Source organism: Nicotiana tabacum, chromosome 11, assembly GCF_000715075.1.
Source record: "Nicotiana tabacum cultivar K326 chromosome 11, ASM71507v2, whole genome shotgun sequence".
NCBI lineage: Eukaryota > Viridiplantae > Streptophyta > Magnoliopsida > Solanales > Solanaceae > Nicotiana > Nicotiana tabacum.
In genome coordinates this window covers 109,299,097-109,371,185 of record NC_134090.1, presented here as the reverse complement: position 1 = coordinate 109,371,185, position 72,089 = coordinate 109,299,097, and the positions used below count along the sequence as shown (strand labels likewise).

Sequence of the window (72,089 nt, the reverse complement as noted above, 5' to 3'; positions counted from 1 at the left end):
AGGTAACTTCCTGTAGTACATGCTTCGCTCCTTTCTATCCTTAAGGCTAACCTCTTTTGCCGTATCAGTTGCAGAGGAAGGCGGAGGCCTTGGAGTACCTCAAAGGCAACGTCAACTGTGTCAGAGTTGCTTGCGGGGAGCTAAAAGCTCAAGTACAGGCTCGAACTTTGGAGGAGATGAGTGCCTCGGCTAAGGTTCCTGCCTTCGAGGTCCAACTCCGCTTGACTCGCGACAATTCCAAAGTTTAAGCGGATATGATTGGGAAACTCGAATCTGATCTCTCGAAGGTCAGAGCTGAGATAATTGATGCACAAACAGAAGTGGCACTAAGCCGAACCAAGGCCGATCGTGAGACGGCGATTCGTATGAAGGATGCTGCTGATGCCCAAGCTAAGCTGAAGTGAGCCCTCGACTGGGGGAAGAGGATCGAGGAATATGTTTGTTGTAGATCCCAAAGAGAGGTACTCGAGGAGGTCGGTACAAGGGGTTCCGTCCTCTCGGAGGAATTGGCTCGAGCAAGGGCAGATGAGCGTGATGCTCGGTCATTTCTTGTTGACGTTGCGGAGGGCACACTCGACAAGCTATAGGAGCTGGGAACCTAGAGGAGGTGGTGATCGAAGAAGTTGCCTTCGAGGATGCGAGCTCGAGGAGGTGGCGCTCGGAGATGCTATACGCGGCGAAATTAGAGACTTAATTTCTCACAATCAAGTCATTTCAGAAGAATGCCTCGAGACCCCGAGGATAGGGAGCCACGACCGAGTCCCCTCCCTCAGGGCTCGTCGAGGCCCGACTCAAAGAAGACGGAGGTCGAGGCCAGAACAGAAGGGGAAGCTTCCAAGACACGCGGCTAAGTCTGACAAAGCCGGCCTATCCAGAGCCTATGCCGAAGCGTCGCGTCTAGCCGTCCTATCTCCATACTTTGTAATTAATGCATGTTGTACTATAGCCGAGTTCCCCTCCTATATAAAGGTAACCCTCGCTACTTGGTGATGGACTGATGTTGCACCAACTATTTCTCCACAAGATCAATAATATCTCTCTCTCTCTTTCTCTCTAACTCGCTTGTTCTTATTGGCTCGCGGCCACTTTAGCATTTGCCATCCCCCCGTTTGTTCTTCATTTATTGCTTGGTATTGGCCATAAAGATCCTTGTTTAATCATATATTAACTGTTATCCCATTCGTGACTGTCCCCGATAGCTCGAGATCGAGCCCAGGTATCGACCACGAGGTCCCCCATCGACCAGTCTGAAGCCAGGGCTATAAGCCCCTCGGTCTGATCACTGTCTCGTCTTAGCTTGCATTTCATCGTTAAACTTCATATTCCTAGCATCATCTGCTCTAACAACTAGCATAAAAATAGATCACATATTTTTAGAATCCCATTTACAAATTTAATTGTTGTTACCATTTTCACGGTAAGCAATTTGGCGCCCACCGTAGGGCTAAAAATAATAGTGATCATTTGCTTGTTGGTTCCATCACAAAAACGCAAGTTATCTTTCACACTTTTCTTGTCCAATATCTCTTGATTTTAGGTCGAAATGTCTGGCTCAGTAAACAGAATTGAGAACGACAACCTCGAAAACTACGGGGGAAATGGCGTGGCTGCTCCAGCTACCGGAGAGCAACTACAAAATCCTAATGACGCACCCGGACCAATTCTAGCAGACGCGGATTCACAAGACGCACAGCAGGTCAACGAAACCTTGCACACCGACAAGAGCGGCATAACGACTGACAGGAAGCCCAAAGAACCCCAGCCCAGGAAGAACAGGAAGTTAGTCTTCATGTTATTTTTGAAATGTTACAGGCACAACAGTTGGCCATTGCTCAGTTACAAAGCCATCCGAAGATTCCCAGCACAACATCTCCGGAAACATCTCCCCCCGCCGAACAAGTACCCGAGAGATCAAGCAATAACGGGTCGGTAGCCGACCCTGCCATAGTAAAGATGCTTGAGGACCTCACCAGAAGGATCGAATCGGGCGAGAAAATGATAGCGGCCAATGATAAAAAGGCCAAGACCTACAACTCTAGGGTCAATCAGATTCCGGGAGCACCCCTGGTCCTCAAAGGCATGGACTCAAAGAAGTTCATACAAAGGCCATTCCCCGAGGAAGCGGCCCCGAAGCCTATCCCAAAGAAGTTTAGAATGCCGGAACTCCCTAAGTACAACGGTACCACTGACCCTAATGAACACGTTAATGCCTACACCTGCAGAGTAAAAGGAAACGATATAAAGAATAATGAGATCGAGTCTGTATTGCTGAAAAAATTCGAGGAAACACTCTCGAAGGGAGCCATAATGTGGTATCACAACTTGGCTCCTAATTCCATAGATTCATTCGCCATGCTAGCAGATTCCTTCGTAAAGGCGCATGCCGGAGCCATCAAAGTAGCAACAAGGAAATCTGACGTCTTCAAAATCAAGCAAAGAGAGAACGAGATGCTGCGGGAATTCATGTCCCGTTTTCAGATGGAGCTACCGTCGGTCTCCAACGACTGGGCAGTACAGGCCTTCACCCAAGGCCTGAACGAACGAAGCTCGGTGGCTTCAAAACAGCTGAAACAGGACCTGATCGAGTATCCGGTCGTGACCTGGTCGAACGTCCACAACCGATACCAGTCGAAGATCAGAGCCGAGGATGATCAGTTGGGAGCCCCTTCGGGCTCGATGTACCCAAACAGGCTCCTGGCAAAGGAGCTAAAGCCAAACAAAGAAAGGTATCAACCATACCTCGAGGATAGGAGGAACACCCCGCGGCGCAACCTACCCTGCAACGATCAGAGGGTGGATCGAGGACAGGACCCTTGAGGGATCATCAATAGAGCCCGGATCGAACAAAACATAGTACCGACAGGTGCACCTCACCTGTCGGAATACAACTTCAACGTCGATGTGTCAGACATTGTGTTCGCTATTAGTAAGATCAAAGACGTCAAATGGCCCAAACCGATACAGTCAGATCCTTCGCAAAGGAATTACAACTTAGTATGTGAGTTCCACAACACGCACGGCCACAGGACCAAGGATTGTCATCAACTACGAGAGGAGGTAGCCCGGCTGCTTAACAAAGAACATCTCCAGGAATTTCTCAGCGATCGAGCCAAAATTCAGTTTCGAGAAAGGGAGGCAACCAAGAAAAACGAGGTAAACAAGCCGCAACACGTCATCCACATGATCATGGGGGCGCCGACGCCCCAAAGGAACCTGTAATAAGAAGAACTAAAATATCCATCACCCGAGAAAAGTGGACTCGGGGATATATCCCCGAAGACGCCCTCACATTCAGCGAAGAAGACACTGAGACCCTGTCTCAACCCCCCAACGATGCCCTGGTAATTGCCTTTTTTGTAAATTCTTTTCAGATAAAACGTGTACTCGTGGATCCAATTAGCTCAGCTAATATTGTCAGGTCGGGCGTAATAGAACAGCTCGGATTGCTCGACCAAATCATGCCCGCCACGCGGGTCCTCAACAGATTCAACATGGCAAGCGAAATGTCGAAGGGGGAAATCATCCTCCCGGTCACCGTGGCAGGCACGACTCAAGACACCAAATTCCATGTTATCGAAGGAGACATGAGGTATAACGCCTTATTTGGGCAGCCATGGATACACTGCATGAGAGCAGTGACATCCACCCTTCACCAGATGATAAAATTCCCGACAGAGGACGGGATCAAAACCGTCTACGGGGAAAAACACGCAGCAAGGGAAATATTCACAATACACGACGTGATACCAACGTTCCTACCTCCACCCCCGAATAAGCCAAAGGGCAAGCCAGGTCTCACCCTCGATCGAACTTTACAAACAAAGCGGAAGTCTGTACCATGTCTTCGTCTCAGGCAATTACAACAAGTCAATCCCGAGGCATCGCCAGCACATCTCACTTCAAGGTATGACCATCTCCTTTTGTTTTCGAATTTAGAACTGACCCTTGCGAAGGCACCCGACCGGAGCTGTCATAGTGCTAGCACTGCCTGAAGACCTCAAGGCTCTAAAAATGCACCTGTTGCACTCTTTTCCTTCAACCGAATTTTTTGTCCCAAAAGAAGGGTTTTACCGGCAAGGTTCTGCGAGCCGCCTAAGGAAAACTCCGCAAATACTCAAGACTCCTCTGGCAGACAACCTTTTGAACGACGAGGGGCATTCCCCCGGAAAGCTACACACTCGAAAGGGTTTTTGGAACACCAAACAGGGTCCCTATAGGGAAGCGACATACCAGGCCAAACGGTCGAGAAAAAACTGCGCCCATGTAGTCAGGTTCCCGTTGGCAAATGTGTGGGTCATTGTACCAATCAATCAAAGGATATCTTTTGTCAAATACACCTTCGCAAAGTGAGATTACAACTCTCTCGCCAAAAAACATCCCGAACACGAGGGACTGACGCCAGCAAATTCACCGCTCAAATGGCCTCCAGGTTGAAAACTCCAAAATCACAAAGCCTTCAGGTAATGCAACGCGGAAACCACCCAGCGTCGCCAACATCGGGTGTACCTTGAATATTCAGGGATCCCTCCATCAGATGCATCCCGAAATATTCGGAGACTTAGCACCAACAATTTGACACCTGCACGACCCCAGGGTCGGAACTCCGAGCTCATAAGGCCCTAATGAGGCAACTCCGAGCTCACGAATAGCGGCCTTCAAGCCTAAGCAAACTCGACAACTCAGAGACTGTCATCAATCGCCATGCACTGGAAAACCCAAAACCGTAAGACCCCGAGGGGGCAAACTCGGTGTAACCAGATCTATATACATAGCAACGAAAAATGTAAGACCTCAACAGGCATGAAAATTTTGTAAGACCTTACTACAAGTGTAAAACTCAATCCCGAAGTTTAGGCTATACGTCGCATTTGTAAGAATCCTGAAAGAGCATACCCTCGGTATGGACGCCTAAACTATCACTCGGGATCAATAATGGCTCCGTCCAAATACATATGACTACGGTCAAAATAGCTGCTCTATCCAAATTAGCGCGACTCGGGGACGCTCGACTGTCGCTAACAAAATCGTAGGCTATTACTTCGAATATACTTCGGAAAGAACCGGTTAAAACAGGCTTCCCTCAACAGGCAAAACGAGGTTCGACCATGTCAGCTCCAAATCACAAGGCTTCGAGCTACTCAACCTACGAGCTAAGAACCTTCCGAGGTGCTCGAACATCACCACTAACGACTTGAAATTGAGGTTCTTCGAGAACCGACGACGGGTGAGGAAAATCCATTTCAAAAAGACCTTAATGAGAGGAAAACAAAGCCTACAAAAAACCCACGGGAAAAAGCGTAAGACCCATTGTCTCCAGCCAAACGAGCCTCCAGGTCGCACACTAAAAATGTCTCAAAGAACCAAACAGTGTAAGAGCCACTGTCGCCAGCTCAAAAATTGAAAACTTGAGGATTAAAATGAGCTTGAGTCGTAACCCGATTCGGAGATCGGATCCAAAATAGTTAGCTGCAATATGCCTAAGGGCACGGCATAAATGCCATTGTCGCCAACCAATTGAGCCTCCGGGCCACGCAATTGTAAGGTCACCTCGACCCAAAGCACAAAAAGCCATCGTCGTCCGCCTATGCGGGCAGGAAATAAATTGAGGGTCAATTAAAGCTCAAGTCGCAACGGAACTCGGAGACTGGACCTAAAATAGTCGAAACAGCAAATGCCCAAGGGCAAGAAACAAGAACAATTACTATCCGCCCACACAGGCATAGCAGATTGAAGGTTAGGCAAGCTCGAGTCAATGTGTGACTCGGAGACTAAGCCTAAACAGCTAGGCAAAGCGTGGAGACCCCAACGCCTGTTCACGTCAAAAATCGCACTTAAAAGCGTCCGGCCCTGCCTGATTAGTTTCGGACCCACGAGGATCCCGCCAAACACCAAAACCAGCCCGCCTGGTCAAAAACAATACAAAAAGAGATGGAGAAGAAATAAAGCTTCAAGTTTTCTCTTATCTTACATACGCAAAACGTGCACTCTCCATCTACAAACATGCTCTACAGGTATTAAATACAAAACGGAAAAACAGCTAAATCTACACTCCGCTCCAACGAGCTACAGCCTGCCAGCCCTGGATTCGGTCTCCGTGATGTCAGCAAAAAGTAACCGAGTGTCACGCTCGTCCGCCCTTGCTCGAGCCAATTCCTCCGAGAGAACGAAGCCCCTTGTGATGATCTCCTCAAGTACCTCTCTTCGGGATCTGCAACGAACATATTTCTCGATCCTCTTCTTACATTCGAGGGCCCGCTTTAGCTCGGCTTGGGCATCAGCGGCGTCCTTCATACGAATCGCCATCTCCTGATCAGCCTTGGTTCATCTTAATGCTACTTCAGCTCGGGCATCGATTATCTCAGCCCTGATTTTTGAGAGATCGGACTCGAGTTTCCCGATCATATCCGCTTGAACTATAGCATTGTCGCGAGCTAAGAAGAGTTGGGCCTCGAAGGCAGGAACCTTGGCCAAGGCACCTCTCTCCTCTAAAGCTTGAGCCTGCACCTAAGCCCTTAGCTCGTCGCAAGCATTCCTGACGCGGTCAGTGTCACCCTTAAGGTACTCCAAGGCCTCCGTTCTCTTCTGCAGCTAAGATAGGAAAAGGGGTTAACCTTAAGGGTCAAAAAGAGCGAAGCGCGTACTATGAAAGGTTACTTGCTCCATCAAATAGCGCTCGTAGTTCGAACTCCGGTACGCCTCATATCGCCAATACAGCAACTCAACCTCCTTCTCCTCGCTATGGAGCCTAAGGGACTACCTTCATCCAGAGCTTTCCGAAGCCTGGCTCCTTGACGGAGCAGCTCGGACCTGAGCCTATCAAAGGCCTGCAAAGGGAAACTCGATAAGAAAAAATGAGAATGCAAAATACAGAAGAACGGCGCCTAAACTCACCATGAAGTGAAGCCAGTGGACTTCCTCTAAGTCAGAGCACACTCCTATTGATCCTGCCCCTTCGGCCCCAGGAGAACCAACCTCAGGCAAAGCATATTCACAAAGAGGAACTGCCATCCGGGAATCAAACACTCCGAGAACAGCAGGCTCGGACGATGCCCTCTCCTCGAAGACACGGGCCTGTTCAGCCCTACTAAAAGCTCCATCACACTGCGGGTACGGATCCCGTTTGTTGCCATCAACCCTCAGCTCGGAGGCCGACGACTCCTTCTCCTCTCCGGAAGAGCACATCCTCCCCCCAAGGAGTCGCTCGATATCTGCAACGGCAATGCCAGTGCCAAAGAAAAAGGAAAGTGTCATCTCAAATGTACGAAGACCAAGGTAAAAGCATTGTACACGCATACCTTGGTATTTCTCTTCCCATCTGTTACGGGACATAGCTCGCCAACTACGCGCATCGCAGATCAAATGGGTCACCAACCTCCGGACCCAGCCGGGCAGATCGAGGACTTCGCACGGCGTCCACGATGTTGCTACAAAACGGGAGAAACATAATTACTAAACCAATTTTCGCTATAAGCAAAATATGAGAAAGCGCCAGACATTCCACTCACGAGCGTAATTCCAACCCTCGGGAAACGGCATAAGCTCCACGGGAATAATGTCAGCAATACGGACTCGGACGAATCGACTGTTGGTCCTCACCTCCTTCATCATCAACAGCAAAAGGCGTGGACGAACAGCACCGCAAGGTTAATAGGCCTTGGAGGTGAAAGGACCGATACAGCCTAACAAGGTGGCTGAGCGTGAATTCAAGCCTAGCGTTCTCCGCAAAGGACCTTATCATCAGCACCACTCACCAAAATGACGGATGTATCTGCGCCAAAGTAACCTGATACTTTAAGCAGAAATCAAGCACGACCCTGTCAAGGGGGCCAAATGCAAAGGGATATAGGTATACGCTCAAGAATCCATCAGTAGAGTCTGTAATGCTCTCACCCGGGGAAAGCACCTGCAGCGTTATCCCCTCTCTCTCCATCCGCAGTATTTCCTCACCATCTCCAGATGTTCCCCTCTTATCAAAGACACAGTCTTCAGAGGGAACTCCCGCGGATCCTGAACGCTCGGCACGAAACTCTCCCCTCCCTGCCGGGCCGGCTCTGAGGCAGTTTTTATAGCTATGGTAGAATCGATCGACTAAGGCAAAAATGTGCTCCCACGCTTTTTGCGCCTGAAGAGATGAAGAACCCGATGCCAAGGCGGAGGGATAGCTATCCAGAATGATGAGATCTCCCAAAGAAACAAGGGCCACCCTGCATATATGCAGGAAACGGTGGCGATTCGCCTGTCCAGAGTAAGCTCGGGAGGCCAGCGGCCTCGATACAGATCCTAGAGCGATACCCGACCCCAAAGGCATCCATCGACAAGAAGTTAGGCCTCAAATAGTCAAATAAATTATCTCCAGTCTCGAGGTAGTGCCCAACCTCGAGGATCTCCGCCAAAAAAGAGAAGTTACGCTTCTAGAAGCCTTCAACGCCGTCATTTAACTCGAGGTAGTACATGATCTCATGATTTTCCTTTCTTAAAAGAAAAATAAGCGCGTGAAGCTCTAATCGTGAAAGCTCTTGGAGAGCTCGAGGCATTGACTGAGCATAAGGCAACCCCTCAACAGAAGTCTATCCACTACGCGTTGAAAAGCTATCTACATCAAGTTCAAAGCAGGCCCCTAGCTCAGAGGTCCCAACAGCTCGAGCCTATCAGATCAATTCAGGATTGGTCCAAGGTATGACGATGGGCTCGAAAAAGAGCCATATCAGCCGACTGAGGATCGAAAAGAGCGCTCACCCCCAAGTTAGATGTCAGCGGCCAACGGTAAAGGAAAACATTCGAAGGCTTCGAAGCACACAAGAGCATGCAACAATAGGGCGAAAACTCAAAATAGAAATCAAGAAAGTATCTTCGCATTCATAAATTTCCATGTACAACAGCCCTCGAAGGGTCCTTACATATAATTACAAAAGCCTACAGAGGATCTCTACACAAAAATGGAGGAACGGAAGGACATACATGTGTTGAAACCTGAGAGCCCGGTCCATTTTCGAAGGTCCATCTTCGATATCAGCATCCCCGAGCGTCGCTCCCTCAAGTGGACATACTCGAGGGCGATTCCTTCGACCGCCACCTCCTCTAAGTTCCCAGCTCAATCCCCCGGGGGGTTCCCGCCGAGGGAAAAGATGAAGAAGAGGAAAAGAAGAGGATGTAGAGGAGGCAGAGAAAAGAGACATGGCCTGCCAAAGCCAAAGGTTGAAGATTCGGCGAGCCCCAGCCTCAATGGCCGGTAGTGCCATTTTATCCCTTGGGAAGGAAAAAACCAAGGGATGAAGTGCCACACCAGGCCTAGGTAGGAGAGTAAGCAGCGGTGCATAGTCCGAACGACTATCTACATAAGGGGAAAACTGACTTCCCGTCCGTCATCATCTCGGGCCAACAGCAACAGCAACAGCAAACATATCAATAACCACAACAGCGACATGACAGCATGATTATGCTCGACAAGGGGAAGCCCCGGCAAGATTCCACAACACAATCTACGGGAGCTCCGCCAAACGGCCTTGAGGCCATGAACGCCAAGCATGATATTCAAGGATAGAAAAAGAAGATAAGAAGGAATGGGCAAATGAGCCAACGAAGGTACTGGGATGGGGAAAACAACGCCAAGGCACCCCTATTTATAGGGCTAACGACAAAGTCATCGAGGCTTTGGAAGATTGACCGGCGGATGCAGTTATGGAATTCTTGAAAAACTGAATCGACGACGGTACATTCACCTTGGAGAACGGGAATTGGCAGTACATTGAATGAAGTCAAAATGCACAAGTCCATGGGACACCCCGGTCGCCACAAAAGCTCGCGCCGCAGTTGCATCATTAGTATGACGTCGCCGTAAGAAGCTCGAGGAGTCAAGTGTTAGAATCATTTCCCATCGCTTCGTTCTAGGAAACGTGGAGACTATCTATACGCGGAGAAATCAGAGGACTTAATTTCTCGCTATCAAGTCATTTCAGAAGAATGCCTCGAGACCCCGAGGACAGGGAGCCACGACCGAGTCCCCTCCCACGGGGCTCGTCGAGTCCCGACTTAAAGAAGACGGAGTTCGAGGCCGGAACAGAAGGGGAAGTTTCCAAGGCACGCGACTAAGTCTGACAAAGCCATCCTATCCAGAGCCTATGTCGAAGCGTCGCGTCTAGCCGTCCCATCTCCATACTTTGTAATTAATGCATGTTATACTATAGCTGAGTTCCCCTCCTATATAAAGGTAACCCTCGCTACTTGGTGATGGACTGATGTTGCTCCAACTATTTCTCCACAAGATCAATAATATCTCCCTCTCCCTTTTCTCTCTAACTCGCTTGTTCTTATTGGCTCGAGTTCACTTTAGCATCTGACATCCCCCCGTTTGTTCTTCATTTATTGCTTGGTATTGGCCATAAAGAGCCTTGTTTAATCATATCTTAACCGTTATCCCATTCCTGACTGTTCCCGATAGCTCAAGATCGAGCCCAAGTATTGACCCCGAGGTCCCTCATCGACCAGTTCGAAGACAGGGTTGTAAGCCCCTCGGTCTAATCACTGTCTCGTTTCAACTTGTATTTCATTATTAAACTTTATATTCCTAGCATCATCTGCTCTAACAACTAGCATAAAAATAGATCACATATTTTTAGAATCTCATTTACAAATTTAATTGTTATTACCATTTTCACGGTAAATAGATGCTGCTACCGGAGATGAACCTTCGAGGGAAGACTAGGCCCTTAGGCTTTCACTATGGATGTGCACCCCTTCGCTTCTTTGTTTCTGTATAAGGACCCCTTGTGGGCTTTTGTAATCATATGTAAGGAACCAATTGTTTACGAATATGAATATAAAACTATCTTCTTGATTTCTGCCTTTGATGCTCGTCATATTCTTTTATATTTGTGGGAATTCTGAATCTATGCCTCTTCTGACGATTGTCGATAACTAACTCGGACGCGAGTATTCCCTTCGGTCTTTGGTTGATAGAAATGGCTCCTTTCCCATATCAAGTCTGAAACGGTCTGATAGACTCGGGTCATCGGGACCCTCGAGTCACATGAAGATAGCACATCGAACCTTGAAACTTTTGAGAGTGGTCTCTGAGTGAAGGTCAGCTTCAGGCACCTGGAGATTTACTTTGAACTTGATGTAGACAACCTTTTAAAGCGTTGTAGATAGGTCCCTGAGGAGGGGTCACCCATATTTAGGTGATGTTCTGAGGTCGAGCCCTCATGGGCGGAGCTCGAAGTGCTTACTTTTCTTCTTGAGAGAAACCTTCGAGGTCGGATACCGCCTCGAAACTGGAGATGATGTTGTTGGCCTTTTGAAGCCCAAATTCCTCCTTGATGGAGGTCCTCGAGGTCGGGTACCACCTCGGGACTGGAGGTGATATGGCTGGATTTTTGCAGCATAACTTCTCTTTAATGGAGGTCCTCAAGGTCGGGTACCACCTTGGAACACGTATTGAAGTTATTAGCCTCCCGGGGCCTAACTAGGGTAGGCGGATCATTGTTGTTTCCCCACATATATATAGGGTTGCTCCCGCTTCTTGGGAGATCCCACTATTTTAGATAGTTATCCTTCCATTTCGGCGTCGAGTACTTCGTTACCTTAGCACCAAAGTGTTTGCGTAGGTTCCCGCTTCAGTTTACTAGTCCCGCCATAGTCATGACTGCTACTTCAGGGTCTGCCCGGCAGAGAGAGGAGAGTTCCACTCCCAGCGCTCAGGATCCATGGGAGTTTACCTTGAAGACTGTGTATTCGATAAGAGAGGAGCACCTTGAGTTGGTGAGGAGAGACTGTGGATGGGGCGAGGGGGTAGCGTTACAGATGCTTCCCCAAGATGAGGATATCACGGACCTTGCCGATGGATTTCTGAACGTGTACTTGTACCCTTTCGCACTGTGCCCCCTTGATAGGGATGTGCTCGATTTCTATTTAAAGTATCGTGTTACTTTGGCGCAGATACATCCGTCGTTTTGGCGAATAGTGCTGATAATGAGGTTCTTTGCGGAGAAGGCAGGGCTTGAATTCACGCTCAGTCATCTTGTCAGGCTATACCGGCCCTTCCATCATTGAGGTCTGCTAACCTTGCGGTGCCATTCGTCCACGCCCTTCGTTGTTGACGATGAGGAAGATAGAGATCGAGAGTGGATTAGTTGGTTTGTCCAGGTCCGGACGGCTGACGTTATTCTCGTGGAACTTATGCCATTCCCCGAGGAATGGAATTATACACGTAAGTGGAGCGTCTCGTGCTTTCTCAAATTTGCTCATGGTGGATGCTAGTTTAGTAATCGTGTTTTCCTCCTTTTCTGCAGTAATTTCATGGGCGCCGGGCAAAGTTCCTGATCTGCCTGGTTGGGCCCGGAAGCTGGCGACCCATTCGACTTGTGACGAGCGTAGGTGGCGAGCCGTGTCCTGGGGCAGATGGGAAGCAAAATATCATGGTATGTGTGTGTACTGCCTTTTCCTTGTCCCTCGTACATTTGGGAAGACATTTTCTCCTCTCATGTATTAATCTTGTCGTCGAAGGTATCGGAGGGTCTCTAAGGGCAAGGCTGTGCTCCTCCGGAGAGGGGGAGGGGTTGCCAGCTTCCAAGCTAAATGACGACAATACTAAATGGGATATGCATTTGCAGTGCGATGGCGCTCGCAACAAGGCGAAACGGGGCCGAGTCTTTGAGAAGAAAACATCGTCCGAGCCTGCTGCACCCGAAATTTCTGGTTCTGGAGAGGTGGTTTGTCCGAGCGATCGTGCTTTGACCGGGGTTGATTCTTCCAGGGCCGAGGGGACTAGATTAACAGAGGTGTGCTCGGCCTTCGAGGAAGTCCACCGTCTTTATTTTGTGGTGAGCTTTGGCACAGGCCTTCCGAATCTCGCGTCTTCCTTCCTTATCGAGTTTTTCTTTTGCAGGCCTTTGACAGGCTTAGGTCTGAGTTTCTCCGTCATGAGCTACTCCGTCATGGGGCTGGGCTCCGAGTAGGTCCCTTGGGCTCCTTTACGAGGAGAAGGAAGTTGAGTTGACACACTGGCGATATGAGGCATACCAGAGCTCGAATTATGAGAGTTATTTGATGGAGCAGGTAACTTCCCGTCCCGAGCGAGTACGTGTTTCGCTTTTTAACTTCTCAGGTTAATTCTTCGCCTATCCCAGCTGCAGAAAAAGATGGAGGCCTTGGAACGCCTTAGGGGTGAAGCCAATCGAATCAGGAATGACTGTGGCAAGCTAAGAGCTCGGGCGCAGGCTCAAGCTTCAGAGGAGAAAGGTGCCTTGGCTAAAGTTCCTGCCTTCGAGGTCCAACTCCGCTTAGCTCGTGATAACGCTTCAGTTCAAGCGGATATGATCATGAAGCTCGAATCCGAACTTTCGAAGGTCAGGGCTGAGATCGTTGATGCTCGGACCGAAGCAGCACTGAGCCGGACTAAGGCTGATCAGGAGATGGCGATTTATTTGAAGGATGCTACCGATTCCCAAGCCGAGTTGAAGAGGGTCCTCGATCGTGAAGAGAGGATAAAATAATATGCTCATTGTAGATCCCGAAGAAGGGTTCTCGAGGAGATCGGTGCCAGGGGTTTTGTTCTCCAGGAAAAGTTGGCGCGAGCGTGGGCGGACGAGCGTGGTGCTCGGTCATTCCTGTCTGACGCCGAGGAGAGTGAAGATGAGGCTGATAGGTCGTAGACCTCAGGGGCGGGGCGTAGAGTTCACCATTTTGTATGCAATATCTTCAGAGCGTGCTTGTAGATGGAGAATGCACTTTTTCACATATGTAAATAAAGGAAAACTTGAGGTTTTATTTCTTCTGTACCCCTTTCTACTTTGCTTCTGACCAGGTGGACTGGTTTCAGAGTTGGTGAGAATCCTTAGATTCGTGATATGGCCCTGGGGCTCATTAGGCAGGTTCGGGGGCTCTTATGCGCTCGGTCGATGCGACTTTTAGTGTAAGCTGGCGTTAGAGCTCTTATGCTTTTGCTCAACTGTTTTGGGTTTAGTCTCCGAGTCAGGCTTCGACTCGAGCTCATTCGACCCTCAAGCTTTTGTGTTTGCATGGGCGGGCGACGATGGCTCTTACGCTTTGCATTTGGGCATTTGTATTTTAATTATTTTGGGTTCAGTCTCCAAGTCGGGTTTCGACTCGAGCACAATTGACCCTCAAGTTCTGTATTTGCGGGGGCTGGCAACAACGGCTTTTACGCATTGGGTCGAAGTGACCTTTTATATGCACGGCCCTGAGGCTCATTAAGCTAGCGACAATGGCTCTTATGCTTTGCCCCTAGGCATATAAAGTTAACTATTTTGGGTCCAGTCTCCGAATCGGGTTACGACTCGAGCTTATTTTGACCCTCAAGCTTTCAAATTTTAAGCTGGTAGCAGTGGCTCTTACGCTTTTGGTCGTTGTGACCTTTTAGTATGTGTGGCCCTGGGGCTCATTAGGCTGGCGACAATGGCTCTTACGCGCTTAGTCGATGTGACCTTTTATGTAGGCTTTATTTTCCTCTCGTTAAGGACTTTTGAAATGATTTTGCCTGACCGGTCGTCGATTCGAGAAGAACCTCAATTTAAAGTCGTTTGCGGCGATGTTTGAACACCTCGGAAGGTTTGGCTCGTAGGTTGAGTAGCTCGAAGCCTTATGATTTGGAGCTGACATGGTCGAAGTTTTTTTGCCTGTCGAGGGTAGCCTGTTTAACCGGTTCTTTTCGAAGTAGATTTGAAGTAATGGCCTATGATTTTGTAGCGACAGTCGGGCGTCCCCGAGTCGCGTTAATTTGGCTGGTACAGCCGTATGACCGTAGTCATTTGTGTTTGGCCGGAGCCATTTTTGGTCCCCAGTGTAGTAGTTTAGGTGTCTATATCGAGGGTATGCCCTTTTGGGAATCTTACAAATGCGATATATAGCCTAAACTTCGGGATTGAGTTTATGCCTGTAGTAAGGTCTTACAAAATTTTCATGCCTTTTGAGGTCTTATAGTTTTATTGATACTTGGTACAAGTATGATGCATGCCTTGCTTGAGGTCTTACAGTTTTATTGATACTTGGTATAAGTATGATTCATGTCTTCCTTGAGGTCTTACAGTTTTGTTGATACTTGGTACAAGTATGATTCATGCCTTGCTTGAGATCTTGCAGTTTTATTGATACTTGGTACAAGTATGATTCATGCCTTGCTTGAGGTCTTACAAGACCGAGTCTGCCCGCTCGGGGTCTTACGGCCTCGGGTTTTTTAATGAAAGGCGATTGGCGACAGTCTCCGAGTAATCGAGTTTGTTTAGGCTCGGGAGCCATTACTCGTAAGCTCGGAATTGCCTCGTTGAGGGCTTACGATTTTGCAGATTCCGACCCTGAGGTCATGATGCCAGTCTCCGAGTGTTCGGGACGTTTTCCTTTCCTAGAGATGTTTCGTAATTTCTATGTCGCCTCATTGAAGGCTTATGAGTTTGGAGTTCCGACCCTGAGGTTATATGGGTGCCGAGTTGTTGATGCCAGTCTCCGAGTATTTCGGGGCGTTTTTGGTGGAGGGATCTTTGTTGTGAAAATGCTGAGTTTCCTTTGGAGTACGATTTGCTTTGGCGAAAGATATTCTTTGATTGCTTGGAATAAGTACATGTTGTTTTGTTGTCGTGGGTCCGGATTATGCGAACACGGTTCATTTGACCGTTTGGCCCGGTACATCATTTCCTATTGGAACCTTGTTCGGCGTTCCTTGGTTTTTCCGAGTGGATGACCTTTCTAGGGGATGCCCTCCAGTGTTCGGGGTCGATTGCAAAAGAAGCCTTGTACGCTTGTTGGATCCTCCTTAGGTAGCATGTAGGTGTTGCCTCGTTAGAAAACTTGCCAGCGAATCCTCTTCGGGATAAAAACTCGGTCGAAGGAAAAGAGTGCAACAGATGCTTTAAAACCTTAAGGTCTTCGAGTTGGGTTAGCGTTCTGACCGCTTCGATCGGGCGCTTACATAGGGCTTAGTCTGAAATACGAAATGAAAAGAGAGATGGTCGTACCTTAATGTGAGACGCGCCGGCGATGTTTTAAGAATCAATATGTTCTAATCACTCGGGATGAGGACGCGGTACGGTCCTTTATTTTGTTTAATCGGGCTTGATCGAGGGTGTGGCTCGATTACCCTTTGGCTCTTTTGCGGGCGGAGGTGCAAGCGCCGGTGCCACGTCGTGCATCGCGAACATTTCCCTTGTCGCATGTTGTTCCCCGTAGACGGTTTTGATTTCATCCTTTGTTGGGAATTTCATCATTTGGTGAAGAGTGAATGGTACCGCTCTCATGTAGTGTATCCACGGCCGTCCGAATAAGGCGTTATACCTCATGTCTCCTTCGGTGTCATGGAATTTGGCGTTTTGGGTCATGCTGGCCACGGTGACTGGGAGGATGATTTCCCCTTTCATTGTTTCACTTGCCATGTTGAATCCGTTGAGGACTCGAGTGGCGGGCACGATTTGGTCAAGCAGTCCAAGCTTTTATATCACCCTCAGCCTAATAATGTTGGCCGAGCTACCTGGATCCACGAGTACACATTTTATTTGAAAAGAATTTACAAGGAAAGAGATTACCAATGCGTCATTGTGAGGTTGAGACAAGGTCTCGGTGTCCTCTTCGCTGAATGTGGGGGCGTCCTTGGGGATGTATCCCCGGAACTGATTTTTGGCTCGATTGCTAAGGAATTTCCGGAGATGCCCTTTGTTAAGTAGTCAGGCTACCTCTTCTTGGAGTTGGTGGCGTGTTGTGAAACTCGCACACTAAGTTGTGATTCCTTTGTGAGGGATCCGATTGTATAGGCCTGGGCCACTTGGCATCTCTGATTTTGCTGATGGCGAACACAATGCCCGATACATCAACGCTGAAGTTGTATTCTGATAAGCGAGGTGCCCCTGTTGGCCCCGTGTCCCCGTCGAGTCCGCCTCTGTTGATGAGTCCCCGAGGGTTCTGTCCTCGGTTCACCAATCGATCGTTGCGAGGCGGATTGCGTCTCAGGGCATTCCTCCTATCCTCGGGTTACGGCTGATACCTCTCTTTGTTCGGTTACGACTCCTTCGCCAGGAGTCTGCACGGATATACTAAGCCCGATGGGGCTCCCAGCTGGTCATTTTCGACCCTGATCTTTGACTGATACCTGTTGTGGACGTCCGACTAGGTTACGGCGGGGTATTCGATCAGATTCTCTTTCAGCTGCCTTGAGGCCACTGAGCTTCGTTCATTCAGGCCTTGAATGAAGGCCTGCACCGCCCAGTCGTCGGAGACCGGGGGTAGTTCCATTCGTTCTGTTTGGAAGCGAGATACGAATTCTCATAGCATTTCATTCTCCCTCTGCTTAATCTTGAATATGTCGGATTTCCTTGTTGCTACTTTGATGGCACCGGCGTGTGCCTTTATGAAGGAGTCTGCTAGCATGGCAAATAAGTCTATGGAGTTGGAAGGTAGGTTGTGATACCACATCATGGCCCCCTTCAAGAGTGTTTCTCTGAACTTCTTCAGTAAGACGGACTCGATCGCGTCGTCTTTTATGTCGTTGCCCTTTACTGCGCACGTATAGGCAGTGACGTGTTCGTTGGGGTCTGAGGTCCCGTTGTATTTTGGGAGTTCTGGCATTCTGAACTTCTTTGGAATGGGTTTCGGGGCCGCTTCTTCGGGGAACGGCCTTTGTATGAACTTCTTTGAATCCACACCTTTTAGGACCGGGTGTACGCCGGGGATCTGGTCGACCCTGGAGTTGTAGGTCTCGACCTTCTTATCGTTGGCTGCTATCATTTTCTCGCCCGATTCGATCCTTTTGGTGAGATCTTTTAGCAGTTTTACGATGGCAGGGTCGGCTATCGATCCGTTATTGCTCGATCTCTCAAGTACCTGTTCGGCTAGGGGAGCTGTTCCCGGTGCTACCGTGCTGGGAGTCTTCGGGTGGCTTTACAGCTAAGAGATAGCCAGTTGTTGCGCCTACAACATCTCAAAAATAACATGAAGGCTAACTTCCCGTTCTTCCCGAGCTAGGGTTTTTTGGACTTCCTGTTGGTCGCCATGTTGTATGCTCATGCCGGTGTGTGAGGTTTCATCGACCTGTTGTGCGTCTTGCGAACCCGCGTCCGCTGGAATCGTTCCAGGCGCGTTATTGGGGTTTTGTGGTGGCGCGCCAGTAATTGGAACATCCACACCGTTTTCTCCATGGTTTTCAAGGTTGTCGTTCTCACCTCTGTTCACTGAGCCAGACATTTTGACCTGAAATCAAAGATCTTGGACAAGAAAAAGTGTGAAAGATGTGTTGTGTAACGAAACCAGCAAGAAAATAATGACTATTATTTTTAGCCCCACGGTAGGCGTCAAACTGTTTACCATGAAAATGGTAATAATAATTAAATTTGTTGATTGGACTCTAAAAATACGTGATCTATTTTTATGCTAGTTGTTAAGCAGTTGATACTAGATATGTGAAGATAAAAGAGGAAATGCGAGCTAGAATGGGATTATAGTCGAACCGGGGGGTTTAGCTATTCGGGCTTCGGACTGACCGATGAGGGCCTCGAGGTTGATGTCCAGGCTCGGGCTCAAGCTATCGGGGATAATCGGGAACGGACTAACAGTTAGGATATGATTAAGGAAGGCTCTTTATGGCCAACGACAAGCAATAAATGAAGAACAAGTATGAAATCAACAAATAAGAGTAATAATATCGAAGGGTCGTGTTAGAGAGAACATAGAGAGAGAGAGAGAGAGAGAGAGAGAGTTGTTATTTATCTTATGTAGAATAGTTGGAGCAACAGCAGCCCTCTACAAAATGGTAAGGATCTCCTTTATATAGGAGGGGAATCCCAACATAGTACGAAAAGCATTAATTACAAAGGTATGGGGATGGGACGGCTAGACGCGACACCCTGACATATGTTCTAGGCAGGGCGGCTTTGTCAAACTTAGCAGCGTGCCCTAGGAACTCCCCATTTTTACTCTAGCCTCGGTCGATATTCCCTTAAAGCCGGGCCTCGACGAGCTTCGAGAAAGGGAACTCGATCGCAGCTTGGCGTCCTCGAGGCCTCGAGATGTCCTTCTGAAATGAACTAATAGCAAGAAATCAAACCCTCTAATTTCGCCGCGCACAGGTAAGGCTAAATATAAAGTATAAATATTTTGTATTTTTAAAATATAAAAAAATATTAAATCCCAAATCTTAAATCCAATTCGAAATCCGAAATTTTATAAAGTAAATCTGAAAACCAATTGTAATCCAAAAATCCAAACCAAAACTCCAAAAAATATTCAATTTCGGTTCGAATTTCGGGTTTGCCTAAACCATGTCCACCCCTACCCTCAAAGACAAGTTCAAAACTCATGATGTGTTGTTACTTGACCACGTATTAAATGTAAATTGAACAGTCAACATAAGATTTGAAATTAAACTCGAAAATGGACATGGAGAATCAAATCAAATTATGGACACATATTTGATTGTTATATGTACACTTGACACAATTAGTTGTTGTCATACTTTCAGCAGAAAAGTATAATGAAACAAAGCCAATACTCATTCCACCCAATTTATGTCCAAATCCTTGAGTTTCATGAGCCATTTTTGTGCATCTTGTGCAACAAAAGGTTTAGACGACATTGTTTCACCATTTACATCATTAGCTAACACTTCAACTTTCGTCTCCTTGGCAAGGTTTGCTTGTCTGTTAGGATGCCTTACCTTAAGTGACAGAAGACGCGAAACTTCATGAAGTCCACCCCATTTTTCTAATGCACGAGCAATATCATAGCGACCTGTAGGAGATAACTTGAAACAATCAGAACCATATGCGAGGTAAAGAACCACCACAACTCTACGCCTCATAAACATTGTGTCATGTGGCACCCAGATGGAATCCAAATATATGATTGTCCCAAGTGTCAACCACCATTGTGGCCCGGGACCATAGAACTTCCTCAAGATGAGTTACACTTTCAAAACACGTTGTAACGCAGGAACCCTATGATGTTTGGTACCCTTCAAAGTTACAGAGCATTGGAGCTTGATAAATATGTAGTACTATAAACGTAAACCCTCTTATTTGCTGATGTTTTAAATTTCTCAGATTCAAATAACTAAATCAAATTTTCTTAAACAAAGCTCAACAGTTGGCAAAGCCTGAGGTTTTAAACTTTTGTTTACCATTGATTCTTAAACCATTTCTCAGTTTGAACATGCTAAAGTTGTGTGGCACTGAGCTAACTATGAATTTTGGTACTCGTCAATGTTACACAGCTGCAAGTACCATCATAAGGTCAAATAAATATACGTATGAATGGAGTATTTCTTCATGACTACCATCTGTCGGACCAAGTAAAACATAATATTACTCCTGCAGAGGTAAGATTCAATCATTGCACCTTTATGAACAAAACTAGTTGATATTATTGGACTTCTTACAGTGGACGGTATCCTCCACTTCTATTTCACTTATTTCTTCCATTTTTGTAGGGCAGTGGGTGGAGCGGATGAATCAATTATACCAAAACAGGAACAAAATCTTGTAATCAAGTTCCATACCTGCACGTTCGAAGGATTTTCTACTGGGCATATATGATGGATCCATTCCCCAATTCGTCTGGAAGCGACTGATCTGAGAAGTTGCAGTTGCAGATTAATTTCCAAGCTTAATCAAAATAATCAAAAAAATATGAAATACAACAAAAAAAGGTGGTAAACTTTCTTAAAGAGTGAAACTCAATTTTTTCCCCATTGATCAGTATCTTATGATGTTTTCTGCTTTTGCATGTATTCACAGTTTATGCAAGAAATCAGAAGTTATAATTAGTACGAAGAACTGATATCTAACCTCCTCTTGTAAATTTTCCAAGCTATCCCAGTAACCTTTCGGTTTGCGGTGTTTGTAAGCAAGAGAGAGATTCATCAATGAAGCAATTCTTCTAAAACCTCCCATGCGTGTAATCGCCTTCTCAATGTCCACTCTTCCATGATTCCTGAGTTGCTTTCTCATAGGCATAAATCCTTCCTGTCCATGTTCAGAGATAAAATCCAAGAGCTCAGCTTTGAGAACTTCAATATCCCTCTGCAGCCCTGGAACTTTCGGCCTTCGTCGAGGTGAATATAAACTACAACTGTCTGAATTCTGCGCAGCTGGCCTATCATAATAAACAGATGAATCCTTGATTGATGAACTAACCGATGCCTCTCTACACGCATCATGGTTAAATTTCTCAAGAGGTTTCTCAGTTTCTCTTTTCTCAATGTGATCACGGATTGCACATAAGTTAGAGGGAAGGTCCTCATATATGACCTGAAAATGTCACAAACTGCTGAAAGTCCAAAAAATCAATGTAATAATACAATAGAATATAACGAAATTTTCAAAGACCTCTCCTCGGGTTTTGCTTCGTAATACTAACCTCCCTTGTAGTTTGGAGTATTACGCTTACCTCCCTTTGTTTGATTTCTCCTTAACAATTATTTTAATCTATTTCCTATTGTTAGAAACCAAAGAAGTTCTATATTTCATATCTAGAAGAGAAGATTACAAGGCCTATTTATAATACTAATTCACCTAATCTATTAGTTGTCATACACCTAATTACACCTACTATACAACTCATATACATGTGCTAGCTATGATGTAGTACATGTGTATACATGTGCTACACAACTTGTATTACACCTACTATACAACTCATATACATGTGCTAGCTATGATGTAGTACATGTGTATACATGTGCTACACAACTTGTATGTCAACACTCCCCCTCAAGTTGGAGCATATATATTGATCATGCCCAACTTGTTACAGATATATTCAACTCGAGCTCCATTCAAAGCTTTTGTGAAAATGTCTCCCAATTGATCTCTAGTTCTAACATGACCTGTAGAGATGAGCTTTTGTTGAATCTTTTCACGAACAAAGTGACAATCTATTTCAATGTGCTTAGTCCTTTCGTGAAATACAGGATTAGAGGAGATATGAAGAGCAGCTTGATTATCACACCACAACTTTGTTGGCAATGTAGTTTGGAAGCCAACTTCACTTAATAGTTGATGTACCCATACCACCTCACACACAGATTGTGCCATAGCTCTGTATTCTGCCTCCGCACTAGATCGAGATACGACATTTTGTTTCTTACTCTTCCACGAAATCAAGTTTCCACCAACAAAAACGCAATATCCTGTCGTGGATCTCCTATCGGCTTTTGACCCTGCCCAATCTGCATCTGTGAAACACTCAATGTTAGTGTGTTCATTATTCTTATATACTAGACCCCGTCCTGGAGATCCCTTTAGATAACAAAGAATGTGCTCCAGAGCCGCCCAATGCCTGACTGTTGGAGAAGACATAAACTGACTCACAATGCTGACAGAGTATGTGATATCGGGACGAGTTAATGTAAGATAGTTCAGTTTCCCAACCAATCTCCTATATTTCTCTGGATCTTCGAATAACTCACCGTCTTCTTTCACGAGTTGTGTGTTAGGAACCATTGGCATGCTGCATGGTTTAGATCCCAACTTTCCAGTTTCAGCTAACAAGTCAAGAGTATATTTCCTTTGGGACAAGAAGATGCCTTTCTTGCTCCGTGTAACTTCAACTCCCAAAAAATACTTTAGTTGCCCTAAATCTTTCGTCTGAAATTGAGTGTGAAGGAAAGACTTTAGAGTTGAAATTCCTGTAATATTACTTCCAGTAATAACGATGTCATCAACATATACTACCAATAAAAGAATACCATCATCAGACTTTTTATAAAACACCGTATGATCGCAATTGCTTTTCTTCATCCCATATTCTAGAACAGCCTCACTAAATCTGCCAAACCAAGCACGGGGGCTCTGTTTCAGCCCATAAAGAGATTTTCGAAGACGACATACCTTTCCACACTCCCCCTGAGCAACAAACCCAGGTGGTTGCTCCATATATACTTCTTCCTGAAGATCTCAATGTAGAAAAGCATTCTTTATATCAAGCTGATGCAGAGGCCAATCATAAGTAGCTGCCATGGAAATGAATAATCGAACAGAAGCTAACTTGGCGACCGGGGAAAAAGTATCCAAATAGTCGACTCCATAGGTCTGTGCATACCCTTTTGCAACAAGGCGTGCCTTAAGGCGAGCTACTGTCCCATCGGAGTTAAACTTAACAGCAAATACCCACTTGCACCCAATAGCCTTTTTGTTAGTGGGCAGATCGGCCAACTCCCAAGTAGCATTCTCATCTAAAGCCATCATCTCTTCTATCATTGCATCATGCCAACCTAGGTGGGACAATGCTTCACGAACAGTTTTAGGTATCCTAGCAGAATCTAATGATGCAATAAACGAGCTAGAAAAAGTAGACAAATGGTCATAAGACACAAAAGAAGAAATAGGATAAGTACATTGTCGTGTACCTTTGCGAATGGCAATAAGAAGATCCAAACTAGGAGCTGAAACACAGGAGGTTGGATCTACCGACGAAGCAGAAGTAGGTAAAGGATCGGGTTCTGAGGTTTGTTGTCGCCTGGTATACACACGAAGAACAGGTGGCTGCTCGGATGGTCGATCGAGGGAAACGGGTGACTGAGGAAGAGGTGTTGGAGAACTAACTGGATGTGTGACAGTGTAGACCAAAGTATCATCTTCTTCCTCAGGGTTGTTATAAACATATGAAGAAAAGAACGGATAATTTTCATGGAATGTGACATCGGCAGACACTAAGTACCTTTTGAGATCTGGAGAATAACACCGATAACCTTTCTGAAGACGTGAGTACCCTAAGAACACACACTTAAGGGCCTTTGGATCTAATTTAGTTACCTGTGGACGAACATCACGAACAAAATAAGTACAACCAAATATTTTTGGTTCAATAGGAAATAATGGCTTAGAGGAAAAAAGAATGTTGTAAGGAATATTACCATGAAGTACAGAAGATGGCATACGATTTATTAAAAAACAAGCTGTAGAGACGGCATCAGCCCAAAAACATTTTGGCACTTTCATTTGAAAGAGGAGTGCTCGGCCTACTTCAAGAAGATGTCTATTTTTTCGTTCCCCAACCCCATTTTGAGAAGGGGTGTCAACACAAGAAGATTGATGTAGAATACCATTTGTAGCCATATAATCTTTAAACAAATCCAAAAAATATTCTTTTGCATTGTCACTCCTTAAATTACGAACGGAAACATTAAAATGAGTTTTTATTTCAGCACAAAAAATTGAAAACAACTCCGAACGATTTTTCATTAAATATAACCAAGTAACACGAGAATGATCATCCACAAAGGTAACAAAATATCTAAAACCAGTTTTAGAGATAATAGGACATGGACCCCAAACATCGGTGTGAACTAACTCAAAAGGTAAGTCGACCCGTTTATTGACTCTAGAAACTTTAGGAAGGCGATGGTGTTTAGCAAACTGACATGACTCACAATCTAAAGAGGAAATACTCTGAAACTGAGGATATAACTTCTTCAAACTAGACAAGGATGGATGACCTAATCGACAGTGTATATCAAAGGGAGACAACACAGTTGAACAAGAAATGGATTTCGGCACCTGTGATTCAAGAACATAGAGACCCCAGACTCAGAACCTTTACCAATACTCTGCTTCGTCGTAAGATCCTGAAAAAGACAATAATTGGGAAAAAATGAGACACAACAATTTAGAGTACGAGTAAGTTTACTGACAGATATTAGATTGAAAGAAAAATCAGGCAAATTTAAGACGGAACTAAGGGAAAGAGAAGATGTTGGGTTAACAATGCCAGACCCTAAAACATATGAGGTAGACCCATCGGCTAAAGTAACTGTGGAACATTGGGTATGTGACTGAAAAGTGGAAAAGAGTTTAGAGTTACCTGTCATATGATCTGTGGCACCAGAATCAATGACCCATTTGGATGACGAAGAGAGGAGACACTTAGTGGTTTTACCTGACTCGGGGATAGTATTGATAGGAGAAGATGATGACTGAGATGGTGAAATAGTCTCGGAAGTGGCGATGTTGGCATATTGAGATCTTTTGTTCTTATTCTGAAGCTTCACACAATAACGTATGGTATGACCGAGCTCATGACAATAAAAACATTCAACTTCCCCTTGCTTTAGGTCTCGACTATCGCTACTCCGATTGCGATTACTATGACTCTTATTCTTTTGGACGCGGCTAAGCAGAGCACCACTATCGATCGTGGTTGTCGGACCTGGATGAGACTTTTCAGTACGCAACACTCTTGTAAAGGCCTCTTTCAAGGAAGAGATAGCAGTCCCAGATAAAATCTGCGATTTGGCCCCTTCAAATTCGGGAGAAAGACCAGAAAGGAAACTCATGACCGCCAGTTGTTCACGCTGAGCCTGTTGTACCTTCACATCTGGACTAAACGGCAATATAACATTAAGCTCATCATACACCTTCTTAAACTCTGAGAAGTAAGTGGTGAGAGAGCGATCTTGCATGAATGGATGGTAAAATGCCTGCCACACATCATACATGCGAGACAAGTTTCCTTTGCCAGAGTACAAAAAATCTAAATAATCCATTAGATCCTTCAAATAATCACAATGAGAAACTAGATCATTTACCTCACTGTGCATCGAATTCTTGATTTGGAGAAACAATTTTGCATCCTCCTTTAACCAGACTGATTTAGTCTCATCCTTGGGTGGATCATCAACCAAGTGGTTCTCTTTGTCGATGCTCCGCAAATAGAGACGGATCGTCTTACTCCAGTCCATGTAATTGGAACCCATGAACTTATTCTCCGTAATTTTGGACATAACCAGAATGACATCAACGGTAGGTTTCGTTTCAGTCATCTTGCACCCGAATAATAGCAGAATCAAATAGTCAAGAACAGTGCAGTGAAATTTGAACAGTGCAGTGAACAGTGAACAGTGATATTTGAACAGTACAGTGAACAGTGAATATTAATATTTGAACAGTGAACAGCACAGTGAACAATGCCGGAACAGTGATCTTGGAAAATGAAAGTTGTCAGGAAAAAAAAAATCTGACAGTACCACTTTGGTCGGAATAGTGAGTAGAAAAATCTGTAAAGAAGCGGCAGGGGCAAAAAATGGCCGGAAATAGTGAAATAGAATCAAAGCAGCGAAAACTGTTCTGAACAAAAATAATTCGAACGGGGAAAAAAAAATTCTCAACAACAAACTGATGAAAAAACTTCAATGCTCTGATACCATGTTAGAAACCAAAGAAGTTCTATATTTCATATCTAGAAGAGAAGATTACAAGGCCTATTTATAATACTAATTCACCTAATCTATTAGTTGACATACACCTAATTACACCTACTATACAACTCATATACATGTGCTAGCTATGATGTAGTACATGTGTATACATGTGCTACACAACTTGTATTACACCTACTATACAACTCATATACATGTGCTAGCTATGATGTAGTATATGTGTATACATGTGCTACACAACTTGTATTACACCTACTATACAACTCATATACATGTGCTAGCTATGATGTAGTACATGTGTATACATGTGCTAGACAACTTGTATGTCAACACCTATGAATGGGAAAAAACTATAACCTTACTGATTTGCACTTCATAATTTTATGCTCCTTTGATTAATTTATTTAATGAATATCTTCTTTAACAAGTCCCGGTAGAATAAGAAAAGAGAAATACCGCAAGCATGAAAATTCTCTTCCGTTTTCTCTGCAAATCGACAGTTTTCTTTTTCCTGTTACTCTTCAGCCTTCTCATCATCTTCTCTGTAAATGCAGTCATTCTTCACTCGTCGTTTTTTCAGCAGCAGAAGACACATGAAGGTTCTAATTCGTAATATTTCCTGCAGATTTATTGTCTTTGCTTATGTGAATTAGGTATTTTATTACCCCTAAAAGTTACATGTCAAGGCAAGCTATAAGTTGCATATCATATAATTAGTTCCTCAAGGTTTGCGGTTTGCCCTATAAGTAGTATCATTTAAACCTGACAAGCCAAGCAAGCTCTTTTGAACTTTCAATTGGTGCTTTTTATGGGATATAAAATGCAATGTCTCTCAAAGAAAAGGCCAACATCCTCTTTGGGGTTTGTTTTCATGCTTGTTCAGACTACTGCAATAAATTGCAAACCTTTGCGAAAGGAGATCATTCAGATGGAGCTGTTCAACCAGGGAGAGAATCTAGATACGATGAGCCAGCACACACCGAGTGTAGGATTTAGCTATGAACTAGGTTCATGATGAAGTACAACAAACTACCGTGTTCTCTCCCGGTGATTTGTTAATGCTATTTCCCTTCTCATTAATACCCTTACCTTCGCAACTGCTTCCCATTTTCATCGTTCGGCATATATACTGGACAACAATACATAGTTACCAGAATTCCAAAGTTCATGCTTAATAAGTTCTAAGTGCACATTCAGCAAGATCCATTTCCCCCTGAGTGTAACAAGTGCTAACCAACGCGCCCCATGTAGTAGCATTTGGTTCCAATCAGCATGATTGTAAATTCACCAGTTATGAGCCTCCTTTAGACAACTACCACGACTTGGAAGATCAACCATGCATCAATAATGCTCAAGTGTTGGCTCTATACCAAGATTGGCAATCATCAAATCAAAAAATCTCCACCTCTTTGGACCAGACCTGCATGGACACAACATGCTATGACACCTACAAAAGTTGAACAATTAGGGCTCACACCTTCATCAAGCAATTAAACTCCCAACTCATTCTTTTCTCATAAAGGGTGTGTATGGGTATGCAGGAAACTATTTTCTGGAAGATAATTTTTAATTATTTCATGTTAGGCTGGCTTAAATATTTTGAAAAATATTTTTCTTATGAAAACATTTTCCTCTAATTTCAAGAAAATGATTTTCCCAACAAGAGGGAACTCATTTTCCAAAACTTTCATGTTAGATAGTTATGTGAATATATATAATTAGTCCTAGTCCCTATGTAATAAGAGTAGGTTATGTGTTATGTTATAAATAGAGCTCATTGTAACATAGTTAGAATATCAATAATATATTTTTCTCTCATGCTTTCTCACATGGTATCAGAGCAACCGTGAGAAATTTATCGGTGTACATAAATTCCAACGACTTTGGAAAGAGAAATCAGTCAACCGGAAGCCCTTTTCCAGCAAAAACAAGTACGCTGACAAGAACAATATTATCCGTTAGCGTTGTGCAAAAACCAACACTACCACGAAGTAGATTAGCCTTTGGCGACCAACCATGAAAAAGATCTCCGGCAGAAAAGTATCCACGCGGCTTCACGCACTGCCGAAAGAATTTTCTAGCGAAGTTCCGATGTCCACGCGCCGGCGCGTGAGGATGTTTCTAGCCAAATTTACAAAACTTCTTCAGGCCAATATGTTCCTTTGCAATTCCGAGCCTACCCATCCAATTTAAACCAAATTCCGACCACTTTTATATTTTTTTCCGGCGTGAACAGTAATTTTCAAATTTTTGCGGCGTGAACATTATAATGTCATTCGTATCGGAAGCCTTTAACTCACAATCCGTTGGATCCAAATCATTGAATCGAATCCAGATGGTTTCTTTATCGGAATATATAGAGTTCCTTTAGTACAAAGCTTGTAGACAGACATCTTCTGAGATTGCTACTGTTGTTCAAACAGGTAATAGCATTACTTGTGTCTACCAATCTTTTTCTCCCAGTAATTGGGTAATTGATTCAGTAGCGTCTCATATTTCTAGTAATAAATCTGCTTCCACTATTATTTCCTATTATCAATCTCTTCTAACGGTCACAATGGCCAGTCGATCTCAAACTGTGGCAACTGGAATAGGTCAAGCAAGTCCATTTCCTTATTTACCTTTGAATTCAGTATTTTATGTTCCCGCTAGTCCTTTTAATTTCATAGTCGTTAGTCGCTTAGCCAAATCATTTACATATTTTGTTTTATTTCTTGATGACCATGTTTTTACATAGGAACGCAGTACGGGGCAGATCATTGGTACAAGGCATGAATCAAATGGAGTTTATTACCTTATCCTTGCTAAATCACATGAACCCACATCAACAACTCGTTCTGATACTGATTCACCAGATTTATTACATAAATGGTTGGGACATCCCAGTTTATCAAAACTTCAGAAAATGGTACCTAGTTTGTTTCACTTGTCCACTCTAGAGTGTGAGTCATGTTAGCTCGGTAAGCATACTCGCTCTCGTTTCCCTCAGCGTCCTGATAATCGAGCAGAGTCACCTTTCACTTTAGTCTGTTCAAATGTTTCGCTTCCTAGTCGGGTCAATTCTACCTTGGGATTCCGCTACTTTATTAGTTTCATTGATGATTATTCCATGTGCACTTGGATATTCTTAATGAAAAATTGATCTGCGCTATTTCTATTTTTGAGACCTTCAACGTTGAAATCCAAAATCAATTTGGGGTTTCTATCTGCACATTTCATACTGACAATGCCCCAGAGTATTTGTCTCCTCCATTTCAAATTTTTATGAACTCTCATGGAATCATTCATCAAACATTTTGTCCATAAACATCTCAACGAAATGGGGTAGCGAAAATGAAGAATAGGCATCTTATTGAGATTGCTTGTACCCTATTCATACAATCTCATGTTCCGTTGTGTTTTTGGGGATGCAATTCTCACATCTTGTTATCTTATTAATCGTATGTCATGCTCAACTATCTAGAATCAAGTTTCATTCTTTGTGTTGTTTCCTCATACACCCTTGCTCCCTCTTCCACCTCGTGTCTTTGGGAGCACATGTTTTGTTCATACCTTACTCCAGGAACAGATAAGTTAGCACATGTCGGACACGCAAGTCATTTTATGGTCTAAAGCAGTCTTCTCAAGCCTGATTTGCTAACTTTAGCATAGCTATCCAGGAGTTTTGCATGACTCGTAGTGAAGTCGGTCACTCTGTGTTTTATCGGCATTCTACTTCAAATCTCTGTACTTATCTGGTGGTTTCACCAAGTCTCTCACTGGTCCGCGTATGAGCTACATATGTAATAAGCTAGGTACATATGATTTATATGCACCAGCTTGATGGGGGAGTGTTAGATAGTTAATATAATTGTAAATAAGTATAGTTCCACATGGAATAGGATTAGTGTATATATTGTATATTGTTATAAATAGGGTCCTTGTACTATCGTTAAAAGATATCAATAATATAATTTTCCCATGTATTATTTCTCGCATTTATATTTGTAACAAGCTCGATACATATGTGTCATATATACATATGTGTGCGTGTATGTGTGTGTGTGCACGCGCGCGCGCGCTTAGTGTCCCACATTGGACAATAGGTTGTATGTATTGTGTAAAATCTATATATAAATAAGCTCATTGTAGGATAATTAAGTTATACATCTTAATAATATTTTCCCGTGCCTTTACATCTCACACATCATTTCTTTTCATTTTTATTTCCATTTAGACGGTGGTGGATCCCATACAAAGAAATCCAAATAAGGGAGTTAACTATAATATTGCAAACCACAAGGGAGGTTAGTTTTATGAAGCAATACCTGAGAAGAGATCCGAAATTTTCCCTAGAATAGGTATTCGTATTAACAATATAAAATATTCTTCATAAATTCTATCAACATTAGGTGTACTGGTATTTACATAATATTCCTTGTGTAATAACTTTTCTTATTTAGCACTCCTTATATAAGAGTTTAGACTACCCGGAATAAGGTAACTTCAGACTACAACCAATTTAATACAAGTTGGTATTTCAGACAAAAGTTTTCTTGTAATCCTGGCATATGAATGTAGGAAAATAAATCTCAATGTCAACTGGATGAAGAGAGTAGTCATTGATACAAACCTCTTCCATAATTGCTTCAGAAAGAAAAGAATTCTTGTGCATTTTTGACTCCACGCTGTACTTCAGTAGTGTATGATGACTGCCTAATTGCTCTAATATCCATTTTCCTTGAAAAGAATCGAAGTCTCCTTCCACCTGCTCAAAGCTAATTTCTTGTTCTATATGTTCAGATAAGTCTAGGACGACACGTGCATGGAGTACCATGTATAGGAGACCCTTGCATCCTTCCTGGAAAGGGACAAGTAGAAGCATCACCTTATTGATTCAAGGAGTTATCCACTTACTAATACATGATAAACATATTTCATTACAATACAGAACGTATTGCATTATTTACTGTACGAGAAAGTGAGGCAGACAGAAAAATTTCTAAAGGCAAACACTAATGACTTTTGAGCACAGCATACACGCCTTCCCGCACACACAACTCAGTATATGCTTTCAATATAGAACTACCCATTTTGAGTTTGACCTAAATATTACCAAGTTTTCCAAGATTAAGTTACATGTATAGAGCAATACCACTAGCTCCTGGGCACTTTGTGTAACAGTTTAATACAAGGAACCCACAATATATGATATACCACCATTTTAAATTACACGTGATGGTCTATTTTTAACAACATTGATGCTATTGGGAAAAAAGCTAGACCATTGGGGAAGCGTTTGCACTAAGGTTAATCCAATTTGACACAACCGGACTAAATTGATGCAAACTAAAGCAACATGACTAGATTGTACAATAAGAAAGACTGTTGGATTTAACCTGGTTCGACAAGTATTTGTGCTTTTCCACGGAAAGATGAACTGTTCTTTCACCATGAGAAACTTAGTACCAGAATTTGAAAGTTGGATTTGCAGGCCCGGTAAACCCAACCAAAGTACCTTCCACACTGTTAGATATGTAATGTAAAGTTAGTGTCCCACGTTGGAAAATAGGTAGTGTAACGACCCGACCGGTCGTTTTGAGTATTAGAACCTCATTCCCTATTTGATGCTTCCCGTATGTATATTTGATGTTTTATGACTTGAAAGGATAGTTGGTTTTGTTTCGGGAAGGGTTGAGAGTGAATTGGAACACTTAGTTCCATTTTGGAAAGTTTAAGTTGTAAGACTTGATCAAGGTTTGACTTTTGAGTGAACGACCTCGAAATCGGGATCTAAGGGTTCTAATAGATTAGTATGGCGATCTTTTTGGACATAAGCGTATGTTCGGATTTGAATTTAGAGGTTCCTAGAAGGTTTGGCTCTTTTTTGTCGAAAGTTGGCAATTTGAAGAATTTGAGAGTTCTTAAGTTTGACTGGTAGTTGACTTTTGGGTTAATGAGCTTAGATCATGGTTTGGAGACCTTGGATAGGTCCTACTGGTTGATATGAACTTGTGTGCAGACTTTGGTTGTAATCCGGAATGTCAAGGGTGATTCAGAACGCATTCAGCGAAGTTGAAAAGTTAAGAGATGGATTTGATCTTCGATTCTTGGTTTGTTGTTTTTTATGGTTCAAGTCTTGCGACAAGCTTACAGGAAGTATATGGACATGTTGGAATGATTGGACGGCGTTTGGGGGGGGGGGGGGGGGCAGGTGTGATTCGGGTTGCTGGTTTTCTAGTGCAGGGTGGTGCTTCGATCGCAGAGCTGAGTCTCGTGATCGCGGAGAAGGGAGTCAGGCTAGCGACTTCTTGCACTTCGAGATCGCGGAAGGATCTATGCGATCGCGAAGAAGGAAGGTGGTCGGGTTGGTCATGTTTCGCGGTCGCGGGCGAGGGGATGCGATCGCGTAGGCTGGAGAGGGCTGGTCACAGCATTCTTGTGGGTGTGATCGCATACGCGAAGAGGTGCAAGAGTAGGGGCGTGTTGGCCTACGCCGTTGCGAGGTTGAGGGTCGTGATTGCGTAGAGCACTGGATATTTGTGCTCTGCGATCGTGAGGGCCCTATCACGATCTGGGCAGTGTATCTAAGTTGTTATTCTAAGATTTTTGCTTATTCTCTCATATTTTGAACCCTAAACTTGGAGATGGACAATTTTTCAAGGAGATTTTGATACAAGGCAAGAGGGTAAGTGATTTCTACTCATTTGTGATTATATTTCAAGACTCTACATGGATGTTTTTTTACCCCTAAATCAAGGATTTAAAGTGTAGAAATTGAGGTTTTTGGTATGAACTTAAGAGAATGAATTTGGAACCCGATTTGAAATCTAACTACATATTTGGACTTGTATGTCGCTTGCGCCGATCACTTTATGGTCTAAAGCAATCTCCTCGAGCCCGTTTGGGAATGTTATAGAATGAATCTAGACACTTATTATAGAATGAGTGTAGACTCTTTCTTAGTAGTGTACATAAATAGCAGATTTGTAGGAATCTCTTTTATTTCTTTCCTTAGTTAGCATCTGATGTACATGTATTTATATTGCTCACCTCTTGGAATGAGAAAACAAGTTATTCTTTCTATTTCATGCACATGGTATTAGAGTAGGGTATCCTGCTTTGTCGGACTTAGATCAAAAACTCCCCCGATCTACAAAACCCCAAAATCTGGTGGTCGGAGGAGAAGCACGTGTGTCTCACGTGCCGATGAAGCTGCCGGAGATACTTCTGTTTAAGCTGCGTGTGGAGGCGCGTTCGTGGATCAATCTTGGTCTAGCTTCCCGTTATGACTTTCCCTCGAAGTTTTGGTTGAATTGTGGTGGTCATGTGGTAGTGGACCACATTTTGGAGAAGAAGAGCCTTGAAACCTGAATCTTTGAACATTCTTTTTAATTAGGTTTGAAAATTTTTTATTAGTTGCTGATTGTTATTTTGATTCTAGGAATTGGCAGAGGTTTTCTACGGGTGCAACAGTGAATTGGATTGTTGCTCACGAATTTGTGATTTGATATTGTCTCTTGGAGGTTATCTAAAGCTTGGTTAGATTTCAAAAATTGTCTTTTTGAGTGCAACCTTGAGTTTGGCTATTCTCAGGCTTTTGATTGCGCTGGCTACTGTCTTTTTCAAGTATTGTCTGATTTCTGCTTTCGAATATATTTTGTTTGGGTCTTTCAGTTGGATTCTCCATCACTTATTTTGATACAGTGAGTTTTATTAGTTGGAAATAGGATGACTATAAACAGTAAGCAAGGAGGAAATAGTGATACAACTTCTAGTCCAACAATCCTTGTTTCGGATGAGTTTCTTGAGTTCCTTCAATATCATAAATCAATTAAGGAATCTTCTTTAGTTACTACTTTTGCCGGACCAGATAAAACATGTCTTATTACCTCTTCAAATAAATGGGTGATTGACTCAGGTGCCACAAATCACATGTCATGTAATCCAAATATTTTTTCTAGCTTTCGATCACACAAAGCACCCTCTTCAGTTACTGTAGCTGATGGAACAACATGTAGCAATGTTGGATCTGGGACTGTTAAACCGACTTCCTCTATTACCCTATCATTTGTATTAAGTCTACCAAACTTGGCCTTTAATTTGATTTCTGTTAGTAGAATCACCAGAGACCTTAATTGTTGTGTAGCGTTCTTTCCCAATCATTGTTTGTTTCTTGATCTTACGACAAAGCAAATTATTAGTAAAGGGTATTTATCTGGTGATCTCTATATCCTTGATGAATGGGAGCCACAGTCTATTGCATGCTCTAGTGTCGTGTCTCCTTTTGAAGCACATTATCGATTGGGGCATCCCTCTTTACCTTTGTTGAAGAAGCTCTGTCCTCGATTTCAGAATATTTCTTCATTGGATTGTGAGTCATGTCGATTTGCAAAACATCATCGCATCTCATTAGGTCCAAGGGTTAACAAGCGAGCTGAATCAGCTTTTGAGTTAGTTCATTCTGATGTTTGGGGACCATGTCCTGTTGTTTCTAAAACTGTACATAAGTATTTTGTCACTTTTGTAGATGATTTTTCCCGAATGACTTGGATTTACTTTATGAAGAGTCGCTCTGAAGTGTTTACTCACTTTTCTACCTTTTGTGCTGAAGTCAAAACTCAATTCAATGCTTCGATGCGTATTCTAAGGAGTGATAATGCTAAAGAATACATGTCAGAGTTATTTCAATCCTACATGAGACAACATGGTGTACTACATCAGTCTTCATGTGTTGATACACCATCTCAAAATGGAGTTGCTGAAAAGAAGAATGCATCTACTTGAGACAGCTCGGGCACTTCTGTTCCAAATGAAAGTTCCTAAACAGTTCTAGGCTGATGCGGTCTCCATGGCTTGCTTTTTGATTAATAGCATGCCATCTACTGTGCTTGGAGGTAATATGCCTTACAGTATTCTTTTTCCAAATAAGTTATTATTTCCTATGGAACCTAAGGTGTTTGGAAACACATGTTATGTTCGAGATGTTCGACCATCTGTTACCAAGTTGGATCCCAAGGCATTGAAGTGTGTTTTTCTTGGTTATTCTCGCCTTCAGAAGGGGTATCGGTGTTATTCTACTGAACTTGGTAAATATCTGGTGTCAATTGATATGGTGTTTTCAGAGACTATACCATTCTTCTATGCACCTCCCGTCTCTACAAGTCAGGGGGAGGAAGATGAGTGGCTAGTATATCAGGTTACCCGTACTTTGACAGAACAATCAGATGATGTTCCTTCATCTCCTAGCTCTTCTATCGAGCACCAATCGACTATTGTGCTTTCAACACCTGCTCCAACTGTGTTAGCAAGACCACCTATTGTGCAAGTTTACTCGCGCAGGCGAGAGACAAATGATACGTCTCCTGCACCAATTCCTTCGTCATCTGTTCCTCTTCCACCTGATCCTCCAAAAGACCTTGACCTTCCCATTGCTTTACGCAAAGGTACACGTACTTGCAAATCCACATATTCTATTGCTAATTTTGTTTCCCACGGCCACTTATCCCCCGCGTCTAGATCTTTGATTGCGTCTCTAGACTTCATTTCTATACCCAAAACGGTGAAAGAGGCTTTGAATCATCCTGGATGGTCTGAAGCAATGCTTGAGGAAATACATGCCTTAGAGGAAAACCATACTTGGGATTTAGTGAATTTACATAATGGAAAGAAAGCAGTGGGATGCAAATGGGTCTTCACGGTCAAAGTTAATCCAGATGGCTCTGTGGCAAGACTTAAGGCCAGACTTGTGGCCAAAGGGTATGCTCAGACTTATGGAGTGGATTATTCAGACACATTCTCTCCGGTTGCCAAACTTACTTCTGTCCGCTTGTTCATTTCTCTAGCAGCTTCTGAGAATTGGCCTTTGCATTAATTGGATATTAAGAATGCATTTCTTCATGGTAATCTTCATGAAGAGGTGTATATGGAGCAACCACCTGGTTTTGTTGCTCAGGGGGAGTATGGAAAGGTCTGTCATTTAAGGAAGTCCTTATATGGCTTGAAGCAGAGTCCCCGAACTTGGTTTGGTAAATTTAGTGAGGTAGTTCAAGAATTTTGGCTAAAAAAGAGCAATTGTGATCATTCAAGTCTTCTACAAGCAATCAACAGCTGAATCTATTTTCCTTGTTGTATATGTTGATGACATTGTGATTACAGTAAGTGACTATGCAGGAATCTCTTCTCTCAAGTCTTTCTTGCATACTAAGTTTCATACAAAAGACTTGGGACAACTGAAATATTTCTTGGGAGTAGAAGTAACTAGAAGCAAGAAGGGGATTTTTTTATCTCAGCGAAAGTATATTCTTGACTTACTTGCAGAAACTGGTAAGTTGGCTGCCAAGCCGTGCAGTACTCCAGTGGTTCCTAATTTGCATCTTATAAAAGATGATGGCGAGCCATTTAATGATCCAGATAGATACAGGATGTTAGTTGGGAGATTAAACTATCTCATTGTGACTTGTCCAGATATTGCTTTTGCAGTAAGTAAGGTTAGCCAATTCATGTCCGCGCCCACAATCAAACATTGGGAGGCTTTGGAGCAGATCCTATGTTACTTAAAAGGAGCTCTTGTACTTGGCATATTATATAGCAACCACGGGCATTCCCGCATTGATTGTTTTGCAGATGCAGATTGGGCTGGATCCAAGATTGACAGAAGGTCTACTACTGGTTACTGTGTATTTGTTGGTGGAAACTTGATATAATGGAGAAGTAAGAAACAGAATGTTGTATCTCGGTCCTGTGCAGAATCAGAGTATAGAGCTATGGCACAATCAACATGTGAGATAATGTGGATACACCATCTTTTAACTGAAATAGGGTTAAAGCATCCTACTCCATCAAAGCTCTGGTGTGACAATCAAGTTGCGCTCCATATTGCCTCAAATCCGGTGTATCATGAAAGAACCAAGCATATTGAAGTTGACTGTCATTTTATTCGTGAGAAAATTCAAGAGAACTTGATTTCCACTGGCTACGTGAAAACAGGAGAGCAACTAGCTGATTTGTTCACTAAAGCATTGAATGGTACTCGAATTGGTTGCCTTTGTAACAAGCTGGGCATGATCAACATATATGCTCCAGCTTGAGGGGGAGTGTTGTAGAATGAATCTAGACACTTATTATAGAATGAATCTAGACACTTATTATAGAATGAATGTAGACTCTTTCTTAGTAGTGTACATAAATAGCAGATTTGTAGGAATCTCTTTTTATTTCTTTCCTTAGTTAGCATCTGATGTACATGTATTTATATTGCTGACCTCTTGGAATGAGAAGACAAGTTATTCTTTCTATTTCGTGCACAAGGAAGTTCAGCATAGTTGTTCAGGAGTTTGGCATGACTCGTAGTGAAGCTGATCACTCTATATTTTATCTGACATTATGCTCCAAATATGTGTGTTAGAGATATCTATGTAATTGACCCACATTGGAATAGGAGTAGTATCCCCTTTGTATAGAGTAGCTATAAATAGCATCTCTTGTATTGCATCACATACAATATCAATATATCATATTTTCTCCCGTGCCTTCTCACATGGTATCAGAGCTATCGTGAGAGATTTATCGCTGTGCATAAATTCCAGCGATTCCGGGAAGTAAAATCAGTCACCGGAACCCTTTTTTCCGGCGACTTTCAAAGTTGTTTTGCGTCTGCTTTGTCTCAGTCAGTGTTGTGCACAAAATCCAACACTACCACAAGAGTAGTCACTGTCCGGCGACCAAATCCCAGTGAAAATCTCCGGCGGTACTGTAGTTGTCCAAAGAAAATTTTCCGGCGAAGTTCCAACGTTGCGTGGGCCACCTTCCGGCCATTTTTTGGCGACGACTCTTTAGGACAGATTGTTTCCCTTGCAATTCCGAGCCTACCCATCCAGGTTACACCAAATTCCGACCACTTTTTTATTTTTCCGGCGTGAATAGTGATTTCAAAAAGTTGACTTCCGGCTATTTTTTGAAAAAGTTTCTTCAGAACAGTTGGGTCTTCTGGTAATTCCGATCCTACCCCTACTGTTTTTATTTCATTACGACCACTTTGAATATTTTCCGGCTGCAACAGTAACTTTCCAACTGTTACAGTAGTTTACTATTCTGGTTCAGTGTTCCTTACTCTATTTTCAGTGGATTACAGTTGATTATTTCTCTTATTTGGTAATAATTTACAAGATGTCTTTGGGAATTGATGTTTTTGGGTCTAAAAGCATGAGTTCTGGAAACTCTAATGTTATGATTACCTCGGAACCTTTAATGGGAGGTTCAAACTACTTAGCTTGGGCTTCATCTGTCGAGTTGTGGTGTAAAGGTCAAGGTGTGCAAGATCATCTGATTAAACAGTCTAGCGAAGGAGATGAAAAGGCGATAGCGCTTTGGGCAAAAATTGATGCTCAATTATGTAGCATCTTGTGGCGTTCTATTGATTCTAAGTTGATGTCTTTGTTTCGGCCATTCCAGACATGTTATTTGGTTTGGGCAAAGGCTCGTACGTTATACACTAATGATATATCTCGCTTCTATGATGTGATATCACGGATGACAAACTTAAAGAAGCAAGAATTAGATATGTCTACTTACTTGGGTCAGGTACAGGCAGTCATGGAGGAATTTGAGACATTGATGCCAGTTTCTGCTAGTGTGTCAAAACAACAAGAGCAGCGACAGAAAATGTTTCTAGTTCTTACACTCACTGGACTTCCTCATGATCTTGATTCAGTACGAGACCAGATTTTGGCGAGTCCGACTGTACCTACAGTTGATGAATTATTCTCTCGATTACTTCGCCTTGCTGCAGCACCAAGTCACCCAGTGATTTCATCACAGATACTTGATTCCTCTGTTCTTGCATCCCAGACAGTGGATGTTCGGGCATCTCAATGTATGGAGAATAGACGAGGAGGCGGTCGTTTTGGGAGATCTAGACCCAAGTATTCTTATTGTCACAAACTTGGACACACTCGCGAAATGAGTTATTCCTTAAATGGCCGTCCACCCAAAAATGCCTACGTTGCTCAGAGCGAGACTACAGGTAACCAGGGCTTTTCTGTATCTAAAGAAGAATATAATGAGCTCCTTCAGTATCGAGCAAGTAAGCAAACATCTCCACAAGTAGCCTCAGTTGCCCAGACTCTGACACTCCTATTGCTGGTAATTCTTTTGCTTGTGTTTCCCAGTATAGTACTCTTGGACCATGGGTCATGGACTCAGGCGCTTCTGATCATATCTCTGGTAATAAATCACTTTTGTCGAATATTGTATATTCACAGTCTCTTCCTACTGTTACTTTAGCCAATGGATGTCAAACTAAGGCACAAGGAGTTGGACAAGCCAACCCATTGTCTTTTATCACCCTAGATTCCGTTCTTTATGTTCCTGGTTGTCCTTTTAGTCTTACATCTGTTAGTCGTTTGACTCGTGCCCTCAATTGTGGTATATATTTTATTGATGATTCTTTTATTATGCAGGACCACAGTATGGGACGGACAATTGGTACAGGTCGTGAATCAGAAGGTCTTTACTACCTAAACTCGCTCAGTCCTTCCACAACATGTCTAGTTACAGATCCTCCAGATCTAATCCACAGACGTTTAGGACATCCGAGTTTATCCAAACTTCAAAAGATGGTGCCTAGTTTATCCAGTTTGTCTAGATTAGATTGTGAGTCGTGTCAGCTTGGGAAACATACCCGAGCTTCCTTTACGCGTAGTGTTGAGAGTCATGCAGAGTCTGTTTTGTCCTTGGTTCATTCTGATATATAGAGTCCTAGTAGAGTCAGTTCAACCTTGGGATTTCGTTATTTTGTTAGCTTTATTGATGATTACTCAAGATGTACTTGGTTTTTCTTAATGAAAGATCGTTCTGAGTTATTCTCTATATTCCAGAGTTTTTGTGCTGAAATCAAAAACCAATTTGGTGTCTCTATCCGCAAATTTCGCAGTGATAATGCCTTAGAATATGTATCTTCTCAGTTTCAACAGTTTATGTCTTCTCATGGAATTATTCATCAGACATCTTGTCCTTATACCCCTCAGCAAAATGGGGTTGCAGAAAGAAAGAATAGGCACCTTATTGAGACTGCTCGCACACTTCTAATTGAGTCTCGTGCTCCACTGCGTTTTTGGGGCGATGTAGTTCTCACAGCTTATTATTTGATTAATAGGATGCCTTCATCTCCCATCAAGGGTCAGATTCCACATTCAATATTGTTTCCCCAGTCAGCCTTATACCCTCTTCCACCTCGGGTTTTTGGGAGCACATGTTTTATTCATAACTTAGCCCCGGGGAAAGATAAGTTAGCTCCTCGTGCTCTCAAGTGTGTCTTCCTTGGTTATTCTCGTGTTCAGAAGGGATATCGTTGTTATTCACATGATCTTCATAGGTACCTTATGTCAGCTGACATCACATTTTTCGAGTCTAAACCTTTCTTCACAACTGATGTCACTTTTGCTGACCACCATGACATATCTGAGGTCTTACCTATACCGACTTTTGAGGAGTTTAGTAATCCTCTTCCACCTTTAACCACAGAGGTTTCACCCATACCAACTTTTGAGGAGTCCAGTGTTATCCCTCCTAGTTCCCCAGCCACAGGAACACCACTCTTGACTTATCATCGTCGTTCGCGCCCTACATCAGGCCCATCTGGTTCTCGTCCTGCACCTGACACGGCTCCTACTGCGGATCCTGCTCCTAGTACACCGATTGCACTTCGAAAAGGTATACGGACCACACTAAACCCTAATCCTCATTATGTTGGTTTGAGTTATCATCGTCTGTCATCTCCCCATTATGTTTTTATATCTTCATTGTCCTCGGTTTCCATCCCTAAGTCTACAGGTGAAGCATTGTCTCATCCAGGATGGCGACAGGCTATGAGTGACGAGATGTCTGCTTTACATACAAGTGGTACATGGGAACTTGTTCCTCTTCCTTCAGGTAAATCTACCGTTGGTTGTCGTTGGGTTTATGCAGTCAAAGTTGGTCCCGATGGCCAGATTGATCGACTTAAGGCACGTCTTGTTGCCAAAGGATACACTCAAATATTTGGGCTAGATTACAGTGATACCTTCTCTCCAGTGGCTAAAGTGGCATCAGTTCGCCTTTTTCTATCCATGGCTGCAGTTCGTCATTGGCCCCTCTATCAGTTGGACATTAAGAATGCCTTTCTTCATGGTGATTGTGAGCACGTGATTTTTGCTTCACGGAAACTACTCCAAAAGAAATCGGAAAAGAAATAAAACAAGTTACCTTCGGGTACAATTTTGAGGATTTGTGTGACATTTTGATAATTCTTTTGTCCGTAAATGCTCGCCTTGCTTAGTTAATAAATACAAAAATACATGTTGCATGCATTTAGGAAAAATGGTACATTTAGGAATTAATTAACCATTATTTGGTTTTTTAAAAGCGAAAATCACAAAAATAGGCATTTTATTCTATTTTGTTGTCTTGGTAATTTTATTAAATGTTTTAATTCGTGTAATGACTGTTGTTAGGTGTTAATTAATATTTGTGTAGTTTAATTTTGGTTTTTAGGAATTTTTGTTTAATTTATAGAAGGAAAGTATCGGATTTTGGGCCAAAAATTCAACTAAAATCAGGCCCAAACCAATACAATGACCCAGTCCAAAACCAGGCCTTCCAGGGACGCCCCCAAACGACGCCGCATAGGGCGTTTGATCTGAGCCATTCATCCATACTCATCCAACGGTCCACGATCGCGCCCGTAACCCGACCTGCTTACCCGGGTCGACCCAGCCCCTCATTAAAACCAAACGACCCCGTTTCTACACCAAACAACTCCGTCCTGTCCCTCACCAGTTAATCCAAGCCGTTGAGATCATTTGATCTAACGGCTCAAGTCAATTGCCACGTCCCGTATATAAGGCCTCCCCTTTACCCACGCCCCCAAACCAACCCCCCCCTTCGCATACCACACCGTCGTCCCAAACACAAACCCAAACCCCCCGTTCCAAACCCTAGCCGCCACCATACACTCTCACCATAAACCCGGCGGCAACGATGCCGGTGACCACCAAATTAACACCCCTGATGCACCCAACCACCCTGAACACGGATCTGTTACCCCCTTGCCTCGAATCATTCCCCATCGTCTCGAATCTTCGTTTGAAGGTTCGAGCAAAACCCCGATCTACACCAACCCACCCCAGATTCACACCAGTCATTACCCTGCCCTCACTCGTGACCAAACCAAGCTTGGTTTGGTCCGAATCTACCCACAAACCTTCGAGCCCCAAATCGGAATGTTCAAACCCTAGAACACAAGAACTTTGGGAATCCGGCCAGTTTAAACGGAGGGTTAGGGTCTAATAGACCTTAATCGAAGTGTTCTCGATTGAGAACACCTCGATTAAAGTCTGTTCGACCTCAAATGGTCAAATCCGGTTCAGGCCTGGGTCGTTTGTTGTTGAGCTTCCACAGTGAGTTTTCCTTTTTCTTTTCTATTTTGTTTGAGTGTTGTTTGAGTTTGTTAACATGTTTAGTCAGTTTGTTTGGTATTTCTGATGTGTTCTTTCAATTTCCTCCATCTTCGTAAGACCTTTTTATTTGGTCGATTATTCTTCTGCTTATTGTTAAATGTGTATGATGAGATACATATTCGATTTGATTAATATCGTCGAACAGATAATTCATGTTGTTCCTTTGTCTTGTGCAAAGCTGTCTGAAGCCCGTTGATGCCCTGTTCGTGTTGTTTGTTTGATCGACTGATTGTTCTATGTTATAAATTGTATAGTCGATTAGATAAACGTCGTCGATTAGTTCTATAGGACTGAATGTTCAAATATTCTTATTCGTATAGCTTCATATGATTGATCGAACCATTGTCGTTTAGCTGATTGTTTGACATTATCTGTGAACGGTTTGTAGCTGCAGTGTAATAGCTAGAACTCAGTTTAGGGCAGCCTGAAATTGAACTTCCGAAAGTTCAAAATTTCAGGCTGTTGAAGCAGGGTAAAACAGTAATAACCAGGGGCTAACAGGGGTAGTTTGGGGGTGTGAAAAGATCAGAAATGGTTAGTTTAAGTGGGCTGACAGTAGGGTACTGAAGTGTGATTAAACTAATACAATAGTGGGGAACAAAACTTGATAGCATGGGTTGTTAATTGAGTATTATAATAGGCCCATAACATTTGGTAATAATAAAATGAATTGATGGGGGATTAGTTGGGGATGGTCAGCTGCCCATACCATTTGGGGCACGAAACATATGTTAATGGGAAATAAAGGGGTATGGGCAGAGTTGAGGGCTGGGGGAAACGAGGCAGCCTGGGGCTTGCCTGTATTTTGCCTATAAATAGGCTCATTTAGGGTAGAGTAAGGGGTCGGAGATCAGAAATTAAGGCTGGACAGTTGAGTTTGAGGGCTAGAGAGTTAAGTTTAGAGGTGGACATCAGAAATTGAGAGAAATAGAGTGTTAAAGCTGAAACTCCACATTAAGGAGTTTGAGGCTGTTTTTCTGGGGTGTTTGACAAAATCAGAAATTACTGCTTTCGTGCACCAGTCTGCTGTGTTGGGACACTGTTGGATTTCAGTTTAGCTTTCCTGGTTTCTTTACTTGTTGAACACTGTTTCAGTTGAGTGTCTTGGTTTTCTGTTGGTTTGAAAGTTCACTGGTTTTCTGTTTGGTTTAAACCTGTCGCTGGTTCCTCCTACTGGTTATTATTGGGTTTTCCTGCTGGGTTTGTTTGGGTTTCAAAAATCTGACTGCTGGGTCGTTTGCTGCTGAGTGCTGTTTTTCTTGTTGCTGCTGTTGCTGTGTGTGCTACTGCTGCACTGATCATTCCTCTTCTTTTTTTGCTTTCCCAAATACCAGGTACACCACTGATACACTGATCAATGTAGGCTGAAATTTGAAGCATGAATACAAAGAAATGAAGAGTTGAAGTTATTTTGGATTCACTTTAGAAACATACTGAACATTAGTTGTATGTATGATAGTTCGCTTTCTCTAATAGAACTATGTAGTTAGCTGTGATGTAACTGAACCTTTATACATATCATTTAGTTGGAGAACTCTATGTTTTGCTTATAATTAAAAGGGACTAATGTTGCAGTAGCCCTGTTCTGTTAATTCATCATTGTTGTCAAGAAGCATGTTAGGTATCCAATAGTTACTTCTTTAAACAAATAGCCTTTTTTTATTTGTAGGGATATTGCTTGATCAAACAAGCAGTACTTTACATTTCACCCCCCTTATAAATGTTGAACATGTACAAAATGGGTTAACTAGGCCAAATTGGAATAAGGATGGCCCAAGTCGAGTTTCACATTATGCACATTGGGCCTGGGCCCGTAATATCTAAACAACTGCCCATATACGCGTTCATGTTCCGAATTTGACAAATCATATTCGGAACCCGACTATAACTAACTTGTAAGCATGTAAATAAAGTTGGGTCGTTCTTCTTCTTTCATTATTAGAGACAAACTCAATAGAAAACATAGTCGCTATAGGACGACCTTTTAAATAAAACGAGACGAGCCTCGCCAAACAAAAATGCAAATTGCGGGGCCCTCAATAATTGGTCATAATAATTACTTAGAATTTGGGATGGACTGTTTAGTGAATTTCACTGCCTTCCCCAAAGATAATAACGCGTTAGACTCTTTAGGCGCGATTTAATTAATCTTACCTTCTTAAACTCGGGTGTGCATTTCATGCGACCCAAATCCAAATCCCAAAACATTGAATAAAATATGTTCAGGATTGCGGGTGCATTTCATGTAACGCAATCCAAAGACATGTTTTTAAACGATGTTCACATTCCTTAAAAAATATAATGAAAGCGGTAAAGAGTTAAAATTTGCACATGAGCTCATAATTGCATAAAATCAGATAAACAAGCCGAATGTGACAGTTGAGCGACCGTGCTAGAACCACGGAACTTGGGAATGCCTAACACCTTCTCTCGGGTTAACAGAATTCCTTATCCGGATTTCTGGTTCGCGGACTGTAATACAAAGTCATTCTTTTCCTCGATTCGGGATTAAATTGGTGACTTGGGACACCCTAAATCTCCCAAGTGGCGACTCTGAAATAAATAAACAAATCCCGTTCTGATTGTCCTTTAATTGGAAAAACTCCTACGCCCCTCGCGGGGACGGAAAAAGGAGGTGTGACAGTGATCTTGAGGATGAGGTTTATATGGAGCAACCACCTGGTTTTATTGATCAGGGGGAGTCTCGTGGCCTTGTATGTCGCTTGCGTCGGTCACTTTATGGTCTAAAGCAGTCTCCTCGAGCCTGGTTTGGTAAGTTCAGCACGGTTATCCAGGAGTTTGGCATGACTCGTAGTGAAGCTAATCACTCTGTGTTTTATTGCCACTCTGCTTCAAGTCTATGTATTTATCTGATAGTCTATGTTGATGATATTGTTATTACGGGCAATGATCAGGATGGTATTACTAATCTGAAGCAGCATCTCTTCCAGCACTTTCAAACTAAGGATCTAGGCAGATTGAAGTACTTTCTAGGTATTGAGGTTGCTCAATCTAGCTCAGGTATTGTTATTTCTCAAAGGAAATATGTGTTAGACATTCTTGAGGAAACAGGGATGACAGGTTGCAGACCTGTTGACACGCCGATGGATCCGAATTCTAAACTTTTGCCTGGACAGGGGGAGCTGCTTAGCGATCCTGCAAGCTATAGGCGGCTGGTTGGTAAATTAAATTATCTCACAGTGACTAGGCCCGACATTTCTTATCCTGTGAGTGTTGTAAGTCAGTTTATGAATTCTCCCTGTGATAGTCATTGGGATGCAGTTGTCCGCATTATCCGGTATATAAAATCGACTCCAGGTAAAGTATTACTGTTTGAGGATCGAGGTCACGAGCAGATCGTTGGGTACTCGGATGCTGATTGGGCAGGATCACCTTCTGATAGACGTTCTACGTCTGGATATTGTGTTTTAGTAGGAGGAAATTTGGTGCCCTGGAAAAGTAAGAAACAGAATGTAGTTGCTCGGTCTAGTGCAGAAACAGAATACCGAGCAATGGCTATGGCAACATGTGAACTAGTCTGGACCAAACAATTGCTCAAGGAGTTGAAATTTGGTGAAATCAGTCAGATGAAACTTGTGTGCGATAATCAAGCTGCACTTCATATTGCATCAAATCCGGTGTTTCATGAGAGAACTAAACACATTGAAATTGATTGTCACTTCGTCAGAGAAAAGATACTCTCAGGAGATATTACTACGAAGTTTGTGAGATCGAATGATCAACTTGCAGATATTTTCACCAAGTCTCCCACTAGTCCTCGCATTGATTATATATGTAACAAGCTCGGTACATATGATTTATATGCTCCGGCTTGAGGGGAGTGTTAGAGATAGCTATGTAATTGTCCCACATTGGAATAGGAGTAGTATCCCCTTTGTATAGAGTAGCTATAAATAGCACCTCTTGTATCGCATCACATACAATATCAATATATCATATTTTCTCCCATGCCTTCTCACAATGTGTATTATTTGGTGGTTTATGTTGACAATATAGTTATTACTGGCAATGATCCGGGTGGTATTACTAGTTTGAAGCATCATCTCTTTCAGCAATTCCAGATTAAGGATCTGGGTATATTGAAGTATTTTTTAGGTATTGAAGTCGCTCAATACAGAGGGTTCGGAAACAGCCTCTCTATTTTTGTTGTTCAAGACGCTCAATCTAGCTCTGGTATTGTTATTTCACAGGGGAAGTATGTTTTAGACATTCTTGAAGAGACAGGAATGACGGATTATAGACCCATTGACACTCATATGGATCCGAATGCTAAACTTCAGCCAGGACAGGGAAAGCCTCTTAGTGATCTTGCAAGATATAGACGGTTGGTTAATAAGTTGAATTACATCGCAGTAAGTGACCTGACATTTCCTTTCGAGTAAGTGTTGTAAGTCAATTATGAACTCTCCTTGTGATAGTCATTGGGATGCAGTTATCCGAATTCTTCAGTATATAAAAAATGCCCCAGGCAAAGGATTACTATTCGAGGATCGAGGCCATGAGCAGAACGTGGATACACAACCGTTGATTGGACAAGATTACCTTCTGATAAACATTCTATGTCTGGATATTGTGTTTTAATAGGAGTAATTTGGTGTCTTGGAAGAGCAAGAAATAGAATGTGGTTGCTCGGTCTAGTGCAGAAGCAGAATATCGAGCAATGTCCATGGCAACATATGAGCTACTTTGGATCAAACAGTTGCTCAAGAAAGTGAAATTTGGTGAAATCAGTGAGATTGAACTGGTGTGTGATAATCAAGTTGCCTTTCATATTGTATCAAATTTGGAATTCCATGAGAAGACTAAACACATTGAGATTGATTGTCACTTCATCGGAGAAAAGATACTCTCAGGAGATATTGTTATAGAGTTTGTGAAGTTAAATAATCAGCTTGCAGATATCTTCACCAAGTCCCTCACTGATCCTCGTGTTGGTTATATTTGTAACAAGCTCGGTACATATGATCTATATGCACCGACTTGAGGGCGAGCAGGGGTGTAGGCACCTTGCTTGAAGCAGTGTCACAGGACACCGCTTCGTCAATTTTTTTTGTAATATGTATGTATAAATAATTCATAAAATTAAAATATTGGGTATAAATATAAGAAATGTCACCCTTGCCGTTAGATTAAGTTATTCATTTGTTCACTTCTTCAAATATTGACACCACTTACAAAAATTCTTGCGTACGCCACTAAGGGGGAGTGTTAGATATGTTATGTATTCTTAGTATCCCATATTGGAAAATAGGTAGTGTGTAATATGTAAAGTGTATGTATAAGTAAGGCTCAATGTAAGTAAACAGTTAATAGGTATATTAATAATATTTTCTCCCGTGCTATTTCTCTCACACCATTTTTCAACACATAAAGAAGCGCAACCTCTTGCTTTTCTATTCTCTCTGGTTCTCCACAACTACACAAATTATCTCAATATATCTCCCCATTTTATAGGCAAAGGAGTGGACCTAAACCTCCTACAGAAAGAAATCGTAGTTGGTAGGCAACAACACCAAGGAATAGTGGGAAAAAGATAAACTAACTAGGAGATTGAGTTCCCTAGTCCCTACTCCATGTCAAACTTGGAAACTGAGTCATCCAAAATAAATGCCTAGTGGTGTCTCATGTCACCTATGGTCCATAATCATTCAACTTTTTTTTCTAGTCGAAAACCTTAGGTCCTATATATTAAGAATTTTAATTATCATTACCAAAGCCAAGTAAAAGACCCATTCAGATCATTTTGCTAATTTCTGTTTATTTTGGTTTTTCTCCAGGTTCTCTTGTAAGATTCAAGAGTCCACTCTACCAAATAAAAGAACCAGATTATAGGAAACGATTAGTCCTGTGAGAAGGGAGAAAAGGGAAAAACAGAAACAATGTTACCAAACCCATCATGGAGAAGGCATTTGCTTTGCAGGCACAAGGAAAGAATTTATAGAGATACATCAGAGGTTTATTTAACACAATTTAAGAAAAACTTTCTAAGATTCTCTTTCATGGATGTTTAGATATAAGAAAATGTTATTACTTTCAGTATGAAATAACACAATTCCGTGCAGTTCAAATGTAATATACTGCTGCTTTATTCTGTTATTTAATTCAAACGCAACCCACCTGAAGAATGCGAACTTTGTTGTTGTCCCGTGATAAAATCTTACTGATTGCCAAATTTGGAACTATCCTGCAACAATTCGGGACAAATTAACATTATTATGACCAAGCCGGAAATTATAATATCTCAATACAAACAAAGCAGTTAATTCCACAATAAGACGTCCTTGATTGCAAGATATTATAAAGGCTAGGAATTTGCTTTACACTGAATAAGACTATGATTCAACGAGTTTCTATTTCTAAGCATTTCAAACTTTGGATGAATTTCTAATGTCGAGTGCTTGGTTTAGTCTGTAGTTTAATTTCATTTTTACCATGCAATAATTAATTGACGAGGATTTACGCATCTTTAGGAAGCTAAGGTTTGTTCTTCCAGGGTTAGTCAAATGGTTCTATAGTACCATTGAATTCTTTTACTTTCACAAGAACCAGGATACAGAGATTGTATCTCTCTAAGCCGGTAAATCTGAAACATGGAATTAAACATCAGAGAGACTTTACTTAAGACAAACTAGAGAATTCTACCTTATATTACTGTTTCCAGCTTAAGAAACTTTTATGTAGCTAGCCAAAAGACATTTAGTGATATCTATGAATCAAAGCAAGACCCAGTTTCCCTCATTTCTGCCACTTAAAGGCACATCTAAAATATACACTAATTGAAATGTAATCACCAGAGGAAACAGATATCAATGATGAGTTTACATGAACAATTTACTATAAAAAACTCAAACATGATCAGAAGAAAACCCATAAAACTTACTCGGGAAGACTTTCATAAGCAGTCAAAACATTCCATACTTCACGAACTGGAGCCTTTACTGTAATACTAGCAACAACACAGCGATGAACCCCTCCATTTTCCTTCATCCAAAATCAATTTATCAAAGGGACTACCAAAATAATATGGCTTCGCACAAAAAGGTAAGTCATAGTATAAAGTTTATCAATTACCAGTAGACCATCAAATCTTCGGAGATGGACTTCATCCACCACGCATGGCTTGTCAAGTCTGCAAGCTTTCCCAAATATTCCCCAATTATTACTCACATCACTTGTAGCTGGTGCCAACGGGCCAAAAGTGTCTTTGACAAACTTGTCCTTTAAGTTTTCACAGGAAGATTTATTCTCATGGGATATGGCACAATCAATATCTCTCATCACGGAAATAAGGGAAGAACCAGGTTCTGCTTTGGTATTAGCACAAGTGACAGAAACACTCTGATCGCCTTGATAACTGTTTTCAGCTCTGTAGGACAAGGCTTGAAGATTTACTGGGAGGTCTGACCTGATAATCCTCTCCAAGAAAATGGCAGGAAAGTTGAACCTTGGTATGACACTAACTTCATAACTTAGTATAGCTGTTGAAGACCTGAAAAGGAAACCAGGGCAATAAGAAACTAAAGAAGAACTATGTCTACATGTAGAAATATGTCTGCATCATAAGTGCACTAGGGGAAATTGTCCTTTGACTCGTTTGAGGCCAATTCTCTCCTAATCCTACCTTATTTTCTGAAAAAGGCATTTGCAGGTTTTGACATTAATATAGAAGACAACATAAAAGGGAAATTAGGAAAAGAGAAGTTCTGTCTGCTCCAATAAAGATCTTACCTTTTTCCAGTTCTCACAGACCATCTGCCTTCAAACTTCTTGAAGTCACCGTCAACCATAGAGAAATGGAGTTCGCGAACATTATCCTAAATTTGGAGAATTTATAAAAGATATTAACCAAATCAAGGAAAATAAAGAGCAATGTAAGAAAAAGGCTGTCATCTAGACATAACCAAAGGAATCTTCAAGGAAATGTGCATTTATCACCATCCTCTCAGTAGGATGCAATGCGCTAGTTCTTATTGTTTTACTGCATGAATAGATTTTATGGGTTTGAATTGGACTACTCATCACAAAAGATGATTTAAAACATAAGATCAGTCGGAGAATATTTTCTTTATGCCTGTTAAGAATTTATATGATTTGATTTTATTAGGAGTTTATTCAGAAATACACTTACCAAAAATGTATACAATTGTAATTGTAATTGTTATAATTCCCAATCAAGCTTTTCAGCCTAATACTATGTCTTATGCTTTTCTGCAACATCAAAAATCCTCAGTCAATTTTGCTTCCCAAATCCAAAATCTCACCATCTTCCATTGGAGTTGTTAGATACTAGTATATATAATAATATACTAGTCTCCCACATCAGAGAATAGGTATTAGTGTTATGTAATGTCTGTAAACATATTATCTCCCATGCCTTCTCACATGGTATCAACGCATCAGTGAGAAATTTCTAGTATGCAGTAACCAGCGAGTCCGGGACAGTCACCGGCCTTCTTTCTGGTGACTTTCAGGGTGCTTTTTATGTTACTTCTCCTCGACTGGGTTTTTTTGTGAAACCTAACACCACCACCAGGTGCAGGGAAGAACCAAACACCAGAAAACCACGCCAGCAGAATCCCATCCACGCGCCTTCACGCGCTTCCAGAACCTCTGACGCCGGCGACGCGTCAGATCCACGTGCCGGCGAGTGACACCTCTTCGGGCTAAATTTTGGAGTAGAACTTTGTTTCCAAAGGAGTTGGCCAGCCTTTCCGAGTCAACCTTGCTATTTTTCTTTAGTTTCCGAGAAGTGTATAATTTTTCAACAAGATACAATGATTTCCGGCAAGCTATAGTAACTTTTGCGACATCTCTAGTGATTGTCTTTGATTTTTCTTCTTTTTTTTTGTGATATTTGATTTAGACGTCTCTTTAATCCAATTATGTCTCTTGGATTTGATATTTTCGGTTCTAAAAATAAGGGTTCTGATAATTCAAGCTTCATGATCACTTCAGAGCCCTTCAGTGATATAGTATCCTGTGGCGATCTATTGATCCAAGTTGATGTCTTTATTTCGTCTATTTCAGACATGTCATTTAGTTTGGGAAAAGGCTCGGACTTTATACACTAATGACATTTCTCATTTTTTATGATGTAATATCTAGGATGACAAATTTAAAGAAACAGGAATCCGATATGTCTACTTACTTGGAACAGGAATCTCTGCATGATTCTCAACACTATGTAGAAAGGAGGCTTGGGTATGCTTCCCAAGCTGATACGACTCAAAATCTAATGTAGACAAACTAGACAAACTAGGCACCATCTCCTGAAGCTTGGATAAACTCGGATGTCCTAAACGTCTGTGAATTAGGTCTGGAGGATCTGTAACTAGACATGTTATGGAGGGATTGAGTGAGTTAAGGTAGTAAAGGCTTGAGTGAGTTAAGGTAGTAAAGGCCTTCTGATTCACGCCTTGTGCCAATTGTGTGCCCCATACTGTGGTCCTGCATAATAAAAGAATCATCAATAAAATATATACCACAATGGAGGGAACGAGTCAAACGACTAACAAATGCAAGACTAAAAGGACAGCCAGGGACATAAAGAACGAAATCTAGAGTGACCGAAGATGGGGAATTAGCTTGTCCAACTTCTTTTGTTTTAGTTTGAAACCCATTGGCTAAAGTAATAGTGGGAAGAGACTATGAATACACAATATTCGACAAAAGTGATTTATTACCAGAGATATAATCAGAAGCGCTTGAGTCCATGACCCATGGTCCAAGAGTACTAGATTGGGAAACACAAGCAAAAGAATTACCAGCAACAGAAGTATCAATCTGAGTAACCGAGGCTACTTGTGGAGATGTTTGCTTACTTGCTCGATACCGAAGGAACTCATTATATTCCCCTTCAGATAAAGAAAATCTCGGGTTACCTGTAGTCTCGGTCTGAGCAACATAAGCATTTTTGGATGGTCGATCATGTAAAGAATAGCAAACTTCACGAGTGTGTCCAAGTTTATTACAATAAGAACACTTAGGTCTTGATCTTCCAAAACGACCGGTACGTGAGACAAATCTCGTCGGAGAAAAGAAATTCCGATGGGCGCGTGAGAGCACGTGGAGACTCTGATGTTGGAGATTATTTTTGGGGTTTGGCTGCTGAAGGTTGGAGGACCTTTTGGCGGTGTTGGTTTTTGCACAACACCACCAGAAATTGTCATGACGAAAAACAGCCCTACAAAGGTCGCCGGATTGAAGCACGGCGATTATTTCGGCTGAGTTTTCTTTCCCGGATATTTTCTCACAACCTCGCTCTGATACCATGTGAATTACACAGGAAAAATTATATTATGTTGACTTATTAATAATGATACAATGACCCCTATATATAATATATGTTATACTCCTACTACTTATGGGACTAGGATTATTTACATATAACTATTTAACTAACAATAATTAAAGTACTTTTGGCGATCTATACAATCTAAGACAAGTATTGCGATTTCACAAAGAAAGTACGCCTTAAATATACTAGAGGTGACCGCCATGGCAGATTACAAACCTATTGATACTCCTATGGAAATGAGTGTCAAACTTGTTCTTGGATAGAGACAGCTTTTGACAGATATTTTATTTGCAGTAAGTGTCATCTGTCAATTCCTCCAAACACGGTGTAAAGGTCATCGGGATGCAAAAAATTCGTATCTTCAGATACATCAAAAGAGCTTGGGAACGAGGATTCTTATTCAAGACAAGGGTCATCTAAACATTGTTAGATATTTTCATACAGATTGGGCAGGTTCTCCGTCATATAGACGTTACACTTTTGGATATTGTCTTGTGATTGGAGGAAACCTAATCTCTTGGGGAAGAATAAAGCAAGATGTTGCCGCCAGATCTAGTGCATGAGCAGAATATCAAGCTATGCCTCTTGCCATTACTGAACTTATCTGGTCGAAATAACTCCTCCAAGAGTTATGGTTTGTAGAAGTCAAAGAAATGAAGCTAATTCGCAACAATCAAGTTGCTCTCCACATTACCACAAATCCTGTTTTTCATTAGAGGACAAAACATATAGAGGTGGATTGTCATTTAATTAGACACGAGATCGAGTCCAGATGCATAGTCACCGGCTTTGTTAGCTCGAAGGATCAGTTAAATGTTTTTACTAAATCCCTAAGATGACCTCGGATCCAATACATTTGTAACAAGCTTGGAGCTTATGATATATAAGCTCCTGCTTGAGGGGGAGTATTAAGATTCAATATGATTTGATTTGATTTGATTTGATTTGAGATTTGATTATGAGCTTATTCTGTGATTATACACTTGTCAAAATTGTATGCACTGTAACTACTATAAATTATCAATCAAGCTTGAGGGAATAATCAAGCTTTTCAACCTAATACACTCTAATTTCTCAATGCCAAGACTATGGAAGCTGGTAAATAAGTTCACAAGAGCTCAATTAAAAGTCTTCCATCTTTCAGAGATCCGTTCAATCACTCTGCATATTAACTAAATATAACTATGTACCACATCTAACATTATTATGTAATGAATCGGCATCTCTTTTATGCTGACTAAAGAAGATATTCCTACCTTAATTAAATAGCCTGACTCTGTAGCAGTGACAATTTGAACTCAAACCCATTTGACCCGCCCAACCTGCCCAAGGTTGGACCGGTCACTGACCCGCCTATTTGTTGAACTCAGCATCTTGACCCAACTCATCTCAACCCATCTAAAGTTGAGCTGATTTTTAGCCCAAATTGATCCATGACTAACCTTGTTAAAATATCTTTAAAATAATTGATCCATGACTAACCTTGTTACATATGACCATAATTAAAAGAAAAAGTCTTATTTGATAAAAAATAATTCATAGAAAACAATACATATTAATTAAAGCTTGATAAGAAAAGGGTGGGTTGGGTTATGACCCAAATTTTAGCCCATTTTGACCCAGGCAATCTCAGACCAAGTAACTTTTGGGCGCGTCACTGACCCACTTATTTATTGACTCAGCCCATTTTGACTCACCCAATATCAGTTCAACCCGCCCATTTGACACCCCTAGTAGTCAGGTTGACTGTTTGCTATGGCATTAGGCCCATGTTAGAAAAATAATTATCAAAGAAAGGCAGTTATATTTTCTTTACGGCAAGTTGAAACCTAAAATATTGGAAGGTACCCACAATGTTGCCGAAATCATTTTAGTGAAGTCTTCGGGTCCTAGTCGAGTCAATTCTACCTTGGGCACCTCACTCCCAGTAAAAATGGTTTTGACGCAAACAGCCACCGGAAAAGTTGCACGGCAATTGTTTCTTCCTGTAACCGTTGGTAGATTGCACGAGTATTTTCTCACTACCGCTCTGATACCATGTGAGAAAGCACGGGAAAAAATATTATTGATATTCTATTAAATGTTTTATAGTAGCTCTATTTATAACTATACACAAATCACAATACATATTCTACTCTTATTCCATGTGGGACTAGGGTTATTTACATGACTATCTACCAATTACCTAACAAGAATTACAACCATTTACATGCTACACATGAAATGCAGCTGCGAAATGGATCTGAAAATTGTTTAGATATACACAGATATTGCTAATAAGGAGACAAGCTCTGAAAAATAAAATTTAGAAATGAGGCTCCTACGAGAACTTTCTCATGAAACATCGAAGTAACTGACATTCTTTAGACGTCCCCCAGTGTTATAGATGACCGCAGGAAAAATGAATATTGTTCTATATGCGAAAAAATAAAAATAAAAAGAATTATCGCTACTTGTGAAAAATGTAATCATATTCGGCACAATGACTTTGCTAAGGAGAAGCACACTCAAAAAGTTATAAAGTCTATAAGTACCTTTTAACCCAGACACCTATACTTAAATACAGAAGAAACTTCATATAACTAATAACCACTTCTTAAGTAACATTTTCTAGTTGAGTCAACTGTTATATTGGGATAATTTATAGAAACCCTCATAGCTTTTGCATCTGACGCATTTGGCTCTGGAGATTTAAGGATCAGTATGTCATAGCTCAAGGACAATGAATGAAAACTAGAACAATACAGTAGTCATAACCTCACTTAATCGAAACAAAAAGATACGGGAATTTCGACTGTGAAATGGGTTTGGTCTTTGGCTCTATGGGGATTGACGTGAACCCAGTAACTGGTAAACAAAAGCAAAATAACCAAAAGGAATTGCTCATTTGCAACTCCATCAATTGGATAAGAAATAGGGAAGAGGATAGGCAATGGACAAATATTATTTATCAAGAAGACCGGATAGACACTAGTAAGATACTGTCTGTATTGGCTTATTTTCCATCAGATCAACTTTTTGTTTTTCAGACTTGTGGCACAACTCTTGTTTCTAGACAAGCATGGACTGTAGTTAGAGTATGCTAATAGTCTACTATTAATTTAAAATACCCAATCAAATTTTTATGTGAGCCTTCGTAGATTAGAATGTCACAGGTCCCAAAAACAGATTTCATATGCTTACCGAGTTAATGAATTCTTGAAGATCCAGTACAACGCGAGCTTCTATGTGCCAATAAAGCGCTTGTTGGAGACCTCTTTGCTCCAACCAAATCCGTCCGGGACGTGGACAAGTAATTCTCCTACTGTGATTAACAATTCATTCATGTGTCAGCAATCTAGTGCAAAGTATATGCATAAATCATCATAGCCATAGCCTCAAATATATGAAATACGAATTTCATGGGAATATGACAGACAGAAAACTTCAAGATAATATAAAAGTTGCAGTATCTGATGATAGATTCTTCCTGGCATTCAGCTGCTAAGTACAAGTTAAATTTTTTTTAGTTTTGGAAATACGAGATCGAAACATTTCCCAAATGTCATCAAATATGGATGTTAGCAAAGACCGCAGAGACACACAATTCAGATATCCATCTCTACTGTGAGTATTATGGTCATACATGTGTTTATGCTGAAATTGTACCTGCAAAAGGTGCAATACAGCATCTCACTGCAGTAAGTCATAGTGTGACGACCCGATAGGTCGTTTTGAACACTAGCCCTTATTTCCGTGTTTCGAAACCTCCATTAGCTTCGTCTGATCTTTCTTGGTTTGCATGCATGGTCCGTGTCGCTTTTTGAAAAGCTTTTATGTGAAAATTTTAAAGAAAACATGATTTTTGACTTTAAAAACAACTTGAGTTGACTACGGTCAACATTTTGTGAAAACGACCTCGGATCGGTGTTTTGACGATTCCGCTAGGTCCGTATCGTGATTTTGGACTCACGCGTATGCCCGGAATTGAAATCGGAATTCCCTAGGTTGATTTGACTTATTTTGCCGAAAACTAGTATTTTGAAAGTTTGGAAATTTTCTAAGTTTGACCGTAAGTTGACTTCATGGCTATCGGGTTTGGATTTTGATGTTGAGGCTTGTTATAGGTCCGTATTACTATTTAAAATAGTCTGCATAATTTGGTGCAATTCGGAACTGGTTTGACATGATTCGGACACTTAGATGTGATTCTAGTTGTTCTTGAGTTTCCTTTGAAATTTCATTCATTTTAATGTTCGATTTGTAGATTTAGATGTTATTTTGGTGATTTAATCGCGCGCGCGTTCATATGATGTTATTACACTTGTGTGCATGATTGATTTGGAGCCCAAGGGGCTGGGCTCGGGTGAGTTTCGGACGTGTTTCGGATGAATTTGGATAGTGCAAAGACTGTTGGTGCAGTGCCCAGTTGAGGTGTCTCATGCAGATCTCGCATTTGCAAGGTCTAACTCTCATTTGCAGCCTCGCTTTTGCGGACAAATGTGTGCATTTGCGAGGAAATTGTTCGCAATTGCGAACTGTCCCGGATCGCTTTTGCGATCACTTAGTCGCATTTGCGATGCCTGGCAACAGTAGAGCATCTTCGCAATTGCGAAGGTGTGATCTTCGCATTTGCTATCATTTTGTCGCAATTGCGACATCTGGACTTCTGAGGCACGGTTAGCATTTGCGACCCTTGTCTCGCAATTGCGACATCCGCAGTTGGGTAAAAGAGGGAAAAATCGGGTCTTAGCTCATTTTACACCATTTCTCAACCCTAAACATTCTGGAGGCGATTTTTCTAGAGGATTTTCTCCCCAAAATCATTGGTAAGCAACTCTAATCCATTTCTTTTCAATTACCCATTACTTTTAATGTGTTTTCAATATCAAATTTAGGATTTCATGGTATAGACCTCAAATTGAAGTCGGATTTCGAAACAAATCACATAACCAGGCTCGGGGGTGAATGGGTAATCGGGTTTTGGTCCGAACCTCGGGTTTTGACCAAGCGGGTCAGGGGTTGACTTTTGTTGACTTTTACAAAATTGATCAAAATTGAACCTCTTTCATTAATAGGCAGTTTCTAAAGCTTATTTTGAATCATTTGATCGATAATTTGCTAGATTTGGTTGGGTTGGAGGCTTGTTCAAAAGGCAAGGCCGTGGTTGGTTGATTGCTTTGATTCGTGGAGTGAGGCAAGTATTGCGTCTAACCTTGACTTGAAGGAATTAGGAATTCTTGAACTATGTGCTATGTGAATCATGTAGGGAAACGACGTATATGCGAGGCGACGAGCGTATATACGGCGTCATAGGATCTAGCATGCGGGGATTTGATATTTATTTCCATGTTATCATTTATTTCATGTTATTCTTGCTTCATGCCTTAATTGTTACATGTCTTTAAATTTTAATTGACTTCCGTCCCATATCTATCACTTGTCATTTAATTGTCCCTTGTCTAAATTTGTCCATTCTTTCCATGACTCCTGCTTAATTGCTATCTGCCTCTACTTGTCTCAATTGCACACTTTAATTGTCACATGCTTTACTTGTTCTATTGTTTTGTAATATTTGTTGCATTCTATAATGTGGTTTCACTTGCGTGAGTTGTTTAGTTGTTAGATACAGATGAATTGGTAAAGTTGAGTGGACAAGTGAGATAAACCAAGGTACCCTTTTTTTGAAGTTTTGACAAACTAGGATGTCCCAACTGTTTATGTAATAAATCTGGTAAATCAGTAACAGGACAAGTTGTTGAAGGAAGACAAGGTGTGAGTCCATGTGATTTTACAAGGATAAGGTAATAAAGTCCATCTGATTCACGTTGGGTACCAATGACCCGCCATATACTGCGTTCCTGTATAAAAACAAGGTCATCAAGAAATAAAACAGCACATTTAAGTGACTTGGCTAAGCAACTAACAGCTATGAGGTTAAAAGGACTACCGGGAACATAAAGAATTGAATCTAAAGATAGGGAAGAAAGTGGACTTGCTTGACCTATTCCAGTTGCCATGGTTTGAGACACGTTGGCCATTGTGACTGATGAAAGAGATTAAGAATATGAAATAGCAGTGAAAAGAGATTTATTATCATAGATGTGATCAGATGCACTTTAATCAATGACCCAAGACTCCGAGGTTGCAGATTGACAGATACAAGTCACGCTACTACCTATTTGAACAATGGAAGTTGTCTCTGAAGATGTCTGTTTACATGCTTTGTACTGAAAGAACTCAATATAATCCGGTAGAGAAACCATCCAAGTATTCATAGTATTGGATACCATTCTACAACCAATTTCTCAAGTTCTTGACAGGTTAAGTTGGAGAGTTATTCCTTCTTTTTTTTTTTGGAGAAACACTGTTCACTTGCCGGAAAATAAGAAAGTTGTTGGAATTTGGTGTAACCTGGATGGGTAAGCTCGGAAATACCTCGCGACCATACTGTCCTCAAGAAGTACTGCCGGAAAGTGGTCGGAAACACATGCACACGTCGGCGCGTGGGAGCGCGTGTAAGGTCTGTTGCCGGAGATTCTTGCTGGGGTTTGCTCACCGAAGGGTGCTTAACTTTGTGGTGGTGTTGGTTTTCGCACAACACCAACAGAAAAAGAGATTGACGCCGGACAGCCACCGGAATTCGCACAGTGACCCCTTTTTTCCTTCCCGGAGTTGCTGGTTTTTTGCACAGCGATGAATCTCTCAAGTGTGCTTTGATACCATGTAAGAACGCACGGGAGAAAAATCTATTATTGATGTTAATTGTAATTCAATAAACCCAATAAGTACACATAATATATAAGCTACTCTTATTACCTATGGGACAAGGACTAATTACATATATATTCACATAGTTGTTCTAACATTAAGACAACAAGATCTACCTTGGGGGGATTTCTGCTATTAGCAGCAACACAAGGACGACATCGTTCCCGCACTATTGATCAATTGTAACACGTACGTCTCTGTCCAATTTAAGGAACGTCCTGGACTGCCCCTTTCATTTCCTTCTCTTCCTTTTTTACCAATTTGTATGTGTTCCTTTCTACATTCCTCCATCATTACACTCTTGCTATTCAAACCAAAAAATGTCATCAGACATCATGCAAGTTATGCTTAGGGTATCTGGACCAGACAAGTCTCCAAAGAGAAAAAGAGGAAATACTATCGCCAGGGTAGTGATTACCCCATGTTTCGTAGAAAGGGATATGGCTACCTGATAACCCTAGGTAAATCTCACAGCGACAAAACACGAAAGAGATGTCGGGTATATAAGGGATCAAGCCTTTAGACCTTAGTGACGCAGTAAATGCAGAGCAGCACGATCGCGACGCTGAGTCCCTAAGCAGGTGTATGTGACACCCTAGGCAAATCAAAGAGGGGAGAGATGAAGCAAGTCTTAGTTGCAAAGCCGTATGGGCATAAGCCCTATTACAATAGCAGCAGTAACCCTTTCTGTAATAGCAGTAGCAACTCTCAATGCAGTAGTACCAATGTAATATGTTGTATTACTCTACCTTAATATCTACAACGGAAAAGGCCTAAAAATGCCACTCAAATATCAGAAATGGCTTGCTATGCCATCCGTTAAAAGGTCGTTATTTCCATGCCACTACCGTTACACTTTTGGCCTATTTATGCCACTGTCTACTAACGGTTCCATTTTTTTATTTTTAAATAATAAGAATTAATTTTTCAACCCCACCTTTGCCACGTGTCTTTATATTACTAGTTCTTCTTTACTTGACCCTACATTTCTTTTAACCTTGGTTGACATTTGAGGAGATGGAGGCTGCCGTATTGCGACCTGCAAAATTTCCGGCAACATGTTCCACCTCAACCTCAATATCATCTCTTCAGCAGCCGTTGGGTTCCTCGTTCCAAAATCTTTCAGAATGACTTCCTCCTTTAAGACGCCCATGATTGCCCGAGCTTCCGACCCCAAAACTGACCAACCAAATCGCAGCACTGATGAACCTGGCCTTCCTTTCCTACCACAGGTTACCCCAGTCCCTCCCTTTAACCCCTCTCAGAACACTTTAACTTTTCGTTAATCACGATTTTCACGATCATTTTGGCAATATTTTCAAAATCTTAACGAGTAATTTATTATATTTTATTTACATACTACTACTCACCTGTGAGGTCGTTTTTGAAATTTTATGACAAGCAGGAGGATTTGAACTTCTTATTAAAACTGGGAGTTGGTTTAGTCGCGGGAGGAGCCGTGATAAAGTATGGAAGTGTCATTTTCCTCTAGGGTTTAGTTTTGGGTTATGTGGTTAGATTTTATCGGGTTGGGCTTGGTTAATTATATATAATCAGGGTTAAAAGAAATTTAGGGTCAAGTAAAGAAGAACCAGTAATATAAAGACACGTGTCAAAGGTGGGGTCGAAAAATTAATTCTTATTATTTAAAAATCAGAAAATGGAACCGTTAGTAGACAGTGGCATAAATAGACCAAAAGTGTAACTGTAGTGGCATGGAAATAGCGACCTTTTAACGGATGGCATAGATAGGTCATTTATGATAGTTGAGTGGCATTTTTAGGCCTTTTCCGTATCTACAATGATATCCTTTGAAGCAAAACAAAGCAGAAAAAAAAGGATAAGGAGAATCTAAAACAAAATCAAATTTTGGAAAACAGAAGAATGCATTTTCAATAACAACATAATGGGGTGTGTATACATTAAATGGTGTTACCTGCTAACGAGATTAGGGACGAAATCGGCAAGCCTTTCGTAGTCAGTGAGAGCATTCCAAACAGAATTCACATCAGCGTTCACCGAAATCTCAGCTTTAATCCTCCGTTCTCGCCAAGACACCACTTCCACTTCACACCGAACCTGCTTTCTATCTGCGGCAACCACCACATCTCCTGCTCCTCCTCCTCCTAACAGCGGATCCTCTCTAATTCCTCCTTTTCTGCTATTGTAGGAATAGGAATTCCTACTGCTTTTATCACTACTGACAATCTGATGCTTATTGACATCCAATCTAATACTGTATTCGGAAGCTGAGAAGCTGGCTTGAGAACAAGAGCAAGATGGAACTTTCTTCTTGTTATTCGCATAGTTTGTAGGTCCGATTATGAAACTGAAACACAAAGTACGCATGCTCCGACCAAAATTTTGTCACTAAGAGAGAAATGGGTAATGGTGACTAGGGAATGTGAATAACTTGGGAGTGAGGGGGACACAAGCGGTTATCTATTTTTAATTAATTAATTTTAATAATGCCAGAACTATTTTTTATTGAGCTGCATAATCATGTTTACTGTATGCTTTGATATGATGGAAACTGATGTGGTTGCCTTACTTATATTTGCGCTTGACCGTTAATTCATGACCATATACTTACACTTGCTATGGATAGAGAGGGTAAGTAACGAGCGGTCACATAGGCTTATGATTTTATTTTATTTTTATTGATAATGATTGTAATTTGATTCAAAAAATTTTAAAAGAAAAGGAGATTTTTAAAGTTTCATTAGAGTAAACATGATTAGAGAATTCTTCTTCTACAATATCGTCAATAATTTTTTCAATTATAAGACTTTGTAAGTCTTTGTATTATCTAATCACCTTTATAATAGTGATTAACGTTTTTTCATCGAAAAAAGCTGTATAGAAATTCATGATTAATCTAAGTATTCACGAGATAAAAAATCAGGAAGAGAGTTATCAACTCCCTTTTATATACTGAATTTCAAAATCAAAAGGCGCTAATTGATCTTTCTTAAATGAATTAATATATATATATATATATATATATATAACATAAATTGAAACTGATGAAGTATTTTTTTGCCTCTTTAAAGGAAAAATATATCACCTAGATATTTGGTACTGGCACTTTAAAATTCTAACGAGGAATATAAGGAGAATCTTAAACTTTCATATTTCTACCAACGAAGGTTGTAGTGGAGTGGTAAGTACTCCTTCATTCTTAACCAGAGGTCTCGGGTTCGAGCCCCTAGGTATGGAGTCGCCTTTGTTAGGGAGAACTTTACCCCTCAATGTGGGACTTCCCGGTGCGAATACAGATTTAGTCGGGCCCCAATGTGGGTACCGGATGATCACGCCCAACTCTAGTCCTAAAAAGGATAAGCAGTCGCTGAAAATATAATCCGGTCTAAAAGTTCGGAGTCGAATCCCACAGAGAACTATGGCTTAGCTATATCTGTTTAATATCACTAAAAAGACAAGTTTGAACAATTTTCTAAATTATAAAGATTGAGATTTATATTTCTAACTAATTAACTAGCAAATACTAGAAAGCAGGAAAATTATCAACTAACGAGACAAAGGGTTGGAGACTAAATTAAGGAGGTCTAGAGTTATGATTTCCCCAATTATCGGAATCCTTCTAGTTATGTTCCCTACAATTTTGCCAATGTATTCTCTACTGATCGTGAGCACTTTAGGTGTCGTAATTCTCTCTCGAGCAACTACAACAATTTACTAGATATATTCTCTCGAACTACGCTAGTTGGCTTTATTTAACTGCTCACTATGACCACGTCAAGGCTTTGTTATTTCTAAACCTACCTTTAAACCCGCTGTATTGATTTCTCACATTATTTAGGAGTGACGTTGTTCAACAACTACCTAAATATGTATCCTTTCTCAACCAACACATAATAAATAGGCACAGTCAATCGATGGCCATTCAATCAACAACAATAAATACGTAGTTGAACAAGTAGAGAAATCCAACGGCTCAATTATATAAAAACATAACAAGAATTTATCCTACAAAAGGTTCTATCAAAACCCTAGATAACAAATTAGCTATTCATAATAGTATGTAAAACTACAATACTAAAAGTCATAACCAACAATGAAACATAGGAAGAGGAAGGAAAAACTCATAGAAGAATCCCCCGCCTTGCTCCTATTGTGTCTCTGCCTCCTTAGGTCGAATCTGTGTCAAAAAATCTGTCCAACCTCCTCAAAAAACTATTTTTCCATGTATATATACCAAGTAGGGTCGGGCCCAAATAATTATACCTTCTCCTACATGAAAAAGGACAATTTTTCAGGTTTGGATGCTCCCGGGCGCGGTATTTTCCAAGTGCACTGCCTCAGTCTGTGTCCAGTTCAGTTATTGCGGTTTCGACCGCATTTTTCACCCTTCTCCATTTGGAATCTGGAAAAATGTAAAATATGAAAGTTGTATCCTTTTGAGTTAGCTTTCCAACCATATATTATATAGCCCAAATGGAGTTTGGACCAAAGAGTTATGTCTATTTTACTAGACAGTGCGCAATATACCTACTCGGGTCTTCGTTTGCTCTTAACTATCAAATTTGATCACTAAACACGATACCGGCTTAATTCTTTGAGATTTTACTCATACTTCAAATCTTTAAATCACTTGAATTCATTTCATAACATCTATGTAGCTTGGAATCACTCCTACAAGGCATAAAACACACAATTAGTGCAAAACACTAGCGATTAAAGCTCAAACTCAATTAAAGTGTAGTAAATTAGAGTGTAATAACCGACTAAAATATGCAATTATAATCTATCATCACAAAACACCTGGTGAGAAACTAAAAAAAACTTTCATATTTCTAATGAGGAGAAATAAGGAGAATTAACTGTGTAGTAGGGGTAAGGAGGTCACACTGATAAAACAATTAAAACATTTAACGCAAAAGAATTAACTAATACTTCAAGTAATTGATTTTACAATTAAATTCTAAGCTAATATGTGAAATTATGTAAAATGACCAAAATGCCCCTCAGGCCCACGTCTTGTAATCGGGTAAAATTCACATTTTCAGAATCCTCATACCCTCACGAGTCTAACCATACCAAAATTATCCAATTCCGATACAATTTGATCCTTCAAATCATCATTTTACATTTTTGAAAGATTTCACAAGTTTTCTTCCCAAATTCCATCCCAAATCACGAATTAAATGATGAATTCAATGATGGATTCATGTACTCAAGCCAAATGTGAGTTAGAATTACTTACCCCGATGAATTTCTGGAAAAACCTTTGAAAAATCGCCAAAATCCGAGCTTTCTAGGTCAAAATATGAAATAAAATCCAAAACCTCGTATTTATAGAGCACCCCCAAGATTTGCACCACTGCGGACCGCACAAAAACTAGTGTTGTCCCCAAAAAACCAGTGTTGTCCGCACAGGTTTTGACTGCAGTGACAGGCTTTAGTATTTTGGACATAACCTTCTCTACAAATGTCCAAATTGTGATTTATTTACTTTTCTTGAAACTAGACACGAAGGGCTACAACTTTTGTTTTTGAAGCATCCCAAAATTCCTTGTAGATCAAAAGATATGAGCTTCCGAAGTAGGACCAGTGAAATGTTCCTCGCCGCGGACCGCATTGCATTTTGTGTGGCCGCACAACCCCCACCGCGGATGCACTGGATTTTGTGCGGACCGTACTGGTGGGTTCCAAGGCCTGCAACTCTTCTGGACCTGCAACAGCTATGATTTTCGACCTAAAACATCCCGAAACTCACCCGAGTCATCGGGAGTTCAAACCAATTGTACCAACACATCCCATGACATCGTTCAAACTTGTTCAAAACTTCGGAACGCTCACAACAACATTAAATTACCAATTTAACATAGGATTCAAGCCTATGAACTCCAAGAACTCTTAACTTATGCTTTCGATCAAAAAGTCTATCAAATCTCGTCCGAATAACCTGAAATTTTGCAAGCATGTCACATTCAATACTACGAAGCTACTCCAACTTTCGGAATTCCATTCCGACCCTTAGATCAAAATCTCACTATCGGACCGGAAACTTCAAAAATTCGACTCTCGTCATTTCAAGCCTAAATTAATTGTGGACCTCCAAAACACAATCTGATCATGCCCCCTAAGCCCGAAATCACTCAACGGAGCTAACAGAACTGTCGGATTTCCATTTCGAGGCCGTCTTCACAATGTTCCGACTACGGTCAACTTTCCAACACTTAAGCTCTCATTTAGGGACTAAGTGTCCCAAAACTCTCCGAAACTTAAAATCGAACATCCCGGCAAATCAAAATAGCAGAAATAAACTTGGGGAAAGAAGTTAATAGGGGATCAGGGCGTTAATTCTTAAGACGACCGGCCGGGTCGTCACATCCTCCTACACTTAAACATTCGTTCGTTCTCGAACGAGCATAGAGACATACCTGAAGTAGTGAAAAGATGAGGGTAACGGCTGCACATATCCTGCTCGGTCTCCTAGGTCGCCTCCATTACCGGCTGACCCCGCCACTAAACCTTCACTGATGCAATGTTCTTTGACCTCAGCTTTCTAACTTGTCTGTCCAATATTGTCACTGGCTCCTCAATATAAGATAGATCCTTGTCTAACTGGACTGAACTGAAATCCAACACGTGCGACGGATCGCTGTGATACCTCCGGAGCATCAAAACATGAAATACCGGATGAACTCCTGCCAAGCTGGGAGGTAAGGCAAGCTCATAAGCAACCTCCCCCACACGCCTCAATATCTCAAAAGGGCCAATAAACCTCAGAGTCAACTTCCCTTTCTTCCTGAATCTCATAACGCCCTTCATAGGCGAAACCTGAAGCAGAACCCGCTCTCCAACCATATAGGAAACATCACGAACTGTCCAGTCTGTGTAACTCTTCTGTCTGGACTAGGCTGTGCGGAATCTATCCTGAATTACCTTAACCTTCTTCAAAGCATCCTGAACTAAGTCTGTTCCCAATAATCTGGCCTCACCTGGCTCAAACCAACCCACCGGGGATCTACACCGTCTCCTATATAAAGCCTCATATGGTGCCATCTGAATGCTGGACTGATAGTTGTTGTTATAAGCAAACTCCGCCAATGGCAAGAACTGATCCCAATATCCTCCAAACTCAATCACACACGCACGGAGCATATCCTCAAGAATTTGAATAGTGCACTCAGACTGTTCACCGTTGGACAAAAATAATAAAATGAATAATTAAGTTAATAGTTCACCGTTGGATTGCCTAACAGCGACATTGGGTGCCATTATGACCTATAGTGGGAATTGGGTCATGACAGTTTGGTATCAGAGCACTAGGTTCATTTAGGTCTCACGAGTCATAAGTATGTCTTGTAGAGTCTTGTGGATTGGTATCGAGACGTTTGTACTTATCTTCAATAGGCTACATGGCTGTTAGGAGAACTTCCCTTCTTGATCCCCCGTCGTGCGATTTGATTTATTGAAGTTTATGTCTTCATTTTCTTCATACCCATTCGTACGTGATGTCGGGAGCATTCAGTATCAGTTGGGCACCAACGAGTTGTGAAGATGCTACAGATGTAGTGCAAGATATTTTTCCCTACGTACACGGGCGAGCTATTATCGTCACCTTGTGGAGGGGTGTTTTGTCATTTTAGCCCAATATTAGTTTCACCCATGGTTTTGAGGCTATGCACAATGTATTGTGATGATCATGCGTTGTTATCACGCAATGATGGTATAAATAGTAGGGTGCTTACCTATGCGTCATTGTAGTGAGTGATTCAAAAGGACGATTATTCAGTTCATGATTGGGAGATTCGGCATTTAATTCCAGCGAAAGAGAGGCAATTGGACTATGGATGTTCAGGTATTGGTTGGAGAGTTGTGAGATTGGATATTTTTGAACTTGGTGGAATTCTTGTTTATGTTGTAGTGTTGTCGTCCTCGTCGCAGTGAGGCTTGTTGGTATGATGGTCTTCATTTATTTGCCCTTAGGGGCACGATGTTGTAAAGTGGCACCTAAGAAGTGGTTATCTGAGATGATGGTGTATTGCGACTTCAAGGTTGAATTAGTGTTTCTAGTATTGATGGCTTGAGGAAGATGATCGTAAGGAGGCTTAGAGTTGATGGTAATATAGTTGTTCGGGTGTGGCAGATATGGATCATGATTCGAGGCAGCATTTATTTACAGCGAAGGACGAGAAGGAACATGGTGGGTAGAAGACTAAGTCTATTATAACGATCCGACCAGTTGTTTTGAGCTTTTGCACCTTGCTCGTTGGTTCTCAGGCATGACTTGCCCCGTGTGATGGATTATGACTTATGTAAATCGTTGGTTTTGGTTTTTAGGGTAATTGGAATGAATTTGGAAGAACAGTTCCCCAGCTTGAAGCATGAAATTTGAAAAGTTTGACCAAGATTTGACTTGTTAGTATATGATCTCGGATTGTTATGATTTGTTTAGCTCCGTTAGGTGATTTGGGACTTATGAGCGTGACCAGAATGCATTTTGGAAGTCCGTGGAAGGTTTAGGCTTGAATTGGCAAAATTGAGATTTTGGCGTTTTTCGGTTGATAGGTAAGATTTTAATATAGGGGTCGGAGTGGAATTCCGGAAGTTGCAGTAGCTCCTCTGTGTCATTTGTGACGTGTGTGCAGAATTTCAGGTCATTTGGACGTGGTTTGGTTGGGTTTCTAATCAAAAGAGGAATTTGGAAGTTCTTGAAATTTGAATCCGATGAGATTTAGGTGTTTTGATGTCGTTTTGAGAGTTTTGAAGGTTGGAACAAGTTTGATTGATGTTATGGGATATGTTGGCATATTTGGTTGAGGTCCCGAGGGCCTCGGGTGGTCAATCGGACCAATCCATGTTGTTTGTAGTTGCAGGTTTTGAGTTTCATCTATTGCAGAGATTTCTCCTTTGCGATCGCGTAGGGAGAGTCTCGATCGTGTAGGGTTGTGATAATGTAGGTCAGGTTGTTCTTCGCGATCGCGTAGCGTGAGTCGCGATCGCGTGAGTTGGGCAAGTGGTGCATCGCGTTCGCGTGGATCTATCCGCGTTCGCGTAGGTTTAAAGTTCTGAGCATCACGTTCATGTGGACCTCACCACGTTCGCGTAGAGTAAATTTGAGTGCCTGGTAGATTGTGCTTCGCGATCGCGAAGGAAGTCCCACGATCGCGATAAAGGATTTCAGGCCTGGGGCAGAATGTTTAAAAAGTGAGTTCGCGATTTTTGGTCTATTTTCTCCATTGTTGAGTAATTTTTGGAGCTTTTGAGAAAGATTGAAGAGGGAATCGAAGGGAAACACTTGGAGGTAAGATTTTTGAATTCAACACTCGATCCTATGTTGATTCTTACTTGTTTAATCATAAAATATGTGGAAAATTAAAGCCAAAAATTGGGAAATTAGGGCTTGACTTTGGAGAGTGTAAATTGGAAATTTGAAGGGGCAATTGAGGTCTGATTTTGATGTTCTTGGTATGTATAGACTCGTGAAAGGATGAGGATTCTATTGATGTGACTTTTAATCTGATTCCCAGACGTGGGCCCGGGGGCAGGGTTTGAGAATTTTCGGGATTTTGATATAAATTGGATATTTTCGAGTGGGCTTTGTTCCCTTAGCATATTTTAATGGTTATGTATTGATTGTGGCTAGATTTGGAGCATTCAGAGGTCGATTTGTGAGGGCAAATGCATCGCGGGCTAGAGTTTGGACCTGATCGAGGTGAGTAATGATTGTGAATGATGTTCTGAGGGTATGAAACCCGGATTGCAAATCGTTGTGTTATATTGAAGTGACACACACACTAGATGACGAGCGTGGGGTCATGCACTATTGGGGATTGTGACTTAGTCTATCCCGAATGATTATTTTATCGCGTATTTGACTGGAAACTATTTGTTATCATCATGTTTTGGGCTGAATGCCATATTTATGCTTCATGCCAACTATTTGAACCCTTAGGGGGATTTTATTGATATTTCCTCACTATTTTGACTTTATACGTGAACTCATTCATGCTATATTTCACTGTTTTCATAACTCAGCCATGTCCACTCTATTTTAATATATCAAATGATATTTCAAATAATACTTTGGGCTGAGCATCATGTTTTACTGTGGCCCGAGTGGCTTATGTGATTTTGACTGAGTAAGGCCGAGGGCCTGTGCTGTGAGGATACTTTTGGGTCGGGCTGCACGGCGCAGCGGTGATACACTGATTATGATTATGAGGCCGAGGGCCTGAGATATGTACGCCTCGAGGTGGCTTGTTGATATGAGGCCGAGAGCTTAGTGATGACGTCACGAGATGGCTTGATATTGCGCTTGGGCCGTAAGGGGCCCCTCCAGGGGTCTGCACACCCCCAGTGAGCGCGGGTACCCATTGTGATGTGAGAGAACAAGAATATATCCTACAAAAGGTTCTATCAAAACCCTAGATAACAAATTAGCTATTCATAATAGTAGGTAAAACTACAATATTAAAAGTCATAACCAACAATGAAACATAGGAAGAGGAAGGAAAAACTCATAGAAGAATCCCCCGCCTTGCTCCTATTGTGTCTCTGCCTCCTTAGGTCGAATCTGTGTCAAAAAATCTGTCCAGCCTCCTCAAAAAACCGTTTTTCCATGTATATATACCAAGTAGGGTCAGGCCCAAATAATTATACCTTCTCCTACATGAAAAAGGACAATTTTTCAGGTTTGGATGCTCCCGGGCGCGGTATTTTCCAAGTGCACTGCCTCAGTCTGCGTCCAGTTCAGTTATTGCAATTTCGACCGTATTTTTCACCCTTCTCCATTTGGAATTTGGAAAAATGTAAAATATGAAAGTTGTATCCTTTTGAGTTAGCTTTCCAACCATATATTATATAGCCCAAATGGAGTTTGGACCAAAGAGTTATGTCTATTTTACTAGACAGTGCGCAATATACCTACTCGAGTCTTCGTTTGTTCTTAACTATCAAATTTGATCACTAAACACGATCCAGGCTTAATTCTTTGAGATTTTACTCAGACTTCAAATCTTCAAATCACTTGAATTCATTCCATAACATCTATGTAGCTCGGAATCACTCCTACAAGGCATAAAACACACAATTAGTGCAAAACACTAGCGATTAAAGCTCAAACTCAATTAAAGTGCAGTAAATTAGAGTGTAATAAGCGACTAAAATATGCAATTATAATCTATCATCACAAAACACCTGGTGAGAAACTAAAAAAAAACTTTCATATTTCTAATGAGGAGAAATAAGGAGAATTAACTGTGTAGTAGGGGTAAGGAGGTCACACTGATAAAACAATTAAAACATTTAATGCAAAAGAATTAACTAATACTTCAAGTAATTGATTTTACAATTAAATTCTAAGCTAATATGTGAAATTATGTAAAATGACCAAAATGCCCCTCAGGCCCACGTCTTGTAATCGGGTAAAATTCATATTTTCAGAATCCTCATACCCTCACGAGTCTAATCATACCAAAATTATCCAATTCCGATACAATTTGGTCCTTCAAATCATCATTTTACATTTTTGAAAGATTTCACAAGTTTTCTTCCCAAATTCCATCCCAAATCACGAATTAAATGATGAATTCAATGATGGATTCATGTACTCAAGCCAAATGTGAGTTAGAATTACTTACCCCGATGAATTTCTGGAAAAACCTTTGAAAAATCGCCAAAATCCGAGCTCTCTAGGTCAAAATATGAAATAAAATCCAAAACCTCGTATTTATAGAGCACCCCCCAGATTTGCACCACTGCGGACCGCACAAAAACGAGTGTTGTCCCCAAAAAACCAGTGCTGTCCGCACAGGTTTTGACTGCAGTGACAGGTTTTAGTATTTTGGACATAACTTTCTCTACAAATGTCCAAATTGTGAGTTTTTTACCTTTCATGAAACTAGACACGAAGGTCTACAACTTTTGTTTTTGAAGCATCCCATAATTCCTTGTAGATCAAAAGATATGAGCTTCCAAAGTAGGACCAATGAAATGTTCCTCGCCGCGGACCGCACTACATTTTGTGTGGCCGCACAACCCCCACCGCGGACGCACTGGATTTTGTGCGGACCGTACTGGTGGGTTCCAAGGCCTGCAACTCTTCTGGACCTGCAACAGCTATGATTTTCGACCTAAAACATCCCGAAACTCACCCGAGTCCTCGGGACTTCAAACCAATTGTACCAACACATCCCATGACATCGTTCAAACTTGATCAAAACTTCGGAACACTCACAACAACATTAAATCACCAATTTAACATAGGATTCAAGCCTAAGAACTCCAAGAACTCTTAACTTATGCTTTCGATCAAAAAGTCTATCAAATCTCGTCCGAATAACCTGAAATTTTGCAAGCATGTCACATTTAATACTACAGAGCTACTCCAACTTTCGGAATTCCATTCCGACCCTTAGATCAAAATCTC

General features: G+C 41.6%; 1 protein-coding gene across 2 annotated transcripts; it reads right to left on the bottom strand.

Annotated features, from left to right (window-relative positions):
* Positions 1-19,327: 19,327 nt before the first annotated feature.
* Positions 19,328-62,214, bottom strand: LOC107796576 (uncharacterized). Of its 2 annotated transcripts, XM_075225376.1 has the most exons (11): positions 61,626-62,214; positions 56,123-56,243; positions 51,791-52,089; positions 50,371-50,456; positions 49,714-50,131; positions 49,523-49,623; positions 48,760-48,826; positions 30,759-30,986; positions 20,778-21,239; positions 20,489-20,561; positions 19,328-19,722 (listed from the first exon to the last, which is right to left on the bottom strand). In XM_075225376.1, the coding sequence occupies exons 3-11, from the start codon at positions 51,809-51,811 to the stop codon at positions 19,484-19,486; spliced, it is 1,695 nt and encodes a 564-aa protein (XP_075081477.1). In that variant the 5' UTR covers positions 51,812-52,089; positions 56,123-56,243; positions 61,626-62,214; the 3' UTR covers positions 19,328-19,483. The 2 variants fall into 2 exon arrangements, with proteins under 2 accessions (XP_075081477.1, XP_075081476.1); XM_075225375.1 differs by lacking the exon at positions 51,791-52,089 and having other exon boundaries at positions 61,626-62,209.
* Between the last annotated feature and the right edge of the window lie 9,875 nt (positions 62,215-72,089).

Bases quoted from the DNA above. Each gene is read 5' to 3' on its own strand.
- LOC107796576 (XM_075225375.1), bottom strand. From the start codon at position 62,038: ATGCGTACTTTGTGTTTCAGTTTCATAATCGGACCTACAAACTATGCG. The intron at 50,457-56,122 runs GTAAGCATATGA...CTCCAAATTTAG, and splicing joins TTCAAGAATTCATTAACTCG to GATAATGTTCGCGAACTCCA. The intron at 50,132-50,370 runs GTAAGATCTTTA...TTTCCTTTTCAG, and splicing joins TCTGTGAGAACTGGAAAAAG to GTCTTCAACAGCTATACTAA.